General features: G+C 43.2%; 3 protein-coding genes across 4 annotated transcripts in view; 2 read left to right on the top strand and 1 right to left on the bottom strand.

Annotated features, from left to right (window-relative positions):
* The first annotated feature begins 13,754 nt into the window (after positions 1-13,754).
* On the top strand, positions 13,755-47,939 carry Btbd1 (BTB domain containing 1). The gene is made up of 8 exons (XM_038313718.1): positions 13,755-14,241; positions 20,029-20,185; positions 24,956-25,061; positions 32,975-33,172; positions 37,437-37,629; positions 42,459-42,546; positions 45,686-45,832; positions 46,245-47,939. Exons 1-8 carry the CDS (start codon positions 13,826-13,828, stop codon positions 46,401-46,403), a joined length of 1,464 nt encoding a protein of 487 aa, XP_038169646.1. The 5' UTR covers positions 13,755-13,825; the 3' UTR covers positions 46,404-47,939.
* A 2,260-nt stretch (positions 47,940-50,199) lies between these two features.
* On the top strand, positions 50,200-55,141 carry C12H15orf40 (chromosome 12 C15orf40 homolog). 2 transcript variants are annotated; one of them, XM_038314326.1, is made up of 5 exons: positions 50,200-50,339; positions 51,370-51,496; positions 52,131-52,258; positions 54,307-54,404; positions 54,847-55,141. In XM_038314326.1, the coding sequence occupies exons 1-4, from the start codon at positions 50,247-50,249 to the stop codon at positions 54,400-54,402; spliced, it is 444 nt and encodes a 147-aa protein (XP_038170254.1). In that variant the 5' UTR covers positions 50,200-50,246; the 3' UTR covers positions 54,403-54,404; positions 54,847-55,141. The 2 variants fall into 2 exon arrangements, with proteins under 2 accessions (XP_038170254.1, XP_038170253.1); XM_038314325.1 differs by lacking the exon at positions 54,847-55,141 and having other exon boundaries at positions 54,307-54,421.
* A 13,499-nt stretch (positions 55,142-68,640) lies between these two features.
* Ramac (RNA guanine-7 methyltransferase activating subunit) overlaps positions 68,641-71,158 on the bottom strand; it is a 5,217-nt gene continuing 2,699 nt past the window's right edge. Inside the window, exons 2-3 of the mRNA XM_038313783.2 lie at positions 70,014-70,210; positions 68,641-69,295 (exon numbers count right to left, since the gene is read on the bottom strand). Of these exons, the coding sequence (XP_038169711.1) occupies positions 69,109-69,295; positions 70,014-70,183 (357 nt within the window). The 5' untranslated portion in view covers positions 70,184-70,210 and the 3' untranslated portion in view covers positions 68,641-69,108. The remainder of the gene's footprint in view (positions 69,296-70,013; positions 70,211-71,158) is intronic.

Here is a 71,158-nt window from a genome sequence, read left to right as displayed (position 1 = left end):
TGAACTACTGTCCCAACCCAAGTTATAAGGTTAATACACTGAAGAATATAAAAAGTATTAAACTTAAATTGGATGGTGGTGGTTCACACCTTTAATCCCAGCACTTGGGAGGCAGAGGCAGGCAGATCTCTGTGAGTTCGAGACCAGCCTGGTCTATAGAGTGAGTTTCAGGACAGCCAGGGCTACACAGAGAACCCTGTCTTGAAAAACCAAAAAATAAAAATAAATAAAATAAAAAATAAAGAGAATGAAGGTGGACCTTTGCCCCATATCATATGAAAAATCAAAACAAAATGAATATATGACATAAGGCTAAGAATTAAAACTATTTTACTATTAGAATAAATTGTGAGGGTAAATCTGCACAATTTGGGATTTAGCAAGAAGTTCTTAGAAAGGATGCTAAAATCTCAACTGAAAATCGAAGAATTAGGGACTGAGAGATGGCTCAGAAGTTGTGGCAGTTTGAACAGGAATGACTCCCCAGACTCATGTGTTTGAATGTGTGGCCTACAGGGAGTGGCACTATTAGGAGCTGTGGCCTTCTTGGAGTAGGTGTGGCTTTTTGTGTCACTGTGGAGTGGGCTTTGAAGCCTCCTATGCTCACACTATTGCCAGTGTCATAGACTCCTTCTGTGGCCTGCAGATCTAGATGTGGGACTCTCAGCTCCTCTCCAGCACCATGTCTGCCTGCACACCACCATGTCCCACTGTGATGATAATGGTCTAAACCTCTGAAACCATAAGCCAGCCCCAGTTCAATATTTTTAAGAGTTGCTGTGGTCATGGAGTCTCTTCACAGTGATAAAAAGTTTAACAAAGGCAGTGGCTAAGAATATTTACTGCTTTTGCAGAGGACCTGGGTTGGTTCTCAGCACCCACAAATGACTCACGGCTGTGTCCAGCTCCAGAGTGATCCTACACCCTCTTCCAGCCTCCGAGGACACCAGGCATGCACATGGCACACACACACACATGCAGACAAGCACACATACGCATAAAATTAAAAAAATAATCTTTAAAAAAAGAAAATAGGAAAACTAGAACAGTGGATCTAATCAAAGTCTAAAAGATTTAAGGTTCAAATAACACAAGAAAGTAAGAAGACAGCGAATAGAATGGAAGCCATGTTTGCAAACCACATATTCAATAAAGCGCCAGTATTCAGAGCACATAAAGAACACTCACAACTCAAAAACAAACGACACCACAATTTTAAAATGGCCAAGAAGCACTTGGAATCAACCAATAGAGAAGTGCATTAGTAACTCGAGCAATACAAACCAAACCCACCCATGGGATAACATGTTACAACCCTAAGATCTTGGCCGGAGGCAGGAGCATCCCATCCTCCACAGCACAGAAGATGACTGTCATCGTGTCCTGAGACTCAGAAGCTGCACTTAGATGCTGAGTGAGACATCTGTGTGTCTGCGTGGGCGAGTGGCTGGACCGCTGTGAGTCACATGATGTCAAGGACCGTCTTCTCCATCTTTTCTCTCTCAGTACCTGGTAAGTGACTCCAAAGAAATGGCTCCTGCTCGGGGAAGATTATTATTTCTTTACCAATAGATAAAGAAAGGGGAGTGCGGGGCAGTGATGCTTAGAGCTTCCTCTGTCGGTTCTAACAGGAAGTCTAGAAAATAGGTCAAAGCAAACTACTCTCATGGTAACCATGAAAGTTGGCAAAACCAAGAAAAAATAAGCAAAAGAGGGTGGTAAATGTACCCACACAACACTCAGAAACACTAAGGAATGGAATTTCCTTATTTATCTTAAAACAGATTGGTCTTAGCAGGTCCCACCTACTAGAAGAAATGGGGAAAGGTGTTTCAGCCTGTTTCAGTAACTTGTCCAAGACAGGAAGACAACCAATCCCTATGTGCCCATCCATTTAGTGAAGTGACTCTCCTAGCTTCTACCTTGCTGCCCAGCCTATCTGTAAGCTGGACAATCTGGGGAAAGACCACGTGCCCTCAGGATATTGTTGGGCTGCTTGACTACCTTGTCCTTGCCCCAGACCGGGGATATGTATGGGCTGGTGATGGTTGACATACTAGCTCTGGCCCTGGTGTTCTGGTGTCCACAGCTGACCTTAGCAGTCACATTAACCTGTAGCCTAGTTTTTTTCTCTTGGTCAGAGCCTGAGGGCAGCTCTCCAGCTGGCTCAACCTTAGTTTGGCTTTGACTGACCCATTGCGCTCCACTGACACATTGTCTACCAGGCAAGGAGGTCACTCTGTCCCCACCCAGCAGGTCTGTGGAAGTCTAGTTGCTCTTAAGTGTAATCCTAGAAGCTAAAGGAGGCTCAGAAGTGAATAGCACACCTCCCTGACCACTGAACTTCCTCCAAACGACCTTGATGAGGAGGCTGAACTTCCATTCTTTCATTCTGAGGGAGGACAAATCCCTCTTGAAGAAGGCAGAGGAGGAGCGCTCACGCTCACCAGGCAGAGGCAGGCGGATCTCTGAGTTCCAGTGAAACCTGTGAGAGGCTGGGGTTGGCCCAAGAAAGGGCAAGTTTAAGCTCTTCTCTCCTTGACCTTCGCCCTCCCTGGAGCTCGAACTGGAGTACACCGCTTGCGTGCAGCCTTAAGTGTAGAGGGTGGGATTTCACGCGCTTATCGGTTTCCATGGCACACGTGAGTGTTTCTGCCTTTGGCGCCGTGGCTTTAGCGTCTATTTATACCTCAGCGCTCATCCCTTCAAAGAGCGGGTAGTCCAACGGCAGCTACCATTTGGTACACTCCCTGAAACACACATTCCAAGGACCTAATCACCGCCTTTCGTGCTTTCCAGATCTCGTCTCTTCTTTGGCATTAGATCATTTTCCAAAATAGATCTTTTCCTTCCCCCCCACCCCCGCCGCCTTTTCTAGGGTTTTCCTAAATGCCTTTCTGCCAGTAGGTCTTTTTCTTCTGCGTGCTCACATTTGTTCTAATTATAAACTAGCACGCATGGTGGCATATGTTACCTTCCCTAGGCTGGGTTCCAGAAAGCACTGACAAGCAGAGAAAGAAAGGTTCCGTACAAAAGCCACATTTAGCTTAGGACACGGCAAATTGCCGTTGCTGCTGCAGTATTTAAAGAAATACAGAAAACGGGAGTTTGATGTCGAGCTGAGCAGGCCTCCCTGGGTTTCCACCTCTCGATAAACGGGAAGCTTCGTGGGACAAGTAATACCCTGGTGGTGTTTGTAATCTCACTTCTAGTCCTTGCAGTGGGGGCGGGAGTGGATTGAAAAATATCTTTTCAGATTTCAGGTAATACCCGACAGCTCTGCAGGGGCTCAAGGAAATAAATCAATGGCAGCTTATGATAGTCGCGCCTGGGGTCAGTCCTGGAGCCTTCCCGGGGGCTCTTCAAGACTTCGATGTAGTCTCTGCTCAGCGAGCGTCTCCTTATAAAAACCCAGCCTCTTTCTTTTTCCTCAATGAATGATCATGAAGAAAAACACCCATAACCTAATCTATCACCCTGTAAACCCTAACAGCGTGTTTATGTGTTTTCCTATATATAGTGTGCATATATTTTCATAAAGCCTTAGGCATTTCACACAGAATACCTTATTCTGAGCCCAGAGAACAAACCAGTGTGTGTGGCCCGTGCTGTGTAGCCTGTTCTTCCTTTATCAGTATTATGGGTCGAGAATACTTTTTCACCGGTTTCCAACAGATAATCCTTAGCCCGTCACACGGCTGACTGTACTGTAGTTGTCCTTGTTAGCTTTAGCTGTCCTAGGGACAAACCCAGTCACGTGGGAAGAAGGAACCTGAATTAAAGAATTGCCTAGATCAGATTGTCTTGTGGGCATGTCTGCTGAGCATTTTCTAGATTAATGATAGGCGTGGGCGGGACCGTCCCAGTGTGGGCGGTGCCACCTGGGAAGTTGTCCTGAGTAGTGTAAGAGCCGCCTGAACTTAGCCAGGGAGAGCCAGCCAGTAAGCAGTGTTCCTCCACGGTCTCTGCTTCAGTTCCTGCCTCGGACTCCTGCCTCGGACTCCTGCCTCAAGTTCTTGTCCTGACTTCCCTCGATGATGGACTGCCACCTGTTCTCCTTCCCAAGATGCCTTGGGTCACTACTTTATGGCAGCAAAGCAAGGGAGCCCGACCTGGAACAACAGTCAAGTAACTGTCTAGGGTATTTCCACTTTAAAACTCAGCATAGCAATTTGAGTTCCTTGTTTTAAAATCTACACCCAGCTCCATTTCTCCAAGACAGATTACTATAGATAGACACAATTTCTTAAGAAATACATTGGCTTTTAAACTGTGTACATATACTTCTGAATTACCCCAGTGAATCCACTGTTTTAGTCACTGAAAGGGAGACTGAGCTGGGGATATAGCTCATTGGTAGAGTGCTTCCCTAATATGTATAAGGCCCTGGGTTTGAGTTCCAGAACGAAGAGGGGGAAGGGTATTTGCCTTATTGATTTACAAAGGTGTTTTATATTTTACAACACCACACCTTTGTCATAAATCATGTAAATTCAAGGTTTTTGGTTTTCCTACTTTTAATTGAATTATGCATTATTTCTAGGTAGATAGAACTGAGCAGCCTGTATTTATTTTATGAGTATTGATGTCCTCTTTAGAAAAGCATTTCCTACCTTAAGAGCAATCATTTCTACTTGAATTTTACTCTGGTTCCTTTATAGTTTCTTCTTGGCATTGTTCCCCCTTGCTTTTCCTTTTTATTATGATTTTGCTGTTGTTGAGGCAAGAACCCTCTACATGGCCCAGGCTGGCTTTGAACTCACAATGCATGCCAGGCTGGCATCAAACTCATGATCTACCTCTCTCTCGGTCACTGAGTGCAGAGATTGCATACATGGATCAACACACCCAGATTCCCATCATATTTTAAAATATATAGACTACTACTTCAAATATGTAGGGAGAGAAACCTAATCTAACTCACATGAGCTGAGTAATTTTATACTAGTACATTTGCTAGTGAAGTCCATGCTTTCTCCATTAAAATGAAATGTTTTCTTGTTTGTCTGTCTATAATAGAGTTTCTGGACTTCCTAGTGTCTACAAGTATGGCAGACTACTATTTATCCACATGTTGTAGATCCACCTGGCAAGCACATATATGTTCCCAGACTCCTGTGCATGCTTTTTCTGTTTCATTTCAATTAACCATTACAGCATCTCCACGGGGAAGCCTTGTCTTCAGACTCAGGACAGTTCCCTGGAGCAGACGCCAGCAACATCTCCACACAAGCCTGTGTTTTATAGACTTCAAAAAATAAGGTATTTCGCATCAGTTAGTTGACTGCTGCTTGTGAAGAAGAAACTCTCCCGTGGCAATTTCCCTGAGTCAGAGCATAATAAGAAGCTAAGTGGGGTGCACAATAGCATACTCTTCTGGAATTGCCACCACTAGTGCTAGGTGACAGGTAGGAAAAGCTTCCGGGAAGGCTCCTAATGCCTGCTCTGTGGATCAAGCCAGCAGCGTGTCAGGACTCGGACTGGGTCAGAACTTTTCTATAGCTGTGGGTCAGCCCTAGAGCGTATGTGTAGTAGAGGAAAAACAACGTCAACATTTGCATGACTTGAAGCCAATCAGTCTGATTTCCTCCGATCCATCAAAGTACAAATTTATGAGGGAACTTTGTTCTCAGTTATAGTTGATCAAGATGAAATCTGCTGTCAAGACTATTCTTGGTAAGTCACTGACTTCAATTGGATAATCACATCCTTTATGTGAAATCACACAGAATACATTTATCAGCCTTCCTGTGTTTATAAAACACACATCTGTACTGTAAACGTGTGTGACAGCTCCCACAGAGAAGCATCAGTCTTCCCTGGATTGCAGAACACCCCACAAAAGAGACTGTCTCCATTAACAACTGTGAATGCTGACGACATTTGCTCAACAACCAATAATAACCTTCTGATCATTTTAGAATATAGTCTTTTTGCTTTCTCTCTAGAAAACATTCTCTTACCATAGGAAGAGTCAGAACTCCAGGGCACAGCATTACAGAGGTGTTTTGGCGACTTCATTCTTCCTCTCTCAAGTGTGCCAGAAGGTTTGAAAAACCTACGTCTGTAGCAAAGACTGCACATGCCAGTTTTCTACTTAGCTTTGCATTATCTTTTTCTTAAAAGTTCCTCATAGGGGGCTGGAGAGACGGCTCAGTGGTTAAGAGCATTGTCTGCTCTTCCAAAGGTTCTGAGTTCAATTCCCAGCAACCACATGGTGGCTCACAACCATCTGTAATGAGGTCTGGTGCCTTCTTCTGGCCTGCAGACATACACACAGACAGAATATTGAATACATAATAAATAAATAAATATTTTTAAAAAGTTCCTCATAAAATTTGCATCTATGATGCAGTCATTTGACAGATGAGAAAATGAAATAAAGAGAGGTCTTTATAAATTAACACTGGTTAATATACTGCCACTAACAGTATATTACTGTTATTAATTAATATAACAGTATATTATGGTACTGAAGTACCGACCTAGGCTGTCTGTAAATGGCCATGATCCATTCTATCTCAGCTTTATAGTTCCAAGGACATTTGGTTTTAATTGTATGTGTAAGAGTGTTGTGTCTGCCATTTCTGCGTATGTCTGCCTTCTACTTTGCATGCCAGGTGCCCTCGGAGGCCAGAATAGGATGTCAAATCCCCTGAAAGTGGAGTTACAGATGGTTGTGAGCTGTCGTGTGAGTACTGGGAATTGAATCTGGGTCCTCTGGAAAAGCCGCTGGTGCTCTTAGCTGCTGAGCCATCTTTTGAGCCCAATCTTGGGGCATATGGCTTGACGAGCTTTCCATACCAGCACACATGATACTCTGCAGGGGGCTCTGTGACCACCACCGTAGCCAGCAGAGTAGCAATCCACAGGGGGCAAAAAGGCCGTCTGCTCAACCTGACTAGCCAGTGTTGGATCAAATTTTGGGAGTCTGACCCCAAATAGTTTAGTTTTTGTTTGTTTTTGTTTTTTCAAGACAAGGTATCTCTGTAGCTTTGGAGCCTGTCTCTTCCCGCCTTATCGGTTCCTCTCTCCAGCCAGTTATATCACTTCCTGACTGTCTGTACTGATCTCCAGACCTCTATGGTTAGCTAGTGGCTAGCTAGCTCTGCCCTCTGATCTTCAGGCAAGCTTTATTTGTACAAACAAGATATCACCACAATCTGATTCTAGATTTATTATTAAGACCAATTAGAATTCACAACACAGAACAATTTGATGAAAAGATTCCTGGTGATAATAAATTCAAACCTGCATGCATAATAAAGCAGATATAAATCTCCTGGAGGAATAAAAACTCTTTGCAAAGTACATGTGCCACCTTCCATAAAGATGGGTTCTATAGACTCACCGAGAATAACGAGCTTATGGTAGAAGTCTGTGGGAGGGTCCAGTGAGGTCTCGGACCACACAGAGAGCACACGGATCACCAGGCAGTCACCACCTCTTCTCCCAGCCTTCTGGGCAATAACAGACTGTGCACACCTTCCTCTGAAGGAACACCTTTGTGTGTTTAACATTTTGGGTTCCCTAGTGCCTATCTGTGAGCCCAAAGACCTTCATGCCTCCTACAATTCTCATTTTATAAATGACTATATTTTTAGACTATATAAGTAAACCATAATTTAATCAGTTCCTTCTTGATGAATATTACGTGCGTTCTAACGATAGAACTCAGGTGCTTTCAAGGCAAGCACACTACTGACTGAGCCATCTCCTTAACAAGATTAAATCATTCTCCTAGTTTTGTTTGGTATTATTCATTGTTAGCATACTGAAGTAGAACTGATTTTTCCATAGGTCTTTTTTCTTGGAATCCTGAATTGTCCTGACCAGCAGGACACGAACAGGATCCGAACCCTGGAAGAATGGGAATGAAAGGGACAAGAGACACAAGAAATGGACAGCAAGTCTGAATTCTGATCAAGCTGAAACTTTATTTTTTTCTCAGGAGCATTTTATGGCAAAAGGACAGTGGGGGGAGGGTAGGATGCTGGAATGTCAGGTCTGGAGACTTCTCTGGCTGAGAGAAGGAGATGAAGGGGATCCTGAGAGTCTGTGACTGTTAACAAACAAAATCAATGCTAATTGCTTCTGAAGCCTGAGGCCTGTAGGCCTCACAGGGAGATAAGATACTGGGTTAATTTCCTAGGCCCGGAACTTGCCCTGCAGAGGTGAATATCTTACTTAATTTGTGACTAAGATGGCTATAATCAAAATACAGGTCTTTGCTTCTGGCACTGAATTTGTTATCTCTTTGAATTTTCATACTTGTGCGCACATATTTTGCATAAGAGCTCCTGTATTCCCTCCCTGATGCCCTCCTCCTGTCTCCGTTTTGTTAAGAGACCTAGGCATGTAGCCCATCCTAGCCTGGACCTTGCTGTGAGTGAAGTTCAAGCTGGCCTTGAGCTGACAGTCATCCTCCCACAGACTGTTAAATAATATCATGTACCATCATGTCCAGCCAGTCCTTAGGGTTTTTCTACACGTAAGACAAATGTAGATAATTTCCTCTTGACTGATTGGCCTGACCAAATCCCCAGTACAATGTTGCATATATGGGGCAAAAGCAGATGATATATCCTTGTCTTATCCCTGGACTTATGGAGAATTTATTTTTAAACCATGAAGTTAACGAAGGATTTTTCTTTAAGCCCTTTGTCAGGGTCAGTGTCTTAGAGTTTTCTATTGCTGTGAAGAGACACCATGAACACGGGACCTCTTATAAAGGAAAGGGGGCTCGCTTACAGTTTCAGAGGTTCAGTTCATTTTCATCATGGCAGGGAGCATGGTAACATGTAGGCAGATGGGGCTGGAGAGATGGCTCAGTGGTTAAGAGCACTGGCTGCTCTTCCAGAGGTCCTGAGTTGAATTCCCAGCAACCACTTGGTGGCTCACAACCATCTGCAATGAGATCTGGTGCCCTCTTCTGGCGGGCGGGCATACATGGAGGCAGAATATTGTATACATAATAAATCTTTTTAAAAAAACACGTAGGTGCCGGGCGGTGGTGGCGCACGCCTTTAATCCCAGCACTCGGGAGGCAGAGGCAGGTGGATCTCTGAGTTTGAGGCCAGCCTGGTCTACAAGAGCTAGTTCCAGGACAGGATCTAGAAACTACAGGGAAACCCTGTCTCGAAAAAACCAAAAAAAAAAAAAAAAAAAAAAACCACGTAGGCATATGTAGTGTTGGAGGGATAACTGAGTGTCCTGCATCTTGCAGCAGCAGGAAGTTGATTGATCATCACACTAAGGGAAGCTTGAGCAAAAGAGACCTCAAAGTCAGTCCCTGGAGTGACACATTTCTTTCAAAAAGGACATACCTCTTGCCACTCCCTTTGGGGTCCATTTTCCTTCAAACCACCACAGTGAGGTTGCCTTTTCTGTTTCTAGTTTAATATTTCTATAATAAATAAAATCTATTATTTTATAATACTGTATACATTTTCTCTTAAAATATATTTTATAATATAAGATGATATTTTATAATAATAAAAATATTAGGAACTGAAGATGCCAATCAGTTGGTAGAGTATTTGTCTTGTGTGCATAAGGCCCTAGTTCACCCCCCAAGTACATGAAAATGGGGGTGAGAATGTGGTGGTGTAGGTACAAGTTCAAGTCTAGCCTAGGATTCATGAGTATGTCTCAAAAATGTGTGTGTGTGTGTGTGTGTGTGTGTGTGTTTCTCAAATGCTTTTTCTGAATATGAGATGATGATATAACTTTTGTCTCTTATTCGACTTATATGGTACATATTATATTAATGGTTTTATAAACTTTGCATTTCTAAAATAAATTCCTTTTGATAATGGTATCTAATACTATATAGTCTTTCTGCCTGGGCAATAAACAAATTAGAAAATAGCCTCGAGTAGAGGCTGACCTGATGCTCATTGCTCTCAAGGATTCTGCTCCCTCGAGTTTCCAGATCTCTGTATCCATTACACAAGAAAGCTGGTACTCTCTCCGCGATCACATCTGAGGCAGTCCTTCTGAACCCTCTCTTCCACTAGGCTTCAACAAAGGCCCCAGTCCTGCCTTTGGTCTGTGCAGCCCAATCTTAGCAAGCATCTTCCTAACCTTCATGTGTCCTTAAAGTTTCCATCCATTGACTCTTCTACTCTGGTTTTCGGCCACACATCACTAACTAGCTTTGCTGAAGTTACAGCTGAACCTGGTTTCTCAGTGCCCCATTGTAGCGATCTTAATGGAAGTCTCCTATGCCGTTTCATCAAGTATCAGAATAACCTGTCCTTTAGCAGTGAATGCCTTCAGGCAGCTCTTTACATATTTTTCATATCTGTATGGTTGAGGCTGGGAGAGTGAGCCAGAAGTGAGTTGCTACATTGTGGACAGGGCAAGACAGTGCAAAGGTTCCTCCATCTCTCTGAGGCCATTTCTGTTGTAACGACAGTTTGATCTCTTCGATGAGGAATCCCACGGAAAATTACCAAACTCTTTTTGTAGGAAATAGAACGTCAGGGTGTCCTGGATAACTTAGCTTCTGTTAAATTGCCTGTTTGTGCAGAACCCCGTCCAACTAACCACTTAGCTTGTATAAAATTGCTTGCTTACCTGAACTCCTACATCCCCCCCACTTCCCCACCCCACCCACACCTAGCATGATGCCAGTAAGTGATTTTTGCCTTCAAAACTTCAAAAACCCTGTGTTCTAGACACTGGGAGCCACACCTAGGTCCAGAAACACCTGGGTGTGGTCCTAGATAGCTGGCATCAAAAGATTTTTAATTGACTATAAACAGCATCAGGTGTGAGATGTCTCTTTTATCGCCCCATAACAGCATTATGGCTGAACCCATGCCTGCTGATTTCTGTAGCAAGAATGCATTGTTCTGGATCTTTCTTATACCACTACAATTGAAAACAGTAATGGAGCTATAATCAATGGCTCAGAGAAACTATCAAGGGGGGTGGGGGCCAGAGAGGAGAGAAATGGCAGAAAAGCAAGGGGACTTTTAAGTGACAGCAGGGTGGAGAAGCAGAGATGATATGGGCTGTCGGGATTGGTCGGGAAGTAGGTGCCCTTGTCTGAGGTAGTTGACCTTTGGGGCAAGGTTAAGGGAGGTTTCTGGAGGATTTTTTTCCCTTCACACTGTGTTTCTCTGTGTAGCCCTGGGTGTTCTGGAACTCACTCAGTAGACCAGGCTGGCCTCGAACTCAGAGATCCACCTGCCTCTGCTGCAGATGAATGCAGAGACTAAAGGCGTGCACCACCACCTACTGGCTGGTTCCTGGGGGGTTAAGGGAGATTCTTGGTGAGGAGCAGCTGCCTTGGGAGCTCTGCTTTTCTAGTTACTGCAAACCTATGGCTTGTTTACCCAACAGCAACCCTCTGTTTACCCTAAATCCTCCTGCTTAGGACAATATCCCCAGCACTGCCATTTTGGGAAAAGGGGAACTTTGGACCTGACAGCAACTAATTTTATTGTGGGTTGCTTTTTTATTTAAGTTTTGTTTATTTCTTTGAGACAGGGTCTCACTCTGCACCCCTGGCTGGCTGAGAACGTGCTTTGTAGTCAGGAATTCACAAGAGACCTCTGTCTCTCTAGTTCTAAAATTAAAGAGACTGGACACTGTGTTCCTCCCGCTTTGTAGGTTTTTTTTTTAAAATAATTTCTGTGTTTGTAGGTGTGTACACACATTGAAGTAAACGGCCAATGCGGATGTCAGAGGACAACCTGCCAGTCTCTTCTGGGATGGAATTCGGGTCTTTAGTCTTCGCAGAAAGCACCTTTACCTGCCAAGTCATCTCTCTGGCCCTGTGGGCTATTTTTGTGTATTTATTTATTTTGGAGACAGAATCTGTCTTAGTTAGGGTTTACTATTGCTGTGAGGAGATACCTTGACCACAGCAACTATTATAAAGAAAACATTTCACTGAGGGGGCTGGATTACAGTTCAGAGGTTCAGTCAGTCATGCCGGGGAGCATGGCAGCTGTTGGCAGATGTGGTGCTGAAGCTGAGAGTCCCACATCTTCAGGCAACAGGAAGTCGACTGTCATACTGAGGAAAGCTAGAGAAAAAAGACCTCAAAGACCGCCCACAGTGACACACTTCCAACAGAAGGTGTGCCCTCCAGTCTCAAGGTCTGGATTAAATGAGTGTGCCGGATGGTGGTGGCGCACGCCTTTAATCCCAGCATTTGGGAGGCAGAGGCAGGCAGATCTCTGTGAGTTCGAAGCCAGCCTGGTCTACAAGAGCTAGTTCCAGGACAGGCTTCAAAGCCACAGAGAAACCCTGCCTCGAAAAAACAAAACAAAACCAAAACAAAACAAAAAGAGCATGTCACCCAGTCCCCTCCTAGCCCACACTTCCTGATAGTGCTGCTGTCTCCGTGCATGTGGGAACCAAATAGATTCGAACTACCACAAGGTCTCACTGGTTGGCCAGGAATTCACAGGGCTCAGTAAGCCCCTGCCTCCCAGGATCAAAGGTGTGCATCACCACACTCAGCTTTATCTTTTTAAATTACATCCCTTCATTACAGGATGGGTGTATATCCCTAGAGGTCAAAGGACAGCTTGTTGGAGTCAGTTTTTTCCTTCTGCCTTGTAGGTCCTGGGGATTAAACTCAGGTCATCAGGCTTGGGGGCAAGTGCATCTCTACTATTAAAATCCCACAACAGATCACTGAATTGTACACATTCACCACACTGTTTCATGTCTTTGGTAGTTCCAAAATTAATAATAGAGGTTTTACAGATTATTTTAATCTGTAATCCTTATAAAAATAAGGATAAAATTACGAAATCCAGAAAAGATTATTGTGGTATCTTGCTTTTCTTTTGAAAGAATCATCTTAAATTTGTTTTCCAATCCCACTACAGAATCCAAGTTTAGGATTCTGGGATTAACTGACATTTGTAAACCAGAAGTTTTCCCCAACTAGTCTCACCTAGTAAAGAATCATTTTCTGGATCTATTTTACCTTCCGCCTCTAACAACGGATTTATCTTGCGATCCACTTATTACTGCAGAAAGAAAGGCTTCTTACTTACTCAAAGGCTCCCACAAGACAGCCACACAGAAACACTGCCCGAAGGGAGAGTCACACAGCCTTTCCCCTTTGTTTTGGAGGGGAGAGGAGTAAGACTGGGTCAGGCATGAGCAGTTTGGCCTACAGGGTTGGCTTGTTCTGCATGGGAACTGAAAATGTGACCTAGGAGAGGGTTGAGCAGGAGGAGCCTCAACCACAGCAATGGAAATGGAGGAGAAACTCTCTCTCTCAGGGCGTAGTGGAGCCTGGACGGACGGGAGGGGTAGGGGGGAGATCTGCAGACCTGCAGACCTGGGGAGAGACCAGCGGGAGTCCTAGCCTCTCCGCTCTGCGAATGGGGTTTCCAAGAGCGGTGCAGCCATCAGGGAGGTGACAGGGCCACCATCTCATCTCATCTCGCCTGGAGTACATCAGGGCGTCTCCCCTCCACAAATCGCCTTGCCATGCCCTCGAGGTCCCTCCACTTCCAGCTCCTCCACCAAGAGGGCTTTGGCCGCGTCCTCGCGTCGCAGCAAAGACGAAGAGGCAGAAGGAACCCCGCGGAAACGGGGGTCGCCGGTAGGAAGCAGCGACGGACGGCGGCCTGCGAGCGAGCACGCGGGCGCGCGCCTCCACCTCCTCCGCCCTCCCGCGGGCGCGCGCCTCCCGCCTCGTCAACGCCGCCCTGCGGGAGGGCGGGGGCGCGCGGCCGGAAGCGCCTTTCCCGGAAGGCAGGGGGGCGGCGCCGGCCTCGGGGCGGCTGGACGATGGCGGCGGCGCGCCGACTGGCCGCTCAGTGAGCAAGAGCCGCGCAGCGAGAGGATGGCCTCGCTCGGGTCGGCCGCGGCCGGGGAGCCGGCTGCCGCAGCTGAGGCGGAGCTAGGTCCTCCGGCCCCTCCGCCGCCGCCGCCACCGCCCGCGCCCTCGCCGTCCGCTCTCGGGCCGCTGCTGCCCCTGCAGCGGGAGCCGCTGTACAACTGGCAGGCCACCAAGGCGTCGCTGAAGGAGCGCTTCGCCTTCCTCTTCAACTCGGAGCTGCTGAGCGATGTGCGTTTCGTGCTCGGCAAGGGCCGCGGCGCGGCAGCCGCCGGAGGCCCGCAGCGCATCCCCGCCCACCGCTTCGTCCTGGCGGCCGGCAGCGCGGTCTTCGACGCCATGTTCAACGGCGGCATGGCCACGACGTCGGCCGAGATCGAGCTGCCGGACGTGGAGCCCGCCGCCTTCCTGGCGCTGCTGAGGTGAGCGGCGGGCGCGGGGAGCCGGTGGCCGGCGGCCCGGAGGGAGGCGGCACCCGGCCGGGGCTGCGTCGACTCCCGGGTGACCTTGGGCCAGGCGCGGCCGGCCTCCCTCGGTTCCTTCCCGGCCGGGGATGCTCGGGAAGGTCGGCCAGTGTCGCCAGCCCCAGCCGTGTGCGCTTTGCCGTTGAAGGGCGCTGTCATATTCCAGTGCCGGGCTTCTGGATCAAGTGGGCAGAGTAGAGGACGGGGGCCGACTGTCGTGGTTGCCCATCTGCAAGATTTGTTTTTGTTTGGAGGACGGGGGTAGCCGTAGGACTTTGGAGGACTCGTGTTTTCAAGTTCCGCACTGTTTGTCGTCAAGACCCGGCACAGTAATAGCCGTAACAGGTACCAGCTGACCTGCTTCGTGTTTCTGCAAACAAAGTGACATTTACTGTATCCGCAACCCCCGCTACTGGCGTTGAGAGTTTGCTTTTCGATGCTCTGAGGGTAGGAGATTGATAGCTGATTAGTTTCCTCTAATGGAAGGGGGGGCGTTACTGGTTTTTAGTATTTGTTTTTAGTCACGGCAGTCCTGCTAAGGAGGTATGGCGGGTTGTTTACCCCAGTTTTACAAGTGGGACTGAGGCCCAGAAAAGCAACTTGGTGACTGAGCCAGCTCCCAGAAGACCATGTGGGCTTCATTATGCTAGGATGGTTTTGGCTGCCCGAGTGGTGTGTTTTCAAGATAGCAGTCTTGAGTAATTCTGACGTACGACAGGCAGGTCAGTGGAGCAGAAGCGGCCACAGAGGCTCGCAGCTTCGTCACAAAGATGCATACGGAGTGGACTAGAAAGCCACTAGAAATAAATGTTGAGGTCCCATTAATGGATGGGTAAAGGACAAGACAGAGAAGAGAAAACACGACTAAAGAATGTTTAACCTCATTAGTAAATGAGGAAGTGAAAAGTAAGATAGTGAAGTTTTTTCTTCTCATGAACCCTCACCATTTTTTTGTTTTGTTTTGTTTTGTTTTGGGTTTTGGTTTTTATATTCTGGGACAGGGTTTCATTTTGTAGGCCTGGCTGACTTGGAGCTCAATACGTATACCAAGTTGGTTTTGAACTCATAAAAATCCACCTACTTTCAGCCCCCCGGTGCTGACCCATTAAAGACTTTTAAAAGATGACTGTAGGAACGAACACTTTCTGACAGGGATGTTGATGAAAAGCCTTGGGAAAATAGTTGGACACCTTAGGTTTCTTTTCCACACTTAGGAAATGTTGTTGGAAAAAATTTACAGTAGCTTTCTTCATACTAATGGGGAGAGAAGCCAAGCCAAGGCAATGGAGTTCCACAAGCATTGATAGGCCACTTGATGGACTCTACTGCAGTCACTGTGACGTGTATGAGAACTGTGGGGAGTGTTTATGACAGCATTTTGAATTTCCTGCACCCTAGTAGCAACTGGGAAGGAACTGAACAAACGTTATGTACCTGGAGATAGGACAGAAGGAAAACCAATATGCCAAGCAAGATGTGTTGGATTGGAAAGCTGATAGCACCCTTTTCTTTTTTTGTTCTCATATTTCTAGCATTTAATTAACTTTGCTTTGTGGGATAGTTGTGCAGCCTGAAGGCTAGTATCTGGGTCATTTGGATTTTGAAGTTGACTAGGAGGACTAGATATTATCTTGCTTAGTTATGCAGTTTAGAAGTCTTTCTTAAAATGATAGGGCCAGAGAGGTGGCACAATGAAGACCTGAGTGAGCTACCTGTGACCGACCTGAAAGGAGAGACCCTGCACCTGCAAGCTGCCCTCCACCTCCATGTGTGTGCCGCTGCGTGCCTGCCTACACATACATGCAGGAAACAAAAAATACAAAATGATTCTTTGGCCACCTGCGCCATGATCCACTGGGAGGTTAAGTTTATACTCTCTCCTTTTGGATTCATGTTTAGAGGTGAAACCTTAAGGCATTGTAAGTACTTTTCCTAAGTGATATTTACATTGGCTAAATTTGAGAACTATCGATCTAAAACTGTTAGGGCTAGAATAAAATTATAGAGGGGGCTATTTCATACTTTTGTTTCTAATTTGTATTTTCATTGAATGTGCTAATCCATTTTAATAGGAAATAAGTGAATTTTAGAACCCTTGAAATACACAGTGCCATTTGAGTTCTCATTTTTTGTTTTTAGTAAATTATATATCTTCATGATATTCAGGTTCTGGTCATTTTTCTATTTTTAAATGAATGCCTAGACTAATTTTTACTTAGGTATTAATTAGCTTTGAAACATTGATATCATACTAATACTGTGTGACAGAAAGTCTGGCGGACGTTGCTGAACTGGAAAAGTCAGCTGAGCTATATTTTTATTGTGTTTTGTTTGGTTTTGTTTGTTTGGCTGGCTTGGTTTGGTTTTGTTGTTGTTTTGGTTTTGTTTCGTTTGGTTTTGGAGACAAGGTCTCTCTGTGTAGCCCTGGCTGTCCTAGAACTCACTCTGCAGACCAGGCTGGCTTCAGACTCACAGATCACCTGCCTCTGCCTTCCGAGTGCTGGGATTAAAGCTGTGTGCCACCACCACTTGGCTTTATTTTTATTGTTTTTACAATCTAAATTAATTAACATTACTTACAAGCTTATGAACTTGGGTTTTAAACTCTTTAGTAAACTGCTCACTTAAAGCCCTCTGACTTCTAAACGGCGTTCTTGTTCATTTGAGAAATACTGTGCCTCCCTGCGCAGCTTACATTTTTGGTGTAGGAAACAGCGCTCATGAGGTGAATAGTTATATAAGGGGAGACTAGGACAATACAATACTAAGAATTGACAGTATTTTGAAGAAAAATGGTCACGCCATAAGAGAAAGAGGTTTCTAAGGAGAGGGGAAGCATATTTTAGACTTTAACTTTCTCCTGTTAAAGAAACTACCAGAGTAAACTCATGTGGTTTACGGAGATAAAAAGATGATGAAAAGATCGGCGGCAGGCAGGGCTTTGCCAGACTGAGGAAGGACTTTTGAGTTCCTTCTCAGGTGTGAGAAAACTTGTGGAGGGTTTTCTTTCAGTGGCGTGCTGTGATCCTATTTACATCTGAAAATCTCTGGCTGTTACTGGTGATTAGGAGGAGAGTAAAAGGGGAAGCGGGGTGACAGAGGAAGAGGTTTGCTATAGTCTACCTTGTAAGGGATGATGGTGAGCTGCCCAGGAGGAAGGTATGATGAGAAGTGGTCAAATTCTGGTTATATTTGGAGGGTAGAAGCAAGGAAAGTTAAGAATGAATGGCAGTAAATGATTTAACGGAATGAAACTAACTTGGGAAAGAGCGGATGGCAAAGGGAAGGGTGAGCCTGGAGACCTCGCAGCTCACAGGTGGAGGGAAAGGGAAATGAAACATGAGTGATGGCAGCTGTCAGGGAAGTGAGACAGGAAGCCAGAGCATCCCAGAGACCAGTCATAGGAAATGAGCGGGGAGACGTTTCCAGCTCTGGGGTGGTCAGCTGCGGGGATGGCACTGAGGGTGCCATGGAAATGAGCACATGATGGTGAGATGAGATGTGAGCCATTGATAACCCTGGGAGGGCAAACAAAACACCAACGTGCTCTTCCTCAGGACTCCTTGGGAAGAGACCTGTGGCCTTGATTTCAAGTTGTAGTTTGGTGCTCTTGTTTTCTGCAGGCACGTTTCTCCTTGCTGGGCCATGCCCTGCGTTTCTCTAGCCAGACTGCTGTCTTTAGACAGTGTGTTAGCGCCTCCCTCAAGGGCTCCTGTCTCTGTGATTCCCTGAGTCACTTAGGGACTTTTGTCTGTTGGATACAGTTTAATATTTTGCAGGTATTAAAGGGCCTTGTGATGTGATCCCCTTTCCTTTTCCTCTGTCCACACAGTGTCCCCACCTAATTACTGGTAGCATTTTCCTTATTTAATGTCTGCCTCCCAAGGCCTCTTCTAACTGTATATATAACCTTTACCTGAAAGACAATAATTATTATACTTCAGGTAATAATTTTGGGTTTTCCTTTTTGATTAAATCACTGTTTCTTTCCCCTACGGGCAGATTTGTACACTAGTTCATCTAATCTCTTGGGTGTTTTGGTTACATGTTGCTCTAGAACAAATTACTCTAACACCTGGTGGTTTTAAACAGCCATTTCATTATCTTCAGAGCTGTGTGGGCTGATGGGATTGCCTGGGTGATTGTTTGGCATATCTTTAAGGTTTCCTGAATTGATTTCAGATAGCATCTAAGGTTGGCGTCAGGTGGAGGATTTGACTCAGATTCTGAGATGCTTTCCACCTAGTCTGAGATCCTTTCTATGCGCCTCTTCTAGCTGGTCGTTTCCTTGACAAAAGTAGGAGCTGCCAGGTATTCTTAAAGTGTAGGCTCCAAACTGACACATTGGCTTCACACGTTTGTTGATGAATAGTGACTGGGAATTATGTGACCCAGCAAAGGTCTATGTAGCAGCATTAATGTGGGAAGGCATGATTTAATGTGAACATCTTAAGTCTTTGCATTTGTAAGATATTTTTATCTGGAAACAGAACAGCTGCTAACTACTGAACTTAAAGTTGACCCCGGACACACAGAGAAAAATCAGAATGTGAATGACAAAGACAGAACAGATACATTTTAAGGAAACATGAATTTAAGGAAAAAGAAGAACCCTAAACATTTCTGTTAAGTGTCTTGGAAGTTTTTGTATCCATAAAACAAAGACATAAAGTTGTGGAGGGAAGAAGAAAGATCAGGAACAAAGCAGGAGTTTTAGAAATTTGAATGTCATTGCCAGTTTGGAGGTGGGGTTGAACAAGAAAAGAGGGAAAAGAAATACCCTAAAATACAGAGGAAAAAATTTGAATGAGATCAAATTTAATAAGCAGATAGCATTTACTCAGATTAACTTGTGCCGAGCTCTACTGAAAGTCTGTGTTTTAGCTCGTGGTCATCCTCACCGCAACATTGCCAGTAGGTACTGCTGTTTCCATCTCCTTGGAGGCTCACAGGGTGATAATTTGCTTACAGCCACACACCAAGTAAATGATAGCACTGGCTCAGACCCACACAATTCCTTTATCTCTTTATCTTTTCCTCATACGTATTTTTAAATATTTATTTATTTAGTATGCAATGGTCTGCTTGCATGACAGAAGAGGGCACCAGATCCCATTACAGATGGTTTTGAGCCACCATGTGGTTTCTGGGAATTGAACTTAGGAATTCTGGAAGAGCAGCCAGTGCTCTTAACTGCTGAGCCATCTCTCCAGCCCCTCTCACATGTATTATGAGTAGAGATTTGGTTGAGTCCATGGATATGTAACCTGTGGATACAGGCCAACTGGATTATTATTATTTTATTCCTCTAAATAAAGCCACAGCACCCTAATCTGTGGCCATTGAGCTAGTTCTGGAATGACTATGAAAGATTTTAAAGAATAGGGAGGCTTTGCTATCGAGAAATGACTCTTAACGTTTGGAAATGTGACCTTAGCGAACTGTACATACTCAGGTGGACATCTTTGATGAGGGAGTCATTAGTGAACTACTGTTCCAGGACACAGCAGTGGAGTGCTAAGAATGCCAGAGTTTCACTAAGGGACATGTATTTGGTCTCCTGAGCACTGCTTAAACTCCTCTGAAAATGGAAATACTTCGTACCTCCCAGGAATAAGAATATGATGTTTGTACAGGTTCATCTTACCCTGATGTAAATTTCAGGGGTTTTGTTTGTTTGCTCATTAAAGTTTAATTCTGGTGGGATTGCTGATCATCTATTTAAAATTTTCCATTGCTTTTCAGATTTTTGTATTCAGATGAAGTTCAGATTGGGCCAGAAACCGTTATGACCACTCTTTATACTGCTAAGAAATACGCAGTCCCTGCCCTGGAAGCACACTGTGTAGACTTTCTCACCAAACATCTTAGGGCGGATAATGCCTTTATGTTACTTACTCAGGTAAGTAGAACTAAAATAGTAACTTAAAAACTGGGCATGAGCTGGGGGAGTTGGTGCATGCCTTTATCCCAGCTCTTGGTGTAAGTGTTGTAGCTTGGATGGAAAGGTATCCTGGCAGTCAGGAGCCAAAGAATACCAAAAAGTCACACCACACAACAAACTTTGCAAGAGATTTATTGGGGAGGAAAGACTGGTGAGAGTGGCTGCTTCTGCTTGGGGAGACAAAGCAGAGAACTGGGCAGAACACAATTTTATATAGGGTTTCTTTGCGGGTGCCAGGGAAGGTTTCCAGGGTGGTCTGATCTGGGGACAGGCTCAGGGATGGGTGTGGGTTTTTTCCTGAAGAGCAGAGCCTGGCTTCTGGTCTGGGAATGGACAGTTAGGGCCCTTAGGGAAATTTGTGGAGGGGAGGGGGTGGAGCCTGGCCTGTGAAGCTCCTCATAGATCGGGCTTAGCCTCAAGAGGTCCCAGCTGCCAGAGGTGTCCAAGAAGTTGCTTACGAGAAGTCTGTGCCCATCTAAATTTGAGGACAATCTGGTCGATCTGCAGAGTAAGTTCAAGCCTTCACAGAGAAACCCTGTTTCAAAACAACCAACAAACAACAAAAACTAAATATAAACATAATTATATATAAATATTAATATTTCCTGTTTAATTCTAGATCATTATTTTAAAGTATGTAGTTATTTTTGTATATATAGTTAATTTGTGATTATTTGGGAAAATATGTATTATAAGATTTTTAGAATAGAAATGTAAATTGATAGGCTCAGTCATAGGAAAAGAAACTGAAGCCTTTATAAGTGTGGTTAGGTGATATTAGGTTAGAAAACTATTTAGGATTTGAGATGTCATTAAAATACATTATTTTTTCTATGATTGAGAGTATGATACAATGAAATTTTCAGATCTTGAATTTTTGCTATTTCTGAAATAAAAATTGAGTATTTAATATTAGAGGGATTCTGATATTTGACTATTGTTTATTTCTGTGCCTACGCCTAGAAGCTTCCTGGCCCATTACTGGAGCAGTAATGGCATTAGGTTTATATGAACTACTCTTCATGCTTCATTAAGTACAATCCATATAGAAAAGGACGTATACTATCAGTGTAAAGCTTGATTTTTTTAAAATGCTTTTATCGAGCTATATATTTTCTCCACTCCTCTCTCTTCCTCCCCCCTTCCCTTCTTCCATCTCCCATGATCCCCAAACTCCCAATGGTGATGTTTTTATAAACTGAACATAACTAAAGGACCATTAGCCATCCCTAACACGTATTATTTAGCATTCTGTTAAGTGTCTGTAATCTGAGCTTTTTTGATGAAAATAAATTATTTCTCTTTAAACAGTGTTATAATACTTTTATATGAATGGTTTTACGATGGCAGCACTCAGGAAGCTGAAGCAGGAGGGTTACTTTGAATTTAGAAGTTTGAGACTAGTCTGGACAACATTTTGCAACTGTGTGAAATAATACATATTCCTGCTGAATTTTAGTACTAGAAGTAATTACTGGTGACTCTTAGGTTATTTCACATTTTATAAATGAGAATTAAAATCTGGGCAAATTACCTGCCTGTCTAAAACCTCACAGTAAGTGATACTAGGGCCCGAAGCTCATCTTTATAGTTGTTTATTCTGTCTTGTAGGAAACATTGGGTGCTTGGAAAACAAGACTTCTTTGTTGTTGTTGTTTGTTTGTTTGTTTGTTTGTTTGTTTTTTCAAGACAGGGTTTCTCTGTAGCTTTGGTGCCTGTCCTGGAACTAGCTCTTGTAGACCAGGCTGGTCTCGAACTCACAGAGATCCGCCTGCCTCTGCCTCCCGAGTGCTGGGATTAAAGGTGTGCATCACCACCACCCAGCTGAAAACAGACTTCTTTTATTAAATATTTGTAGCAGAATGTATTGGATAATGGCTATTGAGTCAGGTAGCTTTCTTAGTATTTTATCTGTGGCAATTTAGTCCTTATTTTAACTTCATGAACTGTTACCATTAAGAAACTAAAAGTCTGAGGGGGTTTAGGCAAGGAGCAAGGCTATGCGCTCAATCCAAGGGTTGGGCAGAAATTGAGGCAGAGGTGAAGTAGGTTTAACTAAAGATATGTGCTATTTCCTACATTAATATCTAATAAATAAGTTGATACTAAGATTGATAAGATTGTTGTTCAAGGAGTTTTAATGTATTGGAGCAGATTAAGTAACAACTTTGCTTTTGAGACAGGGTCAGGGTTTCTCTGTAATGCTGACTTTCCAGGCTGCCTAGAACTCAGAGATCCACTTGCCTCTGCCTTCCCAGTGCTGGGACTAACGGTGTGTGCCACTATGCCTAGCTAAGTAACAACTTTGGTCTGAGATGGGACCTGAGAATCTGAATCTTTAATAGGCTTTAAATTGACCCCAGTGGTCCTGAACCACACTTTGATTAGCAGGCATGTTAGTATGAGGGGGAAAAACCAAAAACCAAAATACTTCAGTCCTGTTGGCTTGAGGGTCTGAGAACCGGAATCACATCACGACCAGATCAGTCAACTTTGACCTATCGTGAAAGTGACTTAAAGTAAGCCTAATCATTCACTTGAGTTTGTAGGAGCTCACTCTAAAGCAGAGTTAGTGTATTCTACATGATTTATATGAAGAACACCATTTGTGAATTATTACCAGGGATGGTGCTAAAGTAAATACTGAGAAACTTTATTTTGCTCACGGCAGTAGATTGCATACAGAACTATTGCTCATAGAATCTTAGAGGTAACAAATGGTTACTACCATACAAGTTTGGACAGAACTTGTTTTTCCTAGCTTGAAAGATTAATGTTTTTCCTGAGTACCAAATAAAAAATAGTCTGACTAGCCAATTAAAATATCTGTTGATGATGAGCTGGGCCTTTTGGCACATTCCTTTAATCCCAGCACTTAGGAGACAAAGGCAGGCAGATTTCTGTGTGTTTGAGGCCAGCCATGTCTACATAGTAAGTTCCAATATAGCTAAAAAAAAGAAAAAACCCAAACCAAAAAATGAAGCAAAAACCTATTTGATAGAGTTTTACTTTATAAAAAAATGCATTAAATTTTCTTTAAAAATGTACAAACTCTGGTTTTAGACTGGATCCTGTACTGCAAGGGAAAATGTTACAAAAATAGGATCAGGTCAAAGTTTTAAAACTGAAATCAGCCAACATTAGTAAATTAGCAGATTAGTAAATATTAATTTTTGTATTTACCAAAACTAAAGTTATGTGAGAATATCTTATTCTTAGGAAGTTTAAGAGCCCACAATATATGCAGCTTATTCTCATGGCCCTCATGAATGGTGTATATATACACAGGTTTGTGTGGAGGAAAGAGAGTAAGATAGAGTAGATAACTTCTAGATAGGTAATCTGATATAGGGTACATTGAGGGTGTGTGTGTGGGTGTACGCGTGCGCGTGTGCGCGCAGAAAGCACACACTATCCTTTAAACTTTCTACAAATTCAAAATTCCAAATTTTATGGAAAAATCACATGAAATAGAGTTAATATTATATTAATACCTTTTTATTATTTAAAGCTAAAATTAGCAAATTGATAAAGCAAATTAATATAAACAAGCCCAGTGTGTAATCTAATGAGAACATTTGTTCATTTGCATCTGAATTACTGAATCTGGGTTGGAGAAATGACTCAGCAAAGTGCTTGTTGTAGAATCCAGAGGGCATGCATTCAGATTCCTAACACTCAGATGAAAGCTGTGTGTGTCACCATGCATCTGTAACACCGGCAGTAATGGGCAGAGACAGGTAGACACTGGAGACTCCTAGCCTGCCGGCCTAGCTGAGCTGCTGAGCTTCAGGTTCAGTGAGAGACCCTGCTTCTGAAAAGAAGGTGAAGAGTGGCAGAAGAAAGCATGTGACATCCCTGGCCTCTGTGTGCGCATGAGTGGGCATATACCCACACAGTATGCTCATATCTACTATTCACATGTGCACACACATGCACAGAAACTCAGCTGTTGAATCCACTAAACTGAATTTTATTGGGGCTAAAGAGATGGCTCAGCAGTTAAAGAGCATTTGCTGCTCTCATAGAGGACCTAGGTTCCGTTTCCAGCACCGAATGATGTATGTCTTAACCTTTTTAACTCCAGTTCTAGGGGATCCAAAGCTCTTTGGTGTATGCAGACAGCAAGCACACACACAGTACCCATATATACATGCACGCAAAACACTCAAACACATAAAATAAAAATAAATACTTAAGAATTTTATCTAAAATTAAGTGAAGACTGCAGTCATGTCCTGTTTTGGCTGTCATTTCTAGTGTGGTTAGTTCATTGGGTGCCAGACCTGGTGCTCTAAACCTCTTTACCACAGTCCCCTCACAGCAGGAAATGTTAAAGCATACAACAAAACGGATCTGTTTTTATCCTTAACAGTTGATGTTCTGGTTCTGGTGATGGTAAGACTAAAATTTTAAATAATAGTCTGCAACATTTCTGACTACATGACCTTAGACAAACAGACGCATATCACTGGACACGGGGTGCTTTCCCTAATCTAGAGTGTGTTCAGGATCAGACTAAGTGATGAAAAGAATATGCATGTGAAAGTCAAAGTAGCAAGATGGTTGATAATGTGAATTCATTGTCGGTGAAACATTGGCTTCTGTAGCCTTCCAGTTCTGATTGTCAGTATCTATATAACTAGCAATTACAGTCGTCTGCAGTATCAGCTTTGGTTGTGCACAGCCTACAGTAGCGGGCAGTGAGCTGGCTTTCTTTCTGTGTAGGCGCGGCTGTTTGACGAGCCTCAGCTGGCCAGCCTTTGTCTGGACACGATAGACAAAAGCACCACGGATGCGATAAGCGCAGAGGGCTTCACCGACATCGACATAGGTGAGTCCACCGTGACCAGAGTGTCGTCTGTCTGCCCTGCTGGAAAACTGTGAATTAGTGGGTTTTTCCAGATAACTGAAGGATGCCTCCATATGAGTTGTTCTTTCTGTCATGTTAATGGAAACACTTCTGAAAGTCCTCACTACCTCAGTGTAATCCAAAGTGTGCCAGATAACTAACACTGCACACCGTCTTCATGGGATGGTACGAGGGTCCTAGAACAAGTAAAGAGTAAAATGTGCTTGTTCTGTTAACTAATCACTGGTTAGAGTTGTCGGAACAGAATATGTGACCATTAGGTTTTAGCATGTCAGTGGGATAGCTAGCATGTGGCAGGGACATTTACCTTTCTAAGTAGGTATCAGACATGTGGAAAATAATTACTTGGCAACTACAGAAAATGGAGATGTTACTTTAAATTGGGTTGTTAGGGAAATTATGGCAAAAGAAGTTCTGATATGAGCCTTAAGGAATGGATAGCACTTGGACTGGGGGTGGCTTAGTGGTAGATTGCTTGCCTGGTGTGCATGAGGCCCTGTTTCCATTCCCAGCACCACAAAAAACAAAGTCCCCGTGTAGTGAAGATGACAGCAGTAGAGACAGTGGCACTATGCGGAGTATGTATAGAGTCAGGAAGTGCTGGCGGGTTGTTCAGGTGGCAAAGGACTATGCAGTGACAGGTTTAGGATTCGAACTTCGTTTTGTAGAAGAAGAAAGCTAATTCCCATAGCTTTAAATGATCTTTTTTTTTTTTTTAATGGTGAATTGGAATTATATGTTTTAGTCCCTCTCATATAGCCTGTTGTCTGTTTCATTTGTACATTTTTTAACAGACTGTTCATACAGAACAGTCAAAAGAGCACTGTTGATTTCCTTCCCTGTTTTAGGACTCTCCAGTTCTCTTCTGGTGTTTTCAGTATTCCCCAAGACGTCTGATGCTCTTAGTCACAACAGGAAATGCTCTTCAGTCTAATATATTTTTAGACCTGATTGCTCAAGCTTAAACCTCAGAACTTAATCTTGATTATTCTTTTTCATTTGTGCCCCACATACAATCTCACCACTAAGTACCCATGATTCCATGTTCAAAACAAATCCTACGTTTGACTGTTTCTTATCTGCTGCTACTGCCTACTATACACCAGTGTTCTTTCTCATTAGGATAGCTCAGAATGATCTTCATAAGTAGAAACACCGGGTTGTTTTACTTCTGTTTCCACTGCAGTAAGAGTGTAATTCAAACTTCTTACAAAGCTTAGCAGATCAAGCCCTATGTAAGACAAGATTAGGCTTGGCTATAGTAACAAACCCAAGGTGTATTCTGGCTGAAATTCAAAAGCTAAATACCAAAACAAAATTCCTGTTCCTTTACTCTGATTTATTTTTCTCATATTTATTGATAGTTGAGAGCCTTAAGTAGGTATTCATCTTCCCTCCCTCCCTCCCTCTGTCCCTCCCTCTCTGTCTGTCTGTCTGTCTGTCTGAAGAAGCCAGGATGCTCCTTTTCACTTAGCTCGTCTTATACCAGTGCAGTGAATTGTGTGAGGTCTGACACCTTACCCTTTTCCAGGACATTGAGTGCACTTCTCTTTTATAGTTGATGTCACATCCATTGTCAGTTTACCTGGTCATCTCTCAGGTGCCTTGGGAAAAATGTGTATATTGCGTTTTACTGAAGGCCAGGACTAGGTCACTGTTGACTTGTTAATGAAGCATTGTTTAATCTTAAATGTTTCTTGTTCAGGGTCTCTCAAGTGCTCCTTTTGTTTTTCAGCAACTCGTGAAATTATATGACCTGCATTACATGTCGCAATTGTTTTTATGTTTTTCATGCTATTAGAGCTTGGGAATCTTACTTTGCTGAGTAGATAACCCATAAATACTTGCTGATTTGTTAACACCCACTGCTGCATTATGTTTATGAATCATATTGTGTTGTGTTTTTATCATCTTAGGCTCAGCTATAATTTTTTTAGCGCTTGCAGTAGAAACCGCTGGGACAAGGACTTGCGTGTTCCCCCTATTTCCATACCACAGGCCAATTTGCCAGACGCGTACTTGTTAAGTTTGGGGATTCCAAAGAAAGTGTAGGAGTTGAGAGGAAAAGGCACTGGGTTCAGGAGTTCTGGGATTTAGGGTAGTTTTTTTCTTCTCTAAGTTTTGAGCATGTGTTCCAGAGAAAGAGTTTGCTGTCTCAGGCTTCTCACTTTAGAAATAAAATTCTTCTTTGCATGAATATAACAAAATAAATTTGGGTCAGCAAGAGAGCTCATCTGGTAAAGTGCTTGTTGCTGGGCCTGATGTCTGGAGTTTGAGCCCCAGGACCCATATGGTAGACTCAGAAACAGCTCCCATACGTTGTCCTGACTCCCACCTGTGCGCTGTGGTGCATACTCACATACAAACATACACCCAAATAATTAAAATACATTATGCCAAGAACAGTGTGGTGTGCTATATCATGCTTCAACTTTATTTTTAACTGAAGTTATTAATTAGACCAGAGGTCTGATTTTCAGTTGAAGGGATTAAATAGTCTGTTCATTTTTTGAGGCAAGGGTCTCACTCTGTAGGCCAGGCCATCTTGGAACTCACTTTGTAGTCCATGCAGACCTTGAACTTGTGGCAATTCTCCTGCCTCTGCCTTCAAAGCACTGGGATTACAGCAGTTAGCCACCATGCCCACCTCATTGTATATTCTTTTTTTAATTAATTTTATTTTATATGCATACATGCAAGTGTTTTTGCCTGCATGTATGTCTGTGTGAAGGTCTCAGATCCTCAGGAACTCGAGTTATAGGCAGTTGTGAACTGCCATGTGGTTGATGAGAATTGAACCCTAGTCCTCTGGAAGAGCAGCCAGTGCTTTTGACCTCTGAGTCTTCTCTCCAGCCCCTCATTGTGGTTTTTTTTTTTTAATTTTTTAAAATTTATTTCTATGTTCTTTTCATTGGCGTTTTGCCATGGGTGTCAGGTCTCCTGGAACTGGACTTACAGACAGTAGTGAGCTACCCTGTGGGTGCTGGGAATTGAACCTGGGACCTCTGGAAGAGCAGTAAGTGCTCTTAACCACTGAGCCATCTCTCCAGCCCCTCATTGTGTATTCTTAACCCAACAAATAATGAAGTATGTTAGCTTTCACTTAATTGTGAAAAGCTTTATAGAATCTTAATTCAAACTAATTTGCTCAGCTACAATGAAAATAAGAAAAGTTTAATGTTTAAAAAAAATCCTGGGTACTTTGAGATGGCTCAGTGAATAAAGTGACCTTCTGGGCTGGTGACCTAAGTGCCCAGCACTCACGTGGTGGAAGGAAGAGCCCTCTCCCACTGGTTGTCCTCTGACCTCCACATCGCGCTTCCATAGCACGACACCACCCCCGACAATAAATACATGGACATTTTTAGACATTTTTGTCTAACCGAGTTTTAACATATTATTGAACCCCTACTTTGTTCTAAAAACTAATATCTTTCAATGTTACCCACCCTCAATAAGCAAAATTTGACTTTTAGTGTGAATGAATAGATTTCAGAAAGTGTTTTTTTTTTAAAGTAATTTTTATATGTATTTCTGGATAATTTACTTACTTGTGTTTAGTGCGTTAGTTGATTTCTGCTACATATAAATATAGCATGCTTTTAATTTAAATTTAAAATGTAGGGCAGGGAGATGACTTGGTGGGTAAAGATACTTGCTACCAACCTTGACAACTCGAGCTTAAGGCCAAAGACCTATTTGAGAGAAGAAAAGAACTGACTACCCCAAGCTGTCCTCTGGCCTCCAAATGCATGTAGGCATATGCACATGCACTAAATAAACGTAATTTAAAATTTTTAGCTGTAGCTTAGATGTTTTATAGTAATGTCTATTTTACGTAAGTTCTTTAGAAAATAGGATTCCAGGCTGGACAGTGGTGGTGCACTGCTCTTGGGAGGCAGAGGTAGGCAGATCTTTGTGACTTCAAAGCCAGCCTGGTCTACAGAGCAAGTTCCAGAATAGGCCCTAAAGCTACAGAGAAACCCTGTCTCGAAAAACCAAAAAAAAAAAAAGAAAGAAAGAAAAAAGAAAATAGGGTTCCATGAAAAAAAATGTTTATATGCCTTTGAATAGTTCTTGGGGAAAGATAAAGTACACTTTGCTTTACCAGTCTTTATTAAACAATGTATCCTAAATAAATTTTGAATTCTTGTGATTATTAATGTTCATTATATTTTACTCTTACTCTAGAGTGATTCATTTAGGGACTCTGGAGTGTTTTACTTATTTTTTTAAGCTCTTGTATAAGACAAGATTGCTTTGCTTTTCAAATATGAATCCCTACTTTTTACAACTCCTCTTTGTTAAACTGCAGCTTATCGTATTCTAGCATGCTTGCTTCAAAGCTCTCTTGTCCTCTAAACTTAGTACTTCTGGGCTGTTATTGCTTAAAAACGAACGACCTTACTTTAATAGTCTGCCTATGACAAGAGGAAAGGAAGTCTAAGTGAGGATCTATGTGACAGGCTTATAGAAGGAGCAGCGGGGCTGCGTCCCGCCACCCGGCTAGCTTTACACCCGAAATAATTATACGGAAACTGTATTCATTTAAACACTGCCTGGCCCATTAGTTTCAGCCTCTTATTGGTTAATTCTCTCATCTTGCTTTAACCCATATTTAGTAATCTGTGTAGCACCACGAGGTGGTCGCTTACCAGGAGAGATCTTAACCTGCGTCCATCTCGGAGAGGAGAGGCATGGTGACTGCTTATGGCGGCTGCCTCACTGCCTTCTACCCAGCATTCTGTTCTGTTTACTCTGCCTACCTAATTTTCTGTCCTATTAAAGGGTCGAGGCAGTTTCTTTATTAACCAATGAAATTAACACAGACACTCCTCCATCACAGGCTTGACATTATACTTGGATTTACATTTGACATTTGACTTGGATTTGACATTATACATATTACACAGGGATTTCAAACTTTATACGTCCAAAATTTGACTTCATTCTTTCTCCCAGCCTAAGCCTGTTCCTCCTGTAGTCTTCCCCATCTCAGCTAATACCTCCTGATCTTTGAGTCCTTCCTCTGTATCACATTAGAATCTGACACTCCCACTGTTGTCCTGGTTCAGGCTACTATCACCCTTGACCTGGGTGTGTACTACAGCTCTCTAACTGGTGACGCTTTCATTTATGCCTCCCGCAGATCTCTTCTCAGTACAGTAGCCATAGGTAGACAGGGTAATGTACATCTATAATTCTAGCACTCAGAAGGTAGAGGCAGGAGAGTAAGTTTGAGGCTAGCCTGGGTTATCTATATCTAGTGAGAGTTGTCTCAAAAATACATACATACTTACATGCATACATATACCTTATACATACATTGTCTTAGTCACTGTTATATTGCTATGAAAGAGATACCATGACCAAGGCAACTCTTAGAAAGTATTTAATTGGACAGTTGCTTATGGTTTCAGAGACTTCATTCATTATCATCATGGCTGGGAGCATGGAGCTGGAACGGTAGATAGGAGCTGCATTCTGATGTGTAGGATGAGATGCTGGGTCTTGGTGTGGGCTTTTGAAACCTCCACGCCAAACACCTTTTCTATGTCTGTTGAGATAATTATGTAATTTCTGTCATAAGTCTACTTTTGTGTTGTATCATATTATTGGTTTGCTTATGTTGCTCTGTTGAATATATCCTAGAGTTCTTGGAAGCTTTGGTCATTCTTACTTTTTTTCTTTCTGTATAATCAGGATGCATCATTGTCTCCACCTGGTCCTCCATTCTTGATATTCTTTTCTTTGCTCAGTCGTGTCTTTTGAAAGTGCTTCCCACAATGCTTTTTATTTAGTTAACTCATTCCCAGAATTTCTACTTAGTTTCCTTGCAGAAAAATATTTTTTTTATTTTTAATTTAATTTTTAATTTTTATTTTTTTCCTCCAAATAACTGACCATTACATCTGCTTTGATACTTTTTGTGCTGTGGTTAGGTCCTGAATTAATTTCCTTATTGCCTAATTCTTCTGTTTGAGTCTCCATGTGACCATTGATCTTGTGTATGTGTGTGTGTGTGTCTGTCTGTCTACCAGAAATCAATGTCTGGTGTTTCTCAATCACTTGTTCACCTTATTTTTTGAGACAAGATCTCTCACTGAAACTGGAAATCACTACCTGGCTACTCTAGCTACTCAGCAAGACAATTCCCGTCTCTGACTCTCCTGCACTGGCTTCAGAGTCATGCTGCCACACCTTACACTTTCCGTGAGCTCTGAACCCAGGTTTCCATGCTTGCAGAAGTATTTTACCGGATGACCCTTCTCCCTTGCCCCTTGTTGATGGTTTATAAAAAGTAGGAATCTGAAATTGTTTTCTGGCATTTCAGCGATCTCATTCAACTTTGATTTCCTATGTTTGAGGAATAGTGAACTCGTGAAAGTGTCATACGGGCTTGTAATCTCATATTTTTTTCTTTTTTGTGTGTTGGTTGGAGTAGTCTTCCAGCTTATTTTTCCCTTTATCTTACTCCTTGTTTCTTTTCTAAGACTTTCTGGTAAATTATATTCATGGGATTCATGTTTCCAACCTCTATTTAGTGGGGAAGCCAATTGAAGTTACACAAGCTGGTTTGGCAGCAGCTGTGATGTTAATCTCTCACAGAAGACGCTCATCCCGAGGAGGCTCAGAAACAGTGATGGCACTGATTGGGGGAAATGTAGTCATAGATTTTTATAGTTAAGATTATGAATAGGTTGTAAAATGAGGAGGTAATAGAAAAGAGAAAAGTGGGAGAATTACATATCATTGAGAAGAAAGGTATATGGGCCAGGGGTATGGGAAATAGTAAGAAAATAATACATATTAGTTACAGAAAAAAAATGATAAAAGCCTGTTCAGACCAGAAAGGAGATAAACCAACAACCAAAGTAGACAAATACAAATATAGGTAAAATAAAGAATAATGTTGAGCACTAAAATGGAACTGAAGGTTATTAGGACCATGATTATTTCTGATTCCCAGTTGGGATGAATGTAGTTCATTCCCATCTGATGTCTCCTGTAGCAGTCTCTGCAGGTTGAGGGAAGACTAATAGTCTCAGTCATTCAAACAGGTTGGTGTTCCTTGCTGGGAGGGGTTCCATGTGGAGGCTGGGGGGAGGCCTAGTGGGGACTTTTTTTCTGCCAGAGACTCCATTTCTACTCCACCAGTTAGTTACAACTTGCCATCTCTAGTGTTCGAGGGAGCAGAGGTTCTTTCCATGCTTGGGGTTCCTGAGGTTGAGGCCTAGGATGTGGAGGGCCAGCCACCTGTGATTAATTACCTTTGTTGTGTCTGATGTCTTCCTAGCTGCACAAGGAGACGACAGCAAGTTCAGCAGCGTTTTTGCTGCTGTCTGTCTCAGGCAGGCTTGGTGAGGGGGTTTCCTCCAGGCTGTTCTTCAGAGCTCGGCTGGAGAGTCTCAGCACGAGGCTCCTCTGCTCCACTTCTGCCTCCACTCCCACAGCCTGTGTCGCCCAGGCCGTCTCTCTGCTCACCGCTCACCGTGTCAGCCCCGCTCTATCTGCTCTCCAGTTCACTACTGTGTCCATAGGAAAGAGCTCTCCCCTGGCGGATACTGCAGACCAAGTCAGTGGGTGCCAGGGGGTGGCCACTCCTGGCTGCTGCTCTGCAGAGGTCTCGTCTTAGTCTTGATTCTTTTTGCTTTGGCTCTTATAAAAAGTGGGTTGTTTTTACCCTGGCTCCTTTCTATCACTGGGCGGCACAGAGGAAGCTGCTAATCCACCATCTTACCTGGAAATCCTGCTTTTTATCAATAGTTGTATCAAATCTGTAGTTTTGTTGGCTTTTTTTTTAATGAGTTTTAAAAACTTAACATAAATAAGTTATTCAGAGCAAAATATTCTTTACTGTATTTTCTCTGTAGATACACTCTGTGCAGTTCTAGAAAGAGACACATTAAGTATTCGAGAAAGCCGACTTTTTGGAGCTATTGTACGTTGGGCAGAAGCAGAATGCCAGAGACAGCAGCTGCCTGTGACGTTTGGGAACAAACAGAAAGTTCTAGGAAAAGCGCTTTCCTTGATCCGGTTCCCACTGATGACCATTGAGGAATTCGCAGCAGGTAAGGCTGCACCTTTACTAATTTGAAACTATTTCCAAATCAAAATAGAAGGTATAACTTAGTAAGTACTAGTTACAAAATAAATATATTTGTATATAGTTTCATTTAATTATCGTAAGAACTATTTATGATGACATCCACATTTTATAGCTTAGAGGAGTGAACTAGAAAAGATTAATTGCCTTTCCCAAGGTTATAGGGACAAATCTTTTTGCCTGTTATGGGTGCTACTTCTGATTTAAATGAGACAGACTTAATACTGAATTTCAGGTGTGACTAGCACTCACATGGTGGTTCCCAACAGTCTGTACTACAGTCCCAAAGGACCTGATGCTTCTGTTCTCTTTGGGCACTAGGGATGCACATGATACACAGACATACATGCAGACGAAACAATCATGGAATAAAATAATAAAATTATAAAGAACATCCATATACACGTCATTTGTCCATATGAATATTTCTGTTGAGTGTAGCAGAGAACTACTAAGTTGAGAATGAGTGTGTGTAGCACTATTTTATCTAAAATGAAAGAACAGAGCTCTTCTACAGAGTTAAGTTCAGTCTGATTCCTCACGTGACAGTTTTAACACTTTGTACTGTTACTGTGGCAGTCTGTTCTCTATAGCTGTGATTGAAAACTATGACCAAAAGCAACTTGGGGGGAAAGGGTTTATTTCATCTTAAACCTGGAGTGCTTCCCAGCAGATATACAGTATTGGGTGTAACCTACAGCAGCAGCAACAACAAAAATCCCAACTTTAATTTTGTGGAAAAGTTTTCTTTTCAGAGCTGTGGTTATAGGTGTTTGTTTTAATTTTCAAGTATTTGAGGATTCTATTTTTATTTTCTCTTAAAATTTATATTCCAGTATAGCTAGAAAATTCTGTGTCATCTCAGTCCTTAGAAATTTATTAACTTATTTTATATCCCAACATAACCAGTTTTAATAAATAGCCATAATATACTAAGATGAATGTATTCTGAGTTGTTGAGTACAGAAAAATCTGGTGAGTTCTGTGCTTCTTTAACAGCTTGAATAATCCTGTATCTACAAAATAAATATTCTAAAAATAGTGCCAAAATTTGTATCTATCTACTGTCTCCTTTTGTCTTGTCAGTTACTGAGAGAAATAGGTTCAAGTTTTTGGTTTTGGTTGAAAATATGTCCCCATTTGGTTCCATAAATCTTTTCTTTGTATGTTTTAAGATTCTATCAGTAGGTACATTAAATTTTGTATTTAATTTTACTGGATTTATTCTTTATTTTTATGATACATCCCGCTTTAGATCTAGTAAATCTTTTTTTTACATCTTTGACACGTAGCTTTACAATCTTTTAAAAAAGTTTTTTGAATTCTATGTTTTCTAAAGATTTAATTTGATTATTTTAATTTTGTGTGTGTGTGTGTGTGTGTGTGTGTGTGTGTGAGTGTGAGGGGGGGGGATGTATGCATGAGTGTGGCTACCCAAGGAGGCCAAGGTGTTGGGTCCCCTTGGAGCTGGGAATCAAACTGGGTCTCTACAAGAGTAGTTAAGTTGTTTTTCTAGACCTGTATTCTATATTTTCCCATTCTTTTAATTAGGTTTTTATTATCTTTGCATATCAGTTATATTCCTGCAAACTGTATTTTTAAGGTGTCCAATTCTACAAGCATTATCTTTTACTTGGAATATTTGATTTACATTTAATAGGTCATTGATTTAAATTTATACTTAAATTTGGTGCATTTGATTTACATTTAATAGGTACATTTGATTGACATGTGATAGGTCATTGGGACACTTGAGTTATCATCTTGGTACTTGTTCTTGACTCAGCTCTGGTTTGTGGTGGATTTTGTTTGTTTGCTTTCTCTTCTCCTCATTTTCTTTAGAAATAACCAAGTCATTTCTGGTATTTTGTTTTCTTCTATTTAATTGTTAAACATTCTCTTACTAATTTCTAGTGAAAAGTAAGAAAAGTTAAGCAATTTTAAAGAGAATCAGTATCTTACTATTTAGTGGGTTACTTGATAATACACAAATGCTTCCTTATGAAATTTTAAAGTTAAATCTTAAAATTAAAACTTTGAAATTAAAATTCCCCATGCAGTACAAAAGATACTTAACCCTCTTCAGTGTTTGTTGCCATTTCATATGTTTTAACTCTTTATATTTTAAAGTCCATAAGATGATGTTATCTTAAAATCAGTAGTCATTTAGATCCTGTCAGTTCATCCTCTCTGGTGATTGCTGTGCTTCTATCGGATCATGCGTCACACTGTACACTTAGCATTCTTACAGCAGGTGGGCTGTCAGATTCTCTTAGCTCTTTCCCTGTGTCCGTCTGTAAACATCTTTTCGTGCTTTCAGTTTTCGAGGAATACAACTTGAGTTTAGCAGTGATTGACTATTGTATAGATGTAGTCCTGTTTCCTTTTGGCTTCCGTTATTTCCCTTGGCCGGTCTTATTATTACCTCTTATTACTATAGAAGGATACATACCTTTTCTCTGGCACTTCTAGGTTTCTACAGTATCTTTGCTTTCTCATAGGTTGTTGATGATGTATTAGAGAAATGATTTTACACAACAGACATTAATTTTTTGATTTACTGCTGTTAATTTTAGCGCATGCTGTATTACCTTTAAGCTGTCACATGTTCTTCATCACCTGAAGACTTTCTTTTTTCCCTTTTCCTCCCCTCCCTCACTGAGACAGGTTTTCTCTGTGTAGCTCTGGCTGTCTCTGGCAATTGCTTTGTAGCCTAGGCTGGCTTCACACTCAGAGATCTGCCTGCCTCTGCTCTTCTGCTCTTGAGTGCTGGGATTAAAGGTGTGCCACAACTACCCAGTGAGGACTTTCTTTTCACCTAAGTAAATCCTCTTGTTATAGGCTTGACATGCATTTTTTTGTTTTGTTTTGTTTTGTTTTTCGAGACAGGGTTTCTCTGCAGCTTTAGAGCCTGTCCTGGAGCTAGCTCTTGTAGACCAGGCTGGTCTCGAACTCACAGAGATCCACCTGCCTCTGCCTCCCGAGTGCTGGGATTAAAGGCGTGCACCACCACCGCCCAGCGCTTTTTTAACCTGAAAAAGGTGTGTGTGTGTGTGTGTTGTGATGTTATGCACAAATATGTAGAGGCCAGTCTTGGGTGTTTTTCCTTAGGAACTGTCAACATGGCTTTTCTTTTTGAGACAGTCTCTCACTTGGACTCTGCCTGGCTTTACCTCCCAGTGCTGGGATTGCAAGTATGTACCACCATCCCTGACTTCTTACATGGGTGCTGGGGTTCAGCCTTACAGACTGAGGCGCCTCCTCGCCCTTATCTGGAGGGAATTTCCATCTTCATCTCTTGTTTCATCATATGTAGGTTCAGTTCTGTTTTTTAGTACCTTCCCTCACTCCTCCTCCCCTCTCTGTCGCCATCTCTTTCTGATTGCTTTATACTCTTTCCTTATCTGGAGATTACAATAAAGCTTGCATCATGTGTGTCAAGCCAATATATTTTGTCATTTTATATGTGATTCTTAAATTTTGTTTATTTATTATTTGAATCAGGGTCTCACTGTATAGCTGCTGTGACTGGGAAATTGCTATATAGAGTGTGCTGACCCTGAACTTACAGAAATTCAGCTGCTCCTGCATCCCAAGTTCTGGGATGTGCTACCACACCTGGCTCTCATACAGAATTATTTTAAAATTCTGGGTTTTAAAATCAGTAGGATTCTTATTCCAAATTTCCTAGTATTTTGAAGATTCTTACTCCACTGTTTCTACTGGCTTTGCAAGGGATCTCCTGGCCTCTTTTATGAGAGAGCACTATTAATTCTGGTAAGTTTAAAGTATTTGGCATTTTTCTCCAATAAGAAAAAGTGAATTGGGAACTTGTGCTGTGTAGTTTTCTGTGTCCCTAGCTTCTCCAGCCACAGTTCTCACCTTCTGCTTGCTTTTATATCCGAGAAAGAAAGCTTTAGTCCCTGTCTTTGTGGGCAGAAATGTCCCTTGTTCAGATTCTAGTGTCGGACAGGTAGGAAGTGGGAGGTGGAGGGTCCCAGGTACCTGTCTGTCCTGGAGACGATATGCCAGAGAGCATGCTCCTTCTGTTGGATGGAAGTCAGTGGTACTCAGAAGAGAAGACAGGAAATGATTTCTGTCATGGTGGAGTTCCATCTAAGTCTTCACATATCTTAACACATTCTTTCAGGTTAGTTTTGAAAAGATTGATCAGAACTTCAAATGTATGCTAAAATTTTATATGCTAAGTTTATTTTGTATCTCTACAGGTCCTGCTCAGTCTGGAATTTTGTCAGACCGTGAAGTGGTAAACCTCTTTCTTCATTTTACCGTCAACCCTAAACCCCGAGTAGAGTACATTGATCGACCACGCTGCAGCCTCCGGGGAAAGGAGTGCTGCATCACTAGATTCCAGCAAGTCGAGAGCCGCTGGGGCTACAGCGGGACAAGCGACAGAATCAGGTGTCTGCCGGAGTGTGGGCTGGGCACGTGGGGAGGGCGGCAGTTAGTGCTTAGCCTTTCTTTAGCCTCCTCATCATGTGAGAGGCAGTTAGCCAATATTTCATTCTATAGTTTGCTTAATACAGGATGAGGCCAAAGCTACACACAAAGAAAAAAATAACTGCTTTTAGCAAATAAGAGTAGGAACAAGTGATTTAAGTGTTTAATCAAAGTAAATAGAAAATGATATAGAAAGAGCACTAGAGAAATTAAATAGGCAAATAAAGAATGGAGTGAGTTAAAACTGATGAATTCATAATCTGTTTCCCTTAAAAGATCAATAGGACAAACCATCCTAGAAGAAGCAATTCTTCAGATTCCTATTTAGAAATCAGAATGTGACTATCATATGCTAAAATTTTTACTTTAATTCTGGATTTACTCTGTGCTGATAAATTGAACATCTTGATGGAATGGATCATTTTATAGGCAAATATAAATTATCAGAATTGACCGGAGAAGAAAGCCTGAGTAGACCAATTACCTGGGAGGAGTTAAGTTGTCAGAGAACTGTCCATTCACAGAGTCCACAGGTGAGTTTGTATCAGACCTCCAAGGAACAAAGGTTCCAGGAGCACTGAGAGAAGGAAATACCATGTGATTAGTTCCTAAAGGAAGCAACGTTCAGATAAGAGTTGAATGAGACACATAGTCTGGACCGCCTCACCATAGGGTGTAGAGGAATTCTACAGCCGGCTCTGCCCTAACAGAGCGGTGCTATGAGAACAGATGGAGTATATTTGGAGAGTGAAGAAGTAGCTCAGTGATCTGTTAATATAGCTCAGCACTGTGGGAGACTAAAGAAAACAGTGGTTCCTATAGATAGCCAGACTCCGGAGGTGGTAGGGGTGCCATTGATAAAATTTTACCTTTGTACATGGTGATAACTATTAATAGATTAAGTCTAGAAAACATTTCACTAACAAGATTGATCACTGAAGAGAAATTAAGAATTGAAGCTCTAGCTAGAGATGCCCACCTTTGCTAGGTTTCAGCAGTCGTTGATGCAGCCATAAACTAGAGCCCTGTATAATCAGAAAGGGAGAGGCCTTGCCATTAATTCTGGATGTACCTTAGTACATAGCTCTAGGAAACTCAGTTTCTCTATAATATATAAATATATACTATAAAATATCTATTTTACACACACACTACATACACATGTGTGTGTGTGTGTGTGTGTGTGTGTGTGTGTGTGTGTGTGTGTGTGTGTGTGTATATACATTTTTTATTTTTTTCCCTAAGACAGGCATCTCTGTGTAACAGGTCTTTGCTGTCCTGGAACTTACTTTGTGGGCCAGGCTAGCCCTAAACTCACATCTTTCTCTGCCTCCTGAGTGCTGGGATAAAGGCATGCGCCACCACTGCCAGGCAAATATTTTGTTCTTCTTCCTTTACTGACTTGAAATAAAATTCATATTGTCATGTTTAGGGGATAAATGGTCTATCTGTAATACAAAGGAGAAATAAATACAGCTAATAATAAAAGTGTAAGGTAAAATAATGAAGCTGACAGGAAGATTCATACTTTAGTACACAGACTTTTGGGAACACTAGCAGGCAAACCAAAGTGTACAGCTCATGTACACTTTGTGTGTATGTGCTCATGTGTGTCAGCTACAAAGCATGCACTTGTTAATGCCTTACATTCCAGTAGTTGACAAAAGTTGAGTCACTTCTCTGTATTCATATTTCCATATCTGAACTTATCTACTGGCTGAAAGCTGTTTCAGATTCTAAAATCTTTGCTTAGATTTTAGCCCTTTTCTGCCAGAGACTTTATTTGCATGTTCCCAAGCAAGCTGAAGCTCAGCTTTCCTAAGGAGCTGGACTGGGAAAGGACAGCGAGTGCAGCGCGGAGGCTGCTCTGGGCTGCAGCAGCTCTTAGTAGGGCCGCCTTGGCCAAGTCACCGGATGCCTGAACTCCAATTGCTCTTTTGTAAAATGAAGATAAGAGTGTAGGACGAGTCGTTCATGGGATTTAAGTGGGAGGTAGATAGGAGTGTCTGTGTGTGTCTTCACATATGACGTATGCATGTTTGGGCATAAATGTGTGTGTGTGTGTGTGTGTGTGAATATATGTATAATTACCAATGGCAACAATAAATGCATAAGTTTTATTTACTTTTATGGTACTTGCCATTTATGGAAATCACTAAAATATCTTTGGCTTGTAAATAAAATATGATTACAGTCACAACAAAAAGTTTTGTTTCATGAATTCTGGGAGTCTTGGTTCTGTTCTGTATATCACAGGGATTTTAGTATCACTGGCTCCTCTTACCTGACCCTTAGAGTGAAGAGAACCTAACAGAAAGCTATATTGGAACTAATAAGAGAATAATTGTGCTTTAAAATGTGATTTTGAGATTATTCTTACCATTATTATAAACCCTGTTAAAATAAAAGCCCTCAGTTACAGAAATAAACAGTGGTCACAGTGTTCAGTGACGTAAATATACTTAATGCCAATTACTGTACACTTAATGACCAATGTGGTATAGTTTATATGTGTATTACCACAATAAGAAACCCAAGACTTTAAATGTAAAACAATGCGATATATTGAGTAAATAACATTTTAAGTACATATTTTACTATATTGTAGTTATATATTTACTATATTGTAATATATATATTGTAGTTATATATTATGTTGAACATTACTATAATAGAGTAGGATTAAACTCCAAAATGGTCAGCAAATAATTCTTCTGTGGGATCTAGAGAACTTCGCCTGGAATCACACTTTACAAGGGTGAATTCACCTCTTAAATTGCGTATGTTAGAAAGTTCCTTTCAGAAGTCCCATGTTTTTGATAGAGGAGTGGCCTCACATAATAGAAAGTTAATCTGGAAGAATAAATTCTATTTTACCAAGGGGAGGAGCAGCTCAAATACGAAAAAGAACGCTGAGTCTATAAGGAGTGTTATGTGGATCATACTATAGAGGTCGGAGCCATGAGGCCAGGTGAGCATTGAGAACGGAATAAAAAAGGGAAGGATTGGCCCCTGGAGTTGGATCCTTACTGATCCCATGCAGTATTTATATAAATTAAAGTTTTAACATTAAACAAAAACAAAACTTTGAACATACAACAACAGATGAGGATGATGGGGCCTCTTAGCCTAGAATAGATCATTGTTTGGTAAAGAATTTTATGTCCCAAACCGTGAAGTTTAAAGATAAATGACAAATGTGGGCTCTTTGAAGCAGTTTGACAAATACAAAGCTTGAGAGTGTGCCTTTGATTTTCCTCAGCACTGCTCCTGGGAATTGAGTCTAAGGAAATGATGGAAGCTATGAAACAGTTTTTCTATGAATCATATATTATCATATAATGAAGAACTGCAAATAACCTAGATTATCCAAGTACATGTCACTTCTTCCAATGAAGATAGTTTGCTAGTTAGGCTACATGAGTTCTCTTAAGGGCCTATGGAGGAGGTGTGATCTAGGTCGTTAGATAGGGCAGAGGTCATCTGGGTTATTAGCCACCTCAGTCCTGGTTGTGGCAGCTTGGAGGAGCCCCTTCTCATAGTAATACAAAGGTCACCTAGAGTATTAAATGTCTCCAGTTCTGCTTGTGGGAGCTTGCTATATCCAGGTCCTGCAGATAGTGCCTGGATCACCTAGGCTAGTAGCCACCTCTAATCCCAGCCTTCTGGGCAGAAAACAGGTTATACATCTTTTCCTTGAAAAGACAACCCTGAATGAATATTCCCTAGTGCTCTGTGAGCACAACAGCCTATGTATGACCTTTGTGTTCCCAGCACCTTCTTTCTCTCACTGTGTTGTCTGGACGGTCTTGATCTTGCGAGCACAAGGTTTCCTCCTGCTTTGACTTCCTGGTAACCCCAGCGTGAAAGTTGTTGCAGCCATGCCTGGCTAAAGCTTGTTTCACTGACTACAGAAACTGGGGAGAATAAAAATAGATAGTTCACTAATGTGTAGGGCTGCTGTGCTATTTAAAGGAGGTGAGTTATAGTAAGCAGTGGAGCTGCGGGCTCAGTGCATGTGCAAGTACTCAGGAAACTGTTGTGGTGTGTCAGGAGTAGTAATAGTGATCGGAACTGCAAATGCTGAGATTACAGGTTACCTGTAATCATTGTGTGTAATACAGTCTTTTCAGTTGCTTTGTAGGTAATATCTTTTTTTACACATACAGTAAATGAAGTTAGATAGATCAGTATTTCTTGACTATTGTGACCAAACTAGACTTGCTAATTATTTTCTGGAGCCTTTATCCAAATCCACCAATGTGAGTTGGTGCCTGTCTCCACCCTTCTACCACCAGCAGTTAGCTTAGTGCATTTACAGCTCTTTCCACAATATAGAGTTAGTATTTGTCCCTCTCCTTGTTTATCACTGTCTCCCATATGGCAGAGACAGAAACTGTGCCTTGTCCACCATTGTTTCCTGACCAGCCAGCCACACAGACTGAATATGCTAGGCCCCTGGTTAAGTATTCACTGAGCTGACAGAATGTCCAAGTTTGGGACTTTGATCTTAATGACTAGAATGGTCATGAGGGATATTTGGATGCGTGCAGCACAGAGCCAGCCACTGTAATAAGAGCAGGTGTTCAGGTGACAATCCTCTTGAGGTCCTCTTCGGTTCACATTAGGATTTGTGGGTAGTGAAGATGACATTTTCAAAAGTGTCTTTTATGATGATTTCCTTTTTGTAACTAAAATCCAGGTACCACTTTTAAAAAGCTATAGTCTTGAAAATATGAACACTTAAGAGAATTTTTTATGTTATTTTGTAATGGGATCCTTTCTCGCAGGTTCACAGTAAACAGAAGAATCTCTGTAGTTGGATTTGGTTTGTATGGATCTATTCATGGGCCCACGGATTATCAAGTGAACATACAGGTACTCCCCATCCCTGTTATAAAGATTTCAGTTATGCTCCTTACTGTCCAGCTTTTTTATTTGTTTTAAAAGGCAGCCACTACTTAGCTCCTGCCATTAAATAGTTCCCGTCTGGATACAAGGGTCTAAAAATAAGGAGACAGAATTGATGGATTTTCGTGTGAAATTTCTTGATGTTTCATCTGAGTGTTGACCATATTTAAAAATGTTTAGATACCCTCCATGAAGTCCACCTAACCAGTTCTGTTACCTAGTGACAAGAGCCACTTTAACCGTTGTAGTAGAGCCCCGTTTTCTGGGCAGCTTCTCTTAGTACCATGTGTCTACCAGCTGAGATATGGTTCCTAACATACCATAATGCCAAATCCTCTAAGTGAATGTTTCCTTGAAGTTAGTGTGTGCGGGGGGGGGGGGGGGGGGGAGGATTTCTTCTTGCTTGTTTTGTTTCGTTTCCAGACAGGGTTTCTCTGTGTACTCCTGGCTACAGCTCTGTAGACCAGGCTGACCTTGAACTTAAAGAAATCCATGTGTTTATGCCTCCCGAATACTGGGATTAAAACATGCACCACCACCCCTAGCACTCTCTGTCCTCTTATCTGAGACAGTCTCTCACTTCACCTAGAGCTCACTAATTCAACTAGGCTGACTGTCTTGGGAGCTCCAGGGATCCTCTTGTTTCTGTCCCCACCTCTCCTCGCCATCTCTGGGTTACAGATGATGCTGTTGCACCCAGCCCTTGTGTAGCTGCTGGGGATCGTAACTCAGACCTTCGTGCTGTACAGCAGGTACTCTGCCCAGCACCAAAACCATTTTCCTAGTACTTTAAGTTTTATTAGAACCACCTAAAGGACTTTTTCTTTATTTAAATATTTATTTTATTTTGTGTGTATACACCTGAGGGTATGTATGTCCTGTATATGCAAGATCAGAGGAGGCATTGGCTCTCTTGGAAACCAGAATTAGACAGTTGTGAGCTGCCGTGTGGATGCTATAACCTGAACCTAGTCCTCTGCAGGGGCATCTTTCCAGTCGTGAGAGCTTTTCTTAGTGCCTGTTCGGGGTCATCATCCCAGAAACTTGTCACATAGAAAGGATAGTCTAGTGTAGCAGACAGAGGTGGCTTCTTTTTTAAAATGTGAAAGTTCATCTTTATTTGCCTGGTTTTTTTTTTTTGTTTGTTTTGATTTATTTTTGAGATCCACTTTACCTTTCACCCTAAATAAGAGCCTTGCATGTCTCAAGACAGTACTTTGGCTCGGATGAAAATACTAGAGACTTGTGTGGTAGAAGAAGGATTTGATAACTTGCAACATTTTTGAAAGTTGATCCATGTCTCCACTGCCACTAGCTACATGGACCACCGTTAAGGAAAGAGAGATCCTTGGGCCTATAACAGTTATATCACTCAAAGACCCACCCCCACCCCCTTCAATCTCAGCTCTCCAAATCCCATGGGACAGCAGTATTAAAGCAACAAGTATGTGGAGCACAAATAATAAAAACCCAGAGACAGATATTGGGGTTCAAGCTGAAAATCTGAAAAGCAAAGCAGCCAAGCCACTAGAGAGTTTTTACCTCTTATCGAGGCTCAAAGGGGCAGTCCTATCCTTGGTGTGACTGCAGACTGCAGTGCTCTCTACCAAACCTCTCTCTGCCTAGCCAAGTCGCTCCTGTCTCCACCTCCCTAATGCTGAGATTAAAGGCGTGTGACTCCTGAGTGCCCGGAACACTTTTGTGTGAGCTCTGTTTCTCCTTTTAGACGACTCAATCTTGTGTAGCCCAGAGTGGCCTTGAGTCCTGGGAATAAAGGTGTGTGCCACCACCCCCTGCCCTCTAGAAGTTTAGCACTCTGATCTTCAGGCAAGCTTTATTTATTAAAACAAATAAAATAAGTATATAAATTGATGGTAATTGATACAAGGTGTTGAAAATACATCCATATGCTAATAATAGCGCCTTGTTGTAGTGTAATGGTATTTTCTAGAGATTTTAATTTTATAGTTCCAACCTTTTATTGAGCTAATAGTAGATACTTGAAAGGTATATTCACTGAGCATGGGGCACACACCTTTAATTCCAGTCTTGGAGTGTTCCAGGCCAGCCAGGGCTACACAGTGAGACCTGTGTTTAAAAGAGGCAGGGTGAGTTATATTAAAGTAAATCACACATACGGCTTAGTTGTCACAGACTGTACACATCTGTGTAGCCGTTGCCTAGCTATACCTGGTACTCTTCCTACCCCTCTCCTGCAGAGGACCTTAGCTTTAGGTGGCTTTTGCCCACTTTAGTACTGTTTCCTAGACTGTTGGCAGGAAGGCAGGCTTGTGAGGGCACTGTCCCATGTGTGGGAGCCCTCCTAGTAATTGGTAGGCTCTGCCTTGAGCTTTTCAAGCCGTCCTCCATGAAGCTTCACCCTCTTTAACAGAAGCGGTTTCCTCTCTGTCGAGCTTCTTTATCATCTGAACTGGCACTGCCTGCGTATTTCATATCCTCTATTGGCTGACTCTCCTGGAGGGTGTCCCATGGTGTCTTGTATATCGCTTAAAACTAATAATATAGAGCTAATTTAAATTATTCACAGACATGGCAGTGCATTTAGGGGCATTTTAATTTCAGTAAATTCTGAGACTGAAAATGTTGAGAGATTATCCTATGAATAAGACAGGGGCTAAACAAGGAGAAAGATTTTTTTTTCCCTCCAATATCTCAAGTTCACATCTCCACTCCTCTGCAGATAGGGTTTCTCTGTACAGTCCTGGCTGCCATGGAACTCACTTTGTAGACCAGGCTGGCCTCAAACACAGAGAGGCCAAGTGCTCTCCCAAGTGCTGAGATTAAAGGCGTGCACTGCCATGCCCGGCTCAAGTCCACATTCTAAAGTTCACACACCAAACTGTGTTTTATATGGAGCCTCTCTTCTGCAGCCAAGCCTTCCCCACGCTTCCTGTGATACGTGAGTTAAAGAGCTATTTTCTGACCATCGAATACTTTAAAAAGGCATCTTTGATAATTAGAGATAAGTGGAGAAAAATTAGAACATGGAAAGTTTACAGTCTGGGTCGCAGCTTCTAAAGCTTCCCATCCTTTCTCTAAGACTGTTATAGTTTAACTTAGATGTCACTTCTCTTTTAAACCACAGATCATTGAATATGAGAAAAAACAAACCCTGGGACAGAATGATACTGGATTCAGTTGTGACGGCACCGCTAACACATTCAGGGTCATGTTCAAAGAACCTATAGAGATCCTGCCCAACGTGTGCTACACGGCATGCGCAACCCTCAAGGTAAGAGCCACCCGGACTCAGGTGTGGCTCCTGACTTCCATGCTCTACAGAGCCCCTGGTAGGAGAGCCTCTTAGAAACGGGAGGGGAAAGTGGAGCGAAGACACTCCGTGGCTGTAAGTGCTGTCCAGCACTACGCTATTCCGGGAGAAGAGTTCTTCCTAAGGACTGCCCCTTTGTTTAAAGAAATTGAACTTTCCACACAAGAGAAAGTACTGTTCCCTTAAGACTAAGAACTTTCCACAGTTGTTAATGGCCTAACTCTTTATTGGTGTTTTTAAATTGTTTTTAAGCAAAAACTCCATATTTCATTGAATGACTGAATGAAATTTTATACGGAATCTGTAATGACTAGGGCAGAACACAGTGAGCACTTCCTAGATGATAGTCACTAAACCACCGCTTCTCATTTAGGGTCCAGATTCTCACTATGGCACAAAAGGACTGAAGAAAGTGGTACATGAGACCCCTGCTGCAAGCAAGACTGTTTTTTTATTTTTCAGCTCCCCTGGCAATAATAATGGCACTTCAATAGAAGATGGACAAATACCGGAAATAATATTTTATACATAATCTAGTGTTAATGACCATTCAGTTTAATCACAAAGCATAAACAACTGGCCACAAATAGTTGAGTGTCATGAGTATTTATAATTACAGAATAAGAAACATTTTAGTTTCTTAGAAGAAGTAAAAAAGTTTATTTAAATCTCTGCATGATTCAAAGACAGATTTTCCATTTTCTTCTAACCCTCGGGGCAAAGAGAACCAGGTTTGTGTGAAAAGCGCAGTCTTTCCGCTTCGTCTTACATGATTCATAGATCCACTGACTTGTGATCTTTCAGTAGTTTGGGAACTGAAAGATTTTTGTCTTATGTAGCAGATGTGGGTGTTTTCGCTTTTTTAAAAGCTTTTGTTTTTACAATTTTGAAAGTTAGGTGAAATGGGTCAGTATTCCTACAGAACTCTTTATAACTCAAAACTAATTTTAGAAAATTAAGAAAGCTGACTTTATATTTGGGGTTTTGAAATATCTGGTTGTTAGCATTTGAAATAATGCTAAAAGTAAGACTAAAAAACACCCAAGAAAACTTTCAGTGTATTTATAGAAAGGTGTTTTGTAATAGTATAGTAGTGTATTGCATAGTACTGCTTAAAACTAAGTGGAGCTTGTGTGCAGTGACAGACAGATCGCAGGGATGATCTCCGTGGATTCTTTGTCACTTCCATCCTGCTCTGCCTGTCACGGGGCTGCTTGGGAGTCCTAGATGACAGAGAGAAGATGGAGGTGCACACGGCAAGAACAGGATAGAGCGTTAAGCCCTCACAGCTGCTTTGACACCATGAAGCTGTCCAGCCAGTCACTCCTGCTGAAAAGGAAGGAGGCTTTTTGTCAGCTACATAGTTCTAGCCAAGAAGCAACGTGCTTGATAATTGTGACCTCTTAATGTGGCTGGCGCATCTATAACAAGAGTGGGTCAGAAGGATATCTGGCAGAGTGGCATTTCTACATTTTTATAAAGCAGATTTTTAAAATACAAGTGAGATAACATTTTCCCCTTGAAAAATGATTATCTTACAAAAAATTAACCTTGTGTAAATTAAGCTTAAGGTGTATCCGTCTATCAGTAGTTGTGGAAAATTGTTAAAAATAAAAATTCTTCTAAGTATCAACTTAAGAATTTTTTCTAAGCAGGATATAAAAGATCTCATCAAAAGTAATATTTTGTATTTTCAAGAGGGCAAGGAGGTAATATGTTGGTGGCCAGGGCCTCTTAGAGTTGCTGAAGAAAGGGCACTGTTTTCTGTTTGCCCTGGTACCGTGATCTCATGTTGCCAGCCTCAGTTAGCTGGAATACCCATGGAATGTGTGCTTCTGCTTAACTGAAGTTTAGCAAAGAGTGGTAGCCGTGGGGAGTACTTCTTCCTTACCAAGTGCTGCATGCAGAGGTAGCTAGTGCTTCTGACTCGGGGGCACTCGTGTGTCTTGCTTCTTATGAACAACTGTAAAGGGATGTGGCTGATGGAGGCTACAAGAACAGAACCACTCATTGGCATTGGGACATCACCTGGAATCTTTAAAATAAATTTATCCTTTTTGTTTACCTATCTTTTGTCATGCGTCTTTCTCTACAAGCTGAATGTGAGACACTTTGGAACAAAGGTTCTAGTTAATTAAAGTTTAGCTCTTAAGCACTTCTAATTTTAACCAGTACTTACAGAATGGGGCGGGGACAGTTCAGAGGGACAGCAGGTGCCTAATGTGGTTTGAGTGAAAAGGACCCCATCGGCTCATGGAGAGTGGCCCTAGGAGAGTGTGTGCTGATATTTTTCTGTCAGCTTAGCAGCTGCAGAAGATTCTACTGATAGTTTAATTGTGCTCTGTGGCCCCACTGCCTTGCAGTCAGAGCCCTCTGGCCCCTGGCTGTGGCCTGTAGGGCCTTCCAATCCCGTGGCCCAGGCTCTGCCATGGCCACAGTATGTAGGTTTAAACTAAGTCTTTATCGTTCTAGTTACCAGCAATGACTTGGAAGTCAGATGTGGGGGGTGAAAACCTGCTAGATCGGAGAAGCTGGCTGTCAAGTGTCTAGGGAATTTCATGATTTCCTGAACTTTGGTTCCATTTTGTGCCTCTATTGTAATTTATTTAAAAAGAAATAGATGTGGTGTGGTTAAACTTAAACACATGGATCCCTGCCTGAGCCTTCAAGCTTGCTGTCCCTAGCCTTTCATGAGCGCTCCTCACGAGCTCATCACACACACCCTTGTCCTGTGGGGTTGCTGTGTCTGTGATGTGCACCGAGACGCCCCGTTCTGAGCACAGCCTGCAGTGACTGTTGTGGGGCTGCTGTGTCTGTGATGTGCACTGAGACGCCCCGTTCTGAGCACAGCCTGCAGTGACTGTTGTGGGGCTGCTGTGTCTGTGATGTGCACCGAGACGCCCCGTTCTGAGCACAGCCTGCAGTGACTGTTCAGCACTCACGCTCCATCCCGCCTGTTACTGCGTCTGAGCGCTGCAGCCCTTTGGCCCTCGACTTCCACACAGTCAGACACTTGGTGTTTAACCACTTCAGTGACCCATCAATATATACCCAGATCAATGTGACTGCCTGAATTAAAGGTTGGCGTCATAGCTGCTGAGGTCAGGCCTTCAAAGTCCTGTCATTTGGGGTGTAGCTCAGTGGCAGAACATGCATCCAACATCAGAAATAAATTATGTAAGTGGACATTGGGATTTTGATTTCCTCTGGCTCCAGCCGGAATCAGATTGCCAGTGCCACTGGGTGAGTTTCCATAGACAGCCTGCCGTTTTCCAGAGTGTTACAGCTGTTCCTCACTGCTTACCTGCACCTCCCCACCCCTGGCTGGCGGAACTCCAGGTCCTGTGTCTGGACCCTCCCTCTTCTAGCTCATTCCTGTGCTTTCAAATGCAGTTACCTGGTTCAAAGAAATAAAGATCCCCCCCCCCCCAACCCTCCAGATTCCTATTACTTTTCAGCAAAGGTTTATCCGCATAAAACTGCCCCACCTGGGTCACCAATACCACTAACTTTTTAAACTCTCAACACCAGGTCATTTCAGTTTTTGTGACAATTGTCAGTTGGCCACTCCCCTTTGCTGCCGTACTACTTCTGGCTCGGGTTTAGCTTTGGCTTTTCTCCCTGACCCTTTTGCTCTGTTGGACCTGCGTGGCAGCTCTGCACTTTGGGAATGTGATGATGATCCATTTCCTTCTGACCATCCGTTCTCTTAACACGCGCACAGGGCTCTGAAGCTTCAGTTAGGCACAGGTCGCTCCTTCACTATTTCACTTGGATATCCCCAATGGTTTCAAACTCATTGTACCCTAAAACCTCATCTCAAAATGTCAACTCTGTTCACTAGCCCCAGACTTGGACATCTTCAGTCTTAGTTGCTACATGTGACCTTTCTAACATCTCTGACTATTTAGGACCCAAAGACCCTCAAATGGTTATACACTATCTCCCATTTATGTGGCAGATATCTTCCTACCTCTGGGCATATCTTGTCCACACATTCTACCCTAACTAAGCAAGGCCAGTCCCTGACCAGCAGTCGTCTTGACTAGCCTCTGCTCCACTCTCGCGAGCCGTCCTATTCCATTTCCCATTGTAAATCCCCTCCTTTCTCACAGCGCTGTGCGAATGGCCATGAAGCCGCGTGGGGAAGACTAGCGCTGAGGCTGGCTGCTCTGGTCACCAACTCCTAAGGGCGAAGATGGCTCCCCACGTAATCACACCCCTGCCCTGGCAGGCAGGTTCCAAAAGAACGAAACCCGGGCGCAAGGTGTCGCTCTCAGATGAGGCACCCTGCTTCCGCCCGCTACGTGCGCAGGCGCAGAGGACTCTTCCGCCGCTCTGCTCGGTGGCTCTTCGCGGCGCCGGCGGGCTTGGGATGCTGCAGCTGGCGGTGGGTCGCGGCGCTTCGGCTCCCGCTAGACTCCTATCTGGTTCCACGATGCCTAAGAAAGCCGGCGCGACGAGCAAGGCCAGTGGCAAGTCCCGTGGTGTGGAGAGGGTGGGCCACGGGGCTACACCGGCAGGGACTAGAAGCAGCGTCTGGCGGGTGGGAGACCTCCCTGACACATTGTCACTCCGGTCCAGGTCCGAGCCTTCTGGACCGCACATTAGCCCGCCTGAGGACCCCTGGCCACGCTCCCGCACTTCGAGGGTTGCACTTCCCGGCAGACTGCGTTCTGCCTCCCTATGGCCAAGGAGGCGGCATCCTCTCCCCTGACATCTTCCTTCCTCAACTCCAACTCATTTCTGTGACCCAGCTCAGACACTGCCACCTGCTGACACCTTTCCCCAGTTCTCCAGCCCTGGGTGCCTTTCTCCATGCAGAAATGCACTGTGGATGTGTACTTCATTGGTGCAGTTAGCACAATAATGTGCTTTATTATGGTTCTCTCGCGCTGTGGTCCCAGCTCCTCGAGGACAGGGAGTATCTCTTCATACCCACTGTCTGCATACTGCCATGGAATTTATGAATAAAATGTTCTTACCATGGTGTTTAAGTTCCCATCATTATTATGCAACCCACCCATCACCCTCTCACCCACTGCGAGCTTTAGGGTGCATTGGATATAAATATGACTAATACATGGCTCTACTTGCGAGGAATAGGAACTATACGGCAGCCAAAGTAACAAGTTCTAAGGTAGCCAGAATGAGATCTGAATAGATCACACACACGCACACAGGCACACACTTCCAGCTTTAGGCTACACCAAGTAAATGGTAAGTAATAGGCTCTACTTGAGACTTGAGGAGAAAGTGAATTAGTTGAAACTAACAAGAGAAAGCAGCATAAAGGGGTGTAGGCCAGAGTCAGGCCTTCCCAGGCCATACAAACACTGTGGGCTGGTGGGAGGCTGACAGGGACCTTGAGGGACGTGGGAAAGCTCCCAGGTGGCCTGGATGGGAAGCCTGGTTTGGTGAAGGTGAGGGACAGCAATGGGTCAAGATAAAAGCGATGAAATGTCTTGTAACCTGTAAACTTGTGTGTGTCATTTCAGGGTAAAAACCAAACCAAGGAACCAGAGACGCCACTTCCTCCTGCAGGGCCTGTGACAACCGATCCTAAAGGCTGTGTCACCATCGCCATCCATGCCAAACCCGGCTCTAAACAAAATGCTGTGACAGGTACGTCTATCTGAGCACCGGTGGGATTCCTGTGTGGGCCAGGCTGTCACTTCACCTTCTCTCTGCCTCGCTGGCTGGTAGCCTAGCTGTGGCTATAAATGGTATTTTTAGATATGATTTAGAGCTTCCCTCTTTAAAACCCTGTATTCTCACGCAGAGGTATTTGAAACGGATGTGCAGTATTTAATACAAAGTTAAATGGAAACCATTGTATCTCTTCCTTGGCGATGGCCTGGTTACATGGTGTACCGGTAAAATCTCGGATATTTAGGAACTGAGGCGGGGGGATCTTGAGTTTGAGGTCCGTCAGTACAAACAAGACCCTGTCTCTAAACAGCAAAGCGTTTGGGAGGCACACATAAGCAGACAGATGTGTAGCCTAGACACTGACAGAGAGGAGTGATGCCTCGTTGTAGCGCTAATGATTATTAACCCGAAAAGTGGGAGACAGCCTGAGCTCCGAGACCCCTGACTGATTCCTATGCAAAGTTCAAGTTTGAACTGAATTATCTTGAAAAATCTTTATTTTCAAGATAAAGCTTTGTATACCAAATTATTTTTATATTTTGAAAATAGTACACCAAGGGGCTAAGGAGGTGGCTCAGAGGTTAAGAACACTGCCATTTCTTTCCAGATCTGACCACTGAGGCTGTTGGCGTGGCGATCGCAGCCCCTCCATCCGAGGGCGAAGCAAATGCGGAGCTCTGTCGGTATCTGTCCAAGGTCTTGGAGCTCAGGAAGAGTGATGTGGTTCTGGATAAGGTCGGGCTCTCCCTTCTAAACTATTACATACAGACCATAGTTCATGTGTCCTATAATTTTTGTAAAGCCAGTTTTTAAAATAGTTTTATATATATGGCTGCTTTGACTGCATGTATGCCTGTGTACCACATGCATCCCTGGTGCCCTCAGAGTCCAGAGGAGCATATCAGGTCCCCTAGGACTGGAGTTGCAGATGGCTGTGGGCCACCATATGGGTGTTGGGAATCAAACCTGGGTCCTCTGAAAGAGCAGCCTGTGTTCTTAGCCACTGAGCCATCTCTCCAGTCTTTTAAGGCCAGTTTTAAAAACTCATATTCTTTTAAATACAAAAATTCCATAGCTTCATAGTCTCTTTCAGCCACACTGCCTCTGTTTTATTGAGACTGGCCCTCTCTACTTATGGTCCTTCGTTTTGCTCATTTACAGCATTTTTCTCCTTTCTAAATTCATAACTTGGCCAGGCGGTGGTGGTGTACGCCTTTCATCCCAGCACTTGGGAGGCAGAGGCAGGCAGATCTCTGTGAGTTCGAGGCCAGCCTGGTATACAAGAGCTAGTTCCAGGACAGGCTCCAAAGCTACAGATAAACCCTGTCTCGGAAAAAAAAAAAAATCATAGCCTTACCTACTATCAGAATTATCTTGCTCACTTCCTTCAACACATCGCCATAAAGTTCACCAAGTAATTATGACCCCACGCTGGCTCTGCTCACTAGGGGATGCCTGTTGTGAAGATTAGTTTATATGACATTGATACCTTGGTTTTATTTCAGAATCATCAGAGAATGATTTTTAGGAGCAGGCCCCTGTTGTCTCTGTGGTCATGCTGAAACAGTCCATCTGCAAGAGAGCAGGCCAAGTTCATGTCTCAAAGTTCTGCATGTGGTCTCATGCTGTACGTCCCCTGCAGTTCATATCTGGGTGCCATTTAACGTCACTGATTAATAACCAGTGATGATTAATGATTGATTAATAATCTGTACTTAAAAATCCTCTTAACAGGCCACTTCCTTTACCTCCCCCAGCCTGTGGCAGATAATGTCTGACTTTGGCAGTGCTCCAGGTCTGACAGTAGCCTAAAGACACACGTCCACTCTGTGTGTGTACACACAGTCCATCGAGATGAACTCCTGCTCAAATTCTGTTTTATAAAAGGCATGTTTCAAGTAAATCTTTTTAAGAGTTGTTTTAGATGATTGTGAAATCATAGTGCTTAGATGTGTAGTTGCCTTTTGTTTGAAATTTTCAGAAATGTGTAACAATTTAGAACAGAGCAATTTGTTTAGACTTAGGTGTTGTAAAAAGTTTATACTAAATTGTCATACATAATATTTTTAAATTATTTTCCTCTGTAATTCAAATTACTTGAAACTAGAACACTGCCCAGGCATAGTGGGATGTCAGGGTCCTCCTTGGCTGTATATTGAGTTTGCACTAATCTGATAGTGATACCCTGTCTTTAATATTGTACACATTCATCTTGAAATTTTAATGCCAAACTTTTATTATAAAAATTGAAGTAGAAAGGCAAAAGCCCTGGAGAGGCATACAAATTTGTTTTAAGGTACAAGTGTTCGGGGGAGAGTATGCCCAGATGTCTTAGGGTCTCTATTGCTGTGAAGAGACGCCATGACCAGGGCAGCTCTTACAGAGGAGGAAATCATTTCATTGAGTTAGTAGCTTACAGTTTCAGAGGTTTTAGTCCATTATCATCATGATGATAATGAGGAGGGAGCATGGCAGCATTAAGGGAGACAGGATGCTGGCTACACCTTGATCAGAAGGTGACAGGAAGTGGACTGAGTGTCACACTGAGTGAAACTTGAGCAAAAGAAACCTCAAAACCCACCCCCACAGGGACACACTTCCTCCAACAAGGCCACACCTAATAGTGCCACTCCCTTTGGGGGCCATTTTCTTTTAAACCACCACACTAGGCTATTGGGATGGGCCATCCATGACACCCCATGAAGACATGCTGCAGGGGGACCGAGGTCTGTTGCTCCTGCCAGTATTAGGATGCTAAGTGTGTCTTTTCCCTTCTGGTTCAGGGTGGTAAATCTCGGGAAAAGGTGGTGAAGCTCTTGGCCTCTACGACTCCAGAAGAGGTCTTGGAGAAACTGAAAAAGAAAGCTGAAAAAAAATAAAGGCAAGAAATGATACGTACGTCCTTGAAGAGTTTCAATAACAACACAGAGGTGGCTAAATAAGAAAACACATATGTGTCCAAACATAGGGAGTGGAATACACACACACACACATACACACACACACACACACACAAATCAGATTAAAATAAAAGTAGAAAATTTAAGTCTCTACGTTAAATATAGGCTCTAAAATCCCTCACTGTGGGAGCTGAAGAGATGCCTCCGTAGTTACGAGCACTTGGTGCTCCTCCAGGAGTCCTGGGTTTGGCCCCCCACACCAACATCAGAGAACTTACCCTGAAACTCCAGTTCCAGGCTGTCCCGACATTCTTTTCTGACCTCCGAGGGCACCTGCAGGCATGTGGTTCCCGTGTGTATGTGGCAGGCACACACATACACATCAAACAGCCTGAAATATGTTACTCTATTACCATGGGACAGCTGGACAAGCCAATCAGGACGACCGACCTCACCCTCTGCTGTCCACGGTGGTGCCTCTGATCTGCAGACATCAGGAGACCAGTTGAAGATCACCACGTGCAAGACAACAGCAGGAACCTAGCTCCCTTGACTCCCAGCGGCACCTTGAGCCCCACATTACCACAGTGTTTGTGGATTCTGGGGGTTCCTAATTCTGTTTACAAGTGAAAACCCTTTCATGCTGCTTTATAGTCTACCTTCTATTTTAAGATGTTTACTTAAATGCCAAAATGTTTTTTATATCTTTTAAAAATTGTATGGAACATTTTGTGGTAAAGTAATCGTAGACCTGTAACGTAATATCAGTTAGTTTTGAAAACCTTGTAAATCTTCAAATCGAGTTCTTAGGAATCTCCAAAGATCTTAAAAGAGTAAAGAAGAAGCGGGGTGATGGCTCGTGGTTAAGAAGCTTGCTGCTCTTGGAGAGGACTTGAGTTCAGTCCCCAACAACCCAACGTGGGATGCCTCACAACTGCCGGTAACTCCAATTTCAAGGGATCCAGTGCCCCTGATCTGGGGGCACCCACACTCATATGTACACACACACAGAGAGAGACAGACAGATAGATACATACATACAGATTAAAAATTAAAAAAATACGTCTTTTAAAAAGGAAGAAGAGAAAGATTACCTGGAAGTCCTTTTCATTATAAAGCCCACCAGAGATCCCATCCGTGATAACTCAGTTGGTAGTGCGTCCTGCTGTGCACGGAGCCTTGGATTCGATCCACAGCCTTGCATAATAAACTGGTGTGGTAGTTCACACCTGTAATCCTAGCACTCTGGACGTGAGGACAGGGGGTGATAAGTTCAAGATGATCCTTTACATAATAGAGCTTCAGGTCAGCCTGGGATATGTGAGCCTGTGTCCCTAGATCTGTATAGATAGTGTGTATCTCTCTCAATAACACATGTTGTATATATGTAGCTGAAATGATAATAAATATGTTTTACATGTTTTACCTACATTATAGTACTCTAGATTGTTGTTGTTCATTTTGATCTTTGAGACAGGGTCTCACTAAGTCAACCCGATGTGCAGCCTTGCAGCTCCCACTGCCCTAGCCTCCCACGTGCTGGATTATACACAGACATGCACAATGCGCCCAGCCAGGTTAGACTCATCTAGTAAATAACATAACTGCTGATTTGTAGTGCGTGCCTTGCCAGTAAGTACATGAGAAATTGTACTAATGACATGATCATTAAAAACCAAATCCACAAGAAACACCGATTGTAGAAATGCTTGATGTAAAAGAACTAACAGGGGGGCTGGAGAAATGGCTCAGAGGTTAAGAGCATTGCCTGCTCTTCCAAAGGTCCTGAGTTCAATTCCCGGCAACCACATGGTGGCTCACAACCATCTCTAATGGGGTCTGGTGCCCTCTTCTGGCCTACAGGCATACACACAGAATATTGTATACATAATAAATAAATAAATAGATAAATAAATAAATAAATAATAGAACTAGCAGTTCTTTCCCAGGAGAGAAGCTTATCCAAAGCCCAGTGCTGCTTAGAGGCAGAACCAGTTAAAACCAGCTGCTCTGCCTTGTAAGACCCTCTACCACCCTGCTTCTAAGAACTTGTTTTGTGTGGTTTGGGCTGGCGAACTTTCCCACAGTTCCGCTGGGTCTCACAGGCATTTCACCTGTGGCCTTGCACGGCTCACTACAGGAAGCTTCTCGTGTAGCAGAAACACGTGTCGAGAATGTGTTAGCATTCTCGCAGAGTCCAGACGTGTTTAAGGGTTTCACAGAGCAGCGATGTTACAGAGGCACCCCTCCCTTTCTCCTGTGATGCCAGCGTTATGCTTAGGTTCAGTTCCTTTCCTGAGGCAGAAGGCTCTGGTTGGGTGGGTGGGTGGGTGGGTGGGTGGGTGGGTGGGTGTGTGTGTGTGTGTGTGTGTGTGTGTGTGTGTGTGTGTGTGTGTGTGTAGGGTGCTAATCCTCTGCAATGGAGCCTGCCCTGAAGAGAGCTCGGCCATTGTTTTCCAGAAGTCCCGCCCCCTTCCACCTCGAGTCAAATCAGATCGTAGGAGTGTCTAAACCACCTTCTTGGCAAGAAATGCCAACTAGCTGAACCAGTGATTAGGGAAGAGGTTTATCCTAATCATTTTAGGTCAATTAAGGCCCATCCCAGAGCTGGAGATAGGATCAGCGGACTCTGGAGCAAACTATTAATGGAGACCAGAATCAAAACTTATCAGTGGAAGCCGGGCGGTGGTGGCGCACGCCTTTAATCCCAGCACTCGGGAGGCAGAGGCAGGCGGATCTCTGTGAGTTCGAGGCCAGCCTGGTCTACAAGAGCTAGTTCCAGGACAGGCTCTAAAAAAGCTACAGAGAAACCCTGTCTCGAAAAAAAAAAAAAAGAAAGAAAAAAATTATCAGTGGAGGCTGGGTAGGAACCGGGTTTCACTACAATAATTTTTTTTTCTGAACATGGGGCCTAACTATGTTGCCCAGACTCATCTCAAACTGCTAGCGCCAAGTTCACCTCCCTCCGAGAGTTAGAACACAGATAGATGTCTACCCCTCTCCAGCTCCAGCTCGATTTCTTTTTTTCTCTTGAGAAAACTGTCTAGTCCTATTTGTCCTAGAACTCACTGCGTAGACCAGGCTGGCCTCGAACTCACAGAGATCTGCCTGCCTCCGCCAGACTCATAACGGTATTTTCTAACAAGATGCATCACAACTGAGCGTGGGGGTACAGACCTATAATCCTACTTTGGGGAGGCTGCGACAGGAGAATCTAAATTTCAAGGCCAATCTGGGCTGTGTAGTAAGTTTGAGTCAGGCCTGGGTTGAACAGAGATCTTGTGTCCAGATAAACGAATAAACAAAAGGACAGCTCCATCCTAGTGACACCGTCTGGAACTGGTCCAGGGGCTGCATTCTAGATGAACAGTGCCTTCTCCCTCTGCAGGTGCGGTCAGGATGCGGTCACCTTCAGCGGTCCTAACCACCTCTTGTCTGCACTGATAGGAACCTTGACCTGCCCCAGAAGACTGGGTAGGCAGCTCTTTTCAGTCGGACCCAGGTTTGATCTCACCTCAAGAATATTGAAGCAGAGCCAGGAACAAGGACACAAAATCCAGCCTCTGTTAGCCTTTTTCCAGGTAGGATTCTAACCTGACCACCCCCAGTTAATCCTGAGTGGCAGAAACGGTGACACCGCTGTTCTTGTTCCGTGCTAGCCTGGGGACCCTGGCTTTGCCAGCGCTGTAAATGAGGTCTGGGGCAACTGGGAACTGATTTCAGGGCGATGCTGTAGCCCTCGCTTCCACCAGAAGGGACAGTCTCCCCTGCACGACTGTAGGAACTTGGGTTCTCCCGCCACACATGAGCAGAACGTGGGGAAGGAAAAAAATGGGCTCATCCTGCTCAGGAGGCAGGGGCACACTTTGGGCTTCTGATTTCTGGGAATCGCTCCATATCTTTCCTTTGGCTCGAGGACAGAGAGGGACGATCAGAGAACCCAAGTGGGACCTTGGCAGTGTTTAAGGCTCCAAAAAGCTAAAGATAGGAATCTTAGAAGGTTCTCTAAGGCTGAGAACTACAATGTTCTATCTCGAGCTTTCAAGGATGTGGTTAAGTAGTTCCTTAACTGTAGGGAAGAATATAAGTATTTAAACCTGCCATGACCCCAAATTCAAATCATTTTAATATATGTGATGAGGACTTAAAAACTCAGAATTTTCCGTTCACGTCCAGGAGGTGGCACTGTGGCGCCACAGCAGAAGTCCACGAATACTTTGATGCCGGTCAATGTAGTTGTAGGACGTTCCTTCCGCACTGCCGTTCCCACACGCTCGTAAGCTCGTGTCTTTCCAGAGATGTTCTTTCATCTTAGATCCCTTTGCCCTGAAAAGTTTTTCGCAGGACAGTGTTGGCTGAGAGCCGTGGGTACTCAGCCGTCCAGGTGAGCGCCGCGGAAGGCAGCAGGATCCTAAGCCCCTCCCTCTGCCCGGGAGCTTTTAGAGATCCCACCGCGTCAGCGTTTCCAAAAATGGCACTGAGCAGGACAACTGGCCAGGTCCCTAACGTGCCAGCTCACTCGACTGAAGAACACACCCGCCCATAGGCTGTGTAGTGGGATCTTCTGGTGAGAACAGTCTGTCCCTGTAAGAAATCTACAAATGCCATCGTTTGAAGGTGTCTCAGAGAGGCTGGGATTAGAGCCAGGGAATCCCCGAACTCCGCAGCCAAAGTTAGAGACGCCTTAGTCATTCCTACACGACAGTCGCCTCACCGGTGATGTGTTCTGCCATCACGGGAGCTTCCAAATTATGACAAAGCCTTAGATTTCCTCAGATTTCTGGAGGTCAGCGGCACAGTGAAGAGTAAAGGAAGCAAATTGTGGATAGGAGGGCAAACCTCTACTCACTTCGGAGGCCGTACTGTCCACAGGGTAGGTAGCTGCTTGCCACGTGACGCCTGCTCACGTCACGTCCCAGGGAAACACCCGAAGCAGGCCTGAGTTTAAAGAGAGCTAGAAAGCCGGCTAGCAGTTGGGATCCATCTGTAACTCCAGCTCCAGGAAGTCCAACACCTCTGGACTGGGATGCCCACAAGCACACGCACGTACTCACACATACGCATGATTAAAAATAATGCGTCTTTGAAAATAATAAAAAAGAAAAAAAAAAAGCATCAGGGAGCTAAAGACCATGCTGGAAACAAAGTAACAGGCGGAACACAGGACAAGTCAGAGAAGCCTGGGCAACGAAAAGTTTAAAGACATGAGAAAATGGTCAAGAAAAGAAAGAGGAATTGACAAAAAAAGGTGCAGCGTCCCAGGTGACAAAGGCGTCATGACAGCCAGGAGTGAAACATCCTAGTAAAAGCTGGGATTACAAAGACTGAGCAGCTTGCGACCAATCAGCCACCAAACTGAAGTTGGCCCAGTGAGACACCCTTCCTAACGCTGCGACATTACAATACAGTACTTCATGCTGTGGTGACCGCAACCATAAAACTATTTTTGATGTTAATTCACAATTGTCATTTTGCCACTGTTAGGAGCTGTATCTGATGTGCAGGATATGTCAGCCATAGGTTGAGAGCCACTGTGTAGTGGGTTCAGACGCTGCTGTGCAAGCTTTGACACCTGCTTTGGGTCCCAGAACCCAGACCCTGACTCCTGAAGTCCCAACGCCACACACACACTGTGGCACGTGTGTGCCCGCTCATGGGCACATCATATGCTTCACCCACTCACCCACACGATGTCAATGTTAAAAAACTTCTTAAGGTGCTGGGGAAATGGCTCAGTGGTTAAAAGCACTGGCTGCTCTTCCAGAGGTCCTGAGTTCAACTCCCAGCATCCACATGGTGGCTTATAACCATCTATAATGAGATATGTTGTCTTCTGGACTGTAGGCATACATGGATACAGAATATTGTGTATATAGTAGAAAAATAAATCTTCCAAAAAAGAAACAGATGTGATAATAAAATCAATAAGCCCTCCTTAAAAAAAAAACTTCTTAAAAATTTGAAGTCTTTTTGGTTTTATTTATTTTTGTTTGTTTTGTTTTATGGTTACACACACTTTTAATTTCAACACTCAGGAGGCAGAGGCAGACTGATGTCTGTGGATTTGAGACCAGCCTGGTCTACAGAGTGAGTTCCAGGTCAGTCAAAAATTTGAAGTCATAGGAAAAAAGCCACTGTGATTTTTGCATATTGACCACTTTCGTGACAAGGCATTGGACAAAAACAGGCTAAAATGGGTTATTTCAATTCAGTTGGAGGATACAGTCTGTCAGGACGGGGAGGGCACAGCAGCAGCGGCGCAAGGCAGCCGGCTACAGGGCCCTGTAGTCAGGAAGTCATGCTTGGTTCATTGCTTCCTTTCTATGCAGCCATGGCCCCAGCTCAGGACATGGTGCACCCACGTTTAGAGCGGATTCTCCCACTTCAAGGACAATACAAATGTTATAACTTGCATGTAGTGTTTTAAGTGGTGCCCTTTGACCTGACAACTTCCCTTTTCAGAGTGCTCTCCACAGAACACAGAATGAAAGCACCACAGGGTAAGTCTACAAAGGTAGTGTAGCGCGGTTAGCTAGGGTGTGGAAAATGAAGAGAGGATCCCTGAGGACCTACCAAGAGAATAGTCATTTACTCAATGGCAAGCTCATACAGTATTTAAAATTAAATCATTAAGTTTGAATCCGTTATTGACCTAGAGTGATATCTATTGCATTCTGTTAAGTGAATGAGGAGGGGTGTGTGTGTGTGTGTGTGTGTGTGTAAACAGGACTAAGAATATACAATTGTTTGGGTGAAGGCTACTATTTTTATACCACCTCACTCACTTTTTACATATATTTTGTATATACATGGAATATACGTAATTAAAGAAATTTAAAAGAGGAAAAAGAACGCAAGACAGCCAAGCTCTCTGGCTTTAGCAAGGAGAACAGCTTTGTTTACCTCATGCAGACAAAGGCTGGAGACTGTAGGGAGTTAAAGGCCCTGGCGGTGGAAAAAAACCATGAGATCATAATCACATCCTCCCCAGAACTGGTCTCAGGAGATGTCACTGAAACCCAGAGAAAACTTAACTGGTAATTAATACATCGGGCTCTCTGTGCCCTTAGGGAGAGAATGAAACACTGACTAAATTAGTTCGTCGGCCCGTGAAGAACCTGGTGAGGTATTTGTGAGGAAAGCTTTAATTTTTTGAGACAGGGTCTCATGCAGCCAGGCTGGCCTCAAGCACACTATGTAGCTGAAGATGAGCTGGTATTGTATAGTAATCTCCATTATTACAAAGACTAAACTTGGTGAGGTCTGTGCGGGCTCTCTCAGAGCCACACCCCAGCCCTGCGAGCCTAACTACTTACTGTTTTGCTTTGTTTCTTGAGACAAGGTTTCTGTGTAGCCTTGGCTGCCCGGAACTCACTCTGTACACCAGGCTGGCCGTGAACTCACTGAGATCCGCCTGCCTCTGCCTCCCAAGTGCTGGGATGAAAGGCGTGCGCCACCACTGCCTGGTGAGCTGAACTACTTTTTACATTTTTTTTAAAAAAAGTTTTTACATTATATTTTGATCATATTCTTTCCCTCCCCCAACTCCTTCAAGATCCTCCCCATCTTCCTACTCATTCAACTCATGTTTTCTATCAAAACAAACAAAACCCAGAGGAAAAACAACCCAAAACAAAAATGTTAAGTCAAAATTTAAAGAAAATCAGTAAGAAAAACTAAAACAAAACAAAACGAAAAGGCATAAAACACACGGAGTCTGTTATGTATTGGCCAACAATTCCTGGGCATAGGGCCCGCCCTGGGGTGTAGTGGATACACCCAGGGACTCAGTGGAGGAAACAGATTTCCCTTTCCTGTCAGGTATCACTTGCATATAGCTTCTTGGTTAGGGGAGGGCCTGGGCCCACTTCCCCTTTTTAGTGCTGGGATTTTGTCTGGTTTGAACCTGTGAAGTTCTCCTCATGCTATACCCGCAGAGCCCTCACCAGAGAAGCTTGTTTATGCAGGAGATGGTGATTAACACAGAGACCATAGCTGGACAATGTGCAGAGCATGAGAGACTTTGGAGCACTGAACCCCAGTGGGATGTCCTCATCAGAACCTCTGGAGGAGGAGGCAGAAGAGAATGTAAGATCCAGAGGCGGCTGTTGCGGAATATTACTGCATTTGTCGATGCTGCGGAATATTACTTTAACCGTGTAAAGCTGTGTTACTTTTGTTTTCTGCTGCATTTGTTAAATGATGTAAAGATGTGTCGCATCTGGTTCACCTTGCCTGTCTAAAGCCCCTGATGGGTCTGATAAAGAGCTGAACGGCCAATACGTAGGCAGAGAAAGGATAGGCGGAGCTAGCAGGCAGAGAGAATAGATAGGAGAAGTCTAGGCTAGAGGAGAGAAGAGAGAAGATTTCTGGGGCCAGAAGCCAGGTGGCTGCCAACCAGGCAGAAACAGAGACACCAAGAAAATAGGAAAAGGTAAAAAGCCCCGATGTAAATGGTAGATAAAGAAAAACAGGTTAAGTTAAAAAAAAAAATAAAGCTAGACAGAAACATGCCTAAGGTAGGTGAAGCATTGAAAGCTAAGAATAAGTCTGTGTCGTGATTTGGGAGTTGGTTGGTGGCCTAAAAGGAAAAAGCCCGGTACAGGTCACCAAGGAATGATGACTCCAAGGAAGCAGCATTTTCCAGAAATAATAAGATGGATACACATACAAGCTCATGGAGACAGACTGTGAGCTGAACCTCTTAACCCAACCCAGAAAAGCCTTCTTCAAACTTGGGAGGCATGGATCTGTGTTCTGTGTTCGTAAGTGCCTAGTTCTGTGCTGTGCACTTGTGTGCTCTGTAATTGTCACAGTATTTGCATTTTTATGGAATATAGTATAATTTGATACCGTGGACAATATAACAACCAAACCTGGGTAAGTAGCATTTCTGTGATCTCACGCTATCATTTTTACGTGTCAGGAACTCAGTCCTCTACTTTGGAAGTATAATGAGCCTTACAGTGATTCAAGGATGTTAGAACTACTGCCCACTACTAATTTTATTTTGGAATCCATTACTAACTCTCTCTACCCACCACCCCCTTCCCTTCTTGGTTTCTAGTAATCCCTGTGCTACCCTATACTTTTATTTGGTCAACATAATTTTAGTCTATGCTAGTGGATGTGATATTAAGTCTTTCTGTGTCTGGCTTTTTTCACTGAACACAGTAACCGTCAGAAGCTCTATCCATGTTGTCCTGTGGTAAGATTCCATTCCCCCCACACACACTACCACCACCTTAAAGATATGGTCTTTCTATATAGCCCTGGCTGTCCTGGACCTCACTACCAGGCTTGCCTTGAACTCGAGACCCTCCTGCCTCTGCCTCCTCATGGTGAGATTAAAGGCGTGCGCCACACCCAGCAGATTCCATCCTTTTTGTGTCTGCTTTTAACATCATCCTGAAAGCAGTCATGTCCTGCTGGCAGGTTTGCTGGAAATTTATCTTGTGTTAAGCTGCTCATCCATCCTACCTACCCTGTGAAACTGTGAATCTGACAGGTACTACCCACTGCCCTTCATTTTTCTAATCTGACAGCACGGATAGCTCCTCAGAATGTGTTTCTTTGGTGCCAAGGCTTTTATACTCTTCAAGCAGCTGAGGGGCTACTCCCTCCTCACCCCTGCACATCCCCAAACGTACAGCCCAGCTGATGGACATGTTCCTCCCCACCCCTGCACACCCTCACACATACAGCTCAGCTGATGGACACCTCCCTCCCCACCCCTGCACACCCTCACACATACAGCCCAGCTGATGGACACCTCCCTCCTTACCCCTGCACTCATACAGGCCAGCTGATGGGCACCTCCCTCCCCACCCCTGCACACCCTCACAGTACAGCCCAGCTGATGGACACCTCCCTCCTCACCCCTGCACTCATACAGGCCAGCTGATGGACACCTTCCTCCCCACCCCTGCACACCCTCACAGTACAGCCCAGCTGATGGACACCTCCCTCCTCACCCCGCACACCCTCACAGTACAGCCCAGCTGATGGACACCTCCCTCCTCACCCCTGCACACCCTCACAGTACAGCCTTCTAGAAAGGAGGAAATATTTGCTCTCAAGGCTCCCCCGGGTTCCAATCTACCAACTGGATCTAGATTTTAATTTGTTCTTTAATGTAGCAGAATCTGAGGAAAAATTGATATCACAGAATGTCATATATACCTATATTTTAATCTCTAAGTAGTAATTTAAATATTGACAATACAGATTTTCTTTATTATAATCAGTAGTACTAATTGAAAGTCAATATCCCAAGTAGGACTGAAAGTTCAAGGTCAGCCTAAGCAAACCAGTGAAACTGTCTCAACATAAAAAGTAAAGATGGGGCTGGGGTAAGTGGATCTGCCTAGCATGTGTGAGGCCCTAGATCCCATCCCCACTATCAACAACCGAGACATGAATAGCTCAGGGTATAGACTGCCACAACCGAATCTCTGGATCCTAAGGACCATGTGTGGAAAGCTTTGTCCCAGCCTGTGGTGTCACCGGGGTTTAGAGGTAGGGCCTATAGGGTTCTTGACAGAGGCAAAGCAGCCCCGGCCTCTTCCCTTATCCCCTTTCACTTTCAAACCACCACCAGGTGAACAGGTTCCTGCCACATGCTCCTTTCATAATTCAGACTTGCCAGACGCCCAAAGTAATTGTGCCAACCATGACAGAGGCCCCAAGACCACGCCCCTCAGCTGCCTGTCGTCCTTGTGAATTTCCTCAGGATACTGAATGCCAACACACACAGATTTTAAAAGTCAAGTGGAACAAAAAAATTTAAAAAAAATGAAAGCATAAAAATGTTATGAACAAAGTATAGCACTTTTATTAGAATTCAGAATTAGTGCTGCCGGTAGCCTTCAGGCCGAAAGATCATTTCTGTCTACTTTAGCACTCTCAAGACTGACATTTTGGTTGGGCAGGGTGGCACATACCTGCAGTCCCCAGCTAATCAGGAGTCTAAGAGGTGGTGACTGCTTGAGCCTAAGAAAGCCAGGTCAACCCAAGAAATGAAAAATCCCACTCTTAAAAACCATAAAAAAAATAAGAACAAAGCTGACATTTCTTTACTCTTACCATAAGGTCAGGTATTTTCCTTGAGGTTTACAAAATAGAAAAGGAAATTCCACCCTTCTCTGTTAAACATTTAAAGAATGCCAGAACTCTTTCCAGATGCCTTTCCTAAATGGTTCCAAGAACCCAAAACCTATTCTCAAAGCAATGACACAAGGCCATTTAGATGCTAGATGCCCCACACCCTTTAGCACCCCAAAACACATGACAGAAAACTCTTAGGTCCCCATTTATATGCTAGATGCCCCACACCCTCTAGCACCCCAAAACACATGACAGAAAACTCCTAAGTCTAGCAAGCTGTTCTCAAAAGGAGCCAATCTGATGTGCTCAACAATCAACACATTTTAAAGTGAGCGCCACTTTCCAGTGTGTGCCCCCAGTTTTAGCTCAGCTTTTATATAAGCTTCTTTGAAACTTATTTCCTAAACATAATTTGCTCTCCCTTTGCGATTCACATAGGAATACACACAAGGAAACGATAAAACCCTGCCATCGTTAGCCTTTCCTCATTGTTGGAGACAGCACTAGGCTGCCCAGACTGGCCTGGCCCGTCTGGTTAGTTCCCATCTCGTGCTGCTCTGCTTCACCGTGTACCCAGCGTTCCTTCCCCACCAACGTTTCTGCTGCGCTTATAGCGCTTAGAGCGGAGGAGCTGCCATCAATTTCCTGTTTTGGTCTCAGGCTCTCCCTCTGGCCACTTACAACACTGCAAGCGGGGCAGGGTGAGCACTTAAGCTTTTAATTAATCCAAAATTGAAGTGATTTTTCTCAAGGTCATGTACCTTTAAAGACAGAACTGGGGGCTGGAGAGATGGCTCAGCGGTTAAGAGCATTGCCTGCTCTTCCAAAGGTCCTGAGTTCAATTCCCAGCAACCACATGGTGGCTTACAACCATCTGTAATGGGGTGCCCTCTTCTGGCCTTCAGGCATACACACAGACACAACATTGTATACATAGTAAATAAATAAATATTAAAAAAATAAAGACAGAACTGGAAATCAGGGCATGCCTAATGCTGTGTGCTATAATAGACTATTTGAAATTAATTTTATTCAAATTTTTTCTGACTCACCCTTAAATTATCCTTTATATTTTCATGTTATTTCCTGTCTTATGAAGCAAAAAAATTCCTTTTATTTCTTCCTTAAGTGCATGGGTGGGGGGTGTGTGCCTGATAATAATTACTGGTTTAAAAAAAAAAAACTACCTACCACATGGGTTACTCATACTCAATGAAAAAAAAAATTCATGTTAAAAGGACTTTTTTTAAAAAAAAAAAAAAAAAAGCAGGGTCATATTTACATAATAGCGCTGGCCCATTACCTACGGAAAGAATGAGGGCATGGAAAAGCCTTACTTTATGTTAAAATCATTACTGTGAAAATCTAATATATTAGAACCTTATATTAGAACCCTTTTCATAACACAGTTACCTAAGAGAAGAGCTGCAGTGATATTTCAGTGGTATCACACTAGTTAGCCATATGGGCCAGGCAGTGGTGGCACACACCTTTAAAATCCCAGCGACCACACTAGTTAGCCATAAAGGCCGGGTAGTGGTGGTGCACACCTTTAATCCCAGCACTAGAGAGGAATATAAAGAGGGAGGAGACAGGAACTCGCTCTTTCAGTCTGAAGATTTCACAGAGATTAAGCTCTCTAGTGGCTGGCTGCTTTGCTTTTCTGATCTTCAGGTTGAAACCCCGTATGTATCTGGTTTCTTTATTCGTGCTACAGATGGCTCTTCCAGAAGAGGGACTTGGAGAAGATGCATTCAGATCACAGAGAACTGGGAAAGCCCATCTCAAGTGGCTGAGAGAAAAAGGTAAACTTAGAAAGTTAACTCTTATTCAATACCTATATAGCACAGCATAATAAAAAGTAAGTTAGGTCATTACCATGTAAGCAAATGAGCTGTCAAAACATAAGAGTTGCATACATCGCCGGGCGGTGGTGGCGCACGCCTTTAATCCCAGCACTCGGGAGGCAGAGGCAGGCGGATCTCTGTGAGTTCGAGGCCAGCCTGGTCTACAAGAGCTAGTTCCAGGACAGGCTCTAGAAACTACAGGGAAACCCTGTCTCGAAAAACCAAAAAAAAAAAAAAAAAAAAAAAAAAAAAAAAGAGTTGCATACATCTTATGCGATTTATTCATTCCTTCACAGCTTTGTACACATATGATATACTGAATTAGTCTTTAAAATTTTTCACTTGAGCTGGGCAGTGGTGGCTCACACCTTTAATCCCGGCACTCAGGAAGAAGGGGCAAGTGGATCTTTGTGAGTCTGAGGCCAGCCTGTTTACAGAGCAAGTTCCAGAACAGGCTTCAAAGCTACATAGAGAAACCCTGTCTTGAAAAAAGAAATGACTTGAATAAATCTATTGTAATCATAAAGTATTTCAAGAATGACTGCGCTGAAAGAAGTGACAGTCTCATTGTCGCTGCAAAGTGCCAAAGGGAAGCATTTCAGAGTGAAAATAACCTTATAAAATCAAGTTTTATTTTTTTCCCCTTTTTGCTCTTTTACTCTTTGTTCTTTTAGAGTGCCCGCCACCCAGCTCCCAAATAAATCCACATGGACTCTTATTGCTACAAATTCCCAGTCTTAGCTGGGCTTGTTTCTTGCCAGCTTTTAACTTTTGCTTCTGGGTTTTTTCCTTTTCTTACTTCTGTACATCCTACTTACACTATTACTCTGTGGCTGGCCCCTTCTTTCCTTGACTGATCTCTCCCAGATATCTTTTTCTCTTTATTCTCTCTGCCTGCCAGCCCCGCTATCCTTTCTCCTGCCTTGCTACTGGCTGTTCAGCTCTTTATTAGACCAATCAGGTGTTTTAGACAGGCAAGGTAGCACAGCTACCTTAAACAAATGCAACATAAAAGAATACAACACATCTTTGTATCATTAAACAAATGTAACACCTTAAAATAATATTCTACAACACACGTGAAATACCAAAATAGTCAAAATGCAACAATATTTACATGAGTATTGTTGTTTTTTTTAGAGAACATCCATTTCTTCCCTATTGCAAGTTTGCAAAAATCTTGGAGCACACAAAATATTCAGTGCTAAAATCCCACCAGTTCAGGAGGATGAGCTGAAAGAGTCCTTCCACACAGAGACCAAACTGGTTCTGGAGCGGATTCACATTTATTTACCTCTCAATTGCTACTGTGTACAATACATGATAAATAATCACGGGTGTTTTTCACAGACTGACTGTCCTCACTCTAAGAAACATCCAAGGTGAGCACATCTGGAACTCTTCTATAAAGTAAAGGCAGCATTTACTATTTAAAATTTTTGTGTTAAAGACAGAACTCCTAGAGACCAAATAAGGAAAACACACCAAACTCAAAACACTATTAAATCATAAAACAAACAGTATTTAAGATAAAGCCAAACAAAATAATTCACACTTTATTCCCATCAATTGTCACACCTAGCAAGATCAATTTATTTTCAAGTCTCAAGTTCTAAACAATTAACAACCCATTCTGTAAAATAGAATGAAAAACTATGACCAAAAGAAGACAAACGAACATTTAGCACATTATCAAAATGAATGGTCTTTTGTTAAAGCCGCATCGTTTCTGTCAGTAGTAACTATATGGAGGCCGCTGGTTGGGGCCATATTGTCCGTACTGTTGTTGGTAGTAAGGCTCTTGTCTCTGCTGTGGGTAATTGTTACCCCATGACCGTCCATGCCACTGATTTGCTCGATTGTCACTTGGCCATCCTCGTCTGTTATCCCTACCTCTAAACTGTCTGTTATCTTGCAGCCTACCAAAAGAAAAACAAAACATTAACTTTCCTTAAAAAAAAAAAAAAAAAAAAAAAAAACAACAACAACAACAACAAAAAAAAACACAAAGACATCAATCCCAGGGCATTTGCGTTCTCACTGTAATACAGAGTAATGGAGAGTGGAGCCATATTTCTGGTGCCTCTCACAGCGCTTGTCCTTTCTCCTGAGACTTAAGCTACTCTTTCAGCGTCACACCGGCACCTCTTACTGTCAGAGGCGGGGTAACAGGTCCAGGTATCGTCACACTGACACCTACTAAAATGCTAAAACCGGGTTGCTTCTTTATTGAATTATTACATAATTTTCCGTTTCAGTTTAGAAACTTTATAAATTAATCAAAAGACTACCTTTAAGAAATCAAGTACAAAACTACAGTTTTATTAAGTATATTTGTAAATATTAGTTTGAGACATGGTCTCATTGGATAGTTCAGGCTGGCCTAGAACTCATGCACCTATTACCTCAACCTCCCAAATGCTCAAAGAATGGCTTGCATCACTATGCCTGGCTTAGCCAGGACACATAAAAGCAAGTACTTATAGTGCTTATCATGCTCCAGGCACGGATACAGGACTGTGGTCGAACTGTGCTGTGAACACTGGTTGCTACTTGCACCGGCTTTACGGGCAAGCATATTAAAGCTACCGTCTCCCAGACAGCCCCCAGAATCTATCCTCCAGAAATAAGACATACCAGTTGCCTCTATTTCTCTGGTTACCGCCACCTCTGCTATTCCACTCCTCAACAATCGGAGGGGAGTCAGGGGGACGTTTCAAGTATTCCTGGTACTCTTTGTCGTCTTGTGTGAATCTGTTTGCAAACATCTCTTCAAAATTTGGGATCACTTCAGAAGTATCGCTCATCTTGAAATTCTGTACAATTTTTAAGATCTGTAAGAATTAAAAAAAATTAGCTTATAAAAAACCAGGAAGGGAACAATTTTGGACAGAGTATTGTAGCACAAATTCTAGTGTCTTAATAAAAACCCGGAAGCAGGTATTAGGGAGTGGAAGAAAGCTGAAGGATCAGAAAGCAGAGCAGCCGGCTGCTAGACTTTCTACCTCTATCGAGTCCTCAAACCGAATGGGCAAGATCCTGTCTCCACCTCTAGTGCTGGGATTAAAGACATGAGCCCTCAAATGCTGGGATCGAAGGCAAGAACCTTCACTGCCTGGTTCTGTTTTTCTTTTAGACTGGTTCAATCTCACGTAGCCCAGTGTGGCCTTGAACTCATTTTCCTGCTTCCTCCTCCCAGTGCTGGGATTAAAGGTGTGTGCCACCACTGCCTAGCCTCTATGGTTAACTAGTGGCTAGTCCACCCTCGGATCTTTAGGCAAGCTTTATTTATCAGAACACAAAATAGCACACAACAGAGCATTAACGAAAGTCCCTATGCATTTTTAAACTTAAGACTATAACAGTTCTTGACTACACTGTGCTACCTGAGCCTGCAATACTAAGATGAACAATACATCATGGGCCATAGCCCCTAAAGAGTTCCTAGTCTATAAGAGACAGACAAGGGGGCTGGGGAGGACAGTTCAACTGCTAACAAGCTTGTCCTGCAAGAATGTGGACCCAAGTTTGCTCTCTAGCACCTACATAAAAAGCCAGGTCAGTGGAACAGGCTTACAATCCTGGCTGGGGAAGTGGAGAGAGTGAGATCCCCAGAGCTGGGAGGCCAGCCAGCCTAGCTAACTGTCAAGTTCTCAGGTTCTAGTAAAAGACCCAGTTCAGAAACCAAGGTAGACAGCTCCTGAAGAATGACCCTGGAGGGGACATCTGGCTTCCACATGCACCCCACACAATAAAACGCATAAAGGAGATAGATGTGATAT

This window comes from Arvicola amphibius, chromosome 12, assembly GCF_903992535.2.
Source record: "Arvicola amphibius chromosome 12, mArvAmp1.2, whole genome shotgun sequence".
Taxonomy (NCBI): Eukaryota; Metazoa; Chordata; class Mammalia; order Rodentia; family Cricetidae; genus Arvicola; species Arvicola amphibius.
The sequence above is the reverse complement of the archived record's forward strand: the minus strand, read 5'-3'. Positions and strand labels throughout refer to the sequence as shown.

Bases quoted from the DNA above. Each gene is read 5' to 3' on its own strand.
- Btbd1 (XM_038313718.1), top strand. From the start codon at position 13,826: ATGGCCTCGCTCGGGTCGGCCGCGGCCGGGGAGCCGGCTGCCGCAGCT. The intron at 33,173-37,436 runs GTAAGGCTGCAC...GTATCTCTACAG, and splicing joins CATTGAGGAATTCGCAGCAG to GTCCTGCTCAGTCTGGAATT. The intron at 37,630-42,458 runs GTGTCTGCCGGA...CCTTTCTCGCAG, and splicing joins GGGACAAGCGACAGAATCAG to GTTCACAGTAAACAGAAGAA.
- C12H15orf40 (XM_038314326.1), top strand. From the start codon at position 50,247: ATGCTGCAGCTGGCGGTGGGTCGCGGCGCTTCGGCTCCCGCTAGACTC. The intron at 50,340-51,369 runs GCCAGTGGCAAG...GTGTCATTTCAG, and splicing joins AAGCCGGCGCGACGAGCAAG to GGTAAAAACCAAACCAAGGA. The intron at 52,259-54,306 runs GTCGGGCTCTCC...CTTCTGGTTCAG, and splicing joins GTGATGTGGTTCTGGATAAG to GGTGGTAAATCTCGGGAAAA.